General features: G+C 32.6%; 2 protein-coding genes across 2 annotated transcripts; both read left to right on the top strand.

Annotated features, from left to right (window-relative positions):
• The first annotated feature begins 22,556 nt into the window (after positions 1 to 22,556).
• LOC143053708 (uncharacterized) lies at positions 22,557 to 54,312 on the top strand. Its single transcript, XM_076226494.1, has 7 exons — positions 22,557 to 22,681; positions 35,608 to 35,793; positions 35,989 to 36,070; positions 36,352 to 36,485; positions 38,887 to 38,954; positions 50,860 to 50,931; positions 54,130 to 54,312. The coding sequence occupies exons 4-7, from the start codon at positions 36,404 to 36,406 to the stop codon at positions 54,310 to 54,312; spliced, it is 405 nt and encodes a 134-aa protein (XP_076082609.1). The 5' UTR covers positions 22,557 to 22,681; positions 35,608 to 35,793; positions 35,989 to 36,070; positions 36,352 to 36,403.
• Positions 45,263 to 49,727, top strand: LOC143054255 (uncharacterized). Its single transcript, XM_076227182.1, has 4 exons — positions 45,263 to 46,112; positions 46,635 to 46,770; positions 47,666 to 47,767; positions 48,861 to 49,727. The coding sequence occupies exons 1-4, from the start codon at positions 45,419 to 45,421 to the stop codon at positions 49,078 to 49,080; spliced, it is 1,152 nt and encodes a 383-aa protein (XP_076083297.1). The 5' UTR covers positions 45,263 to 45,418; the 3' UTR covers positions 49,081 to 49,727.
• Positions 54,313 to 72,089: the final 17,777 nt, after the last annotated feature.

Raw genomic sequence — 72,089 nt, 5'->3', positions numbered from 1 at the left:
AATTAAACATCGAAATACGCTTGAACATTAAGAAATAGCTTATTTTGAATAACGGAATGCACTGCTGCAAGCCGTTAGCCCCTAATCAAGGCAAAATAAATACAACACATTTAAGCTTATTGATAAAGGAATAAATTGAGTATTAATGATATGTCCCGTAATGACAATTAGATAGGTTACGAAGGACCTAATGTCCAAAACACGCGTGAAAATTTAAAAATAGCCAATCTTGAATTATGAAAAAGATATTTTGAATAAGGGAATTGACTGGTGCGACCCTTTAGTCCCTAATCATAGCTATACATTATACTCCTTTCGAAAGCTTATTAAAAGATGAACAAAAGGTATATAGTCGATATGTTCAGCAACGCATATTACAGAAGTAACGAAGGAATTAAACATCGAAATACGCATGAACATTAAGAAATTGCTTATTTTGAATAACGGAATGGACTGCTGGAAGCCGTTAGCCCTTATCAAGGCAAAATTAATACAACAAATTATAGCTTATTGATAGTGAAATAAATTTAGTTTAAACAATATGTGCCGTAACAACCATTAGAGGGGTTACGGAGGACCTGATTTCCAAAATAACGTGAAAATTAAGAAATAGCCAATTTTGAATAACGAAATTGATTATTGAATAGTTGAATGGACTGGTGCGACCCTTTAGTCCCTAATTATAGATATACATTATACCTCATTCAAAAGCTTATGAAGAGATGAACAAAAGGTATATAGTCGATATGTTCAGCAACGCATATTAGTGGAGTAAGAAGAAATTTAAAAACATCGAAATACGACTTGAACATTAAGAAATAGCTTATTTTGAATAGCATTATGGACTGATGCAAGCCGTTAACCCCTAATCAAGGCAAAATTAATACAACAAATTCAAGCTTATTGAAAGAGGAATAAATTGAGTATTAATGATATGTGCCGTAATGACCATTAGAGTGGTTAGGAAGGATCTAATGTCCAAAATACGCGTGAAAATTTAGAAATAGCCAATCTTGAATTATGAAATGGATATTTTGAATAATGGAATTGACTGGTACGATCCTTTAGTCCCTAATCATAGATATACATTATACTTCATTCGAAAGCTTATTAAGAGATGAACAAAAGGTATATAGTCGATATGTTCAGCAACGCATATTAGAGGAGTAACGAAGGAATTAAATATCGAAATACGCTTGAACATTGAGAAATAGCTTATTTTGAACAACGGAATGGACTGTTACAAACCGTTAGCCCTTATCAAAGCAAAATTAATAAACCAAATTAAAGATTATTGATAGAGGAATAAATTTGATTTAAACAATATGTGCCGTAATAACCATTAGAGGAGTTACGGAGGACCTTATTTCCAAAATACGCGTGAAAATTAAGAAATAGCCAATTTTGAATATCGAAATTGATATTTTGAATAGTGCAATGGACTAGTGCAACCCTTAAGTCCCTAACTATAGATATACATTATACTTCATTCAAAAGCTTACAAAGAGATGAACAAAAGGTATATAGTCAATATGTTCAGCAACGCATATTAGAGTAGTAACGAAGGAATTAAACATCGAAATACGTTTGAACATTAAGAAATAGCTTATTTTGAATAACGGAATGCACTGCTGCAAGCCGTTAGCCCCTAATCAAGGCAAAATAAATACAACACATTTAAGCTTATTGATAAAGGAATAAATTGAGTATTAATGATATGTCCCGTAATGACAATTAGATAGGTTACGAAGGACCTAATGTCCAAAACACGCGTGAAAATTTAGAATTAGCCAATCTTGAATTATGAAATAGATATTTTGAATAAGGGAATTGACTGGTGCGACCCTTTAGTCCCTAATCATAGCTATACATTATACTCCTTTCGAAAGCTTATTAAAAGATGAACAAAAGGTATATAGTCGATATGTTCAGCAACGCATATTACAGAAGTAACGAAGGAATTAAACATCGAAATACGCATGAACATTAAGAAATTGCTTATTTTGAATAACGGAATGGACTGCTGGAAGCCGTTAGCCCTTATCAAGGCAAAATTAATACAACAAATTATAGCTGATTGATAGTGAAATAAATTTAGTTTAAACAATATGTGCCGTAACAACCATTAGAGGGGTTACAGAGGACCTTATTTCCAAAATACGCGTGAAAATTAAGAAATAGCCAATTTTGAATAACGAAATTGATTATTGAATAGTGGAATGGACTGGTGCGACCCTTTAGTCCCTAATTATAGATATACATTATACCTCATTCAAAGCTTATGAAGAGATGAACAAAAGGTATATAGTCGATATGTTCAGCAACGCATATTAGTAGAGTAAGAAGAAATTTAAAAACATCGAAATACGACTTGAACATTCAGAAATAGCTTATTTTGAATAGCATTATGGACTGATGCAAGCCGTTAACCCCTAATCAAGGCAAAATTAATACAACAAATTCAAGCTTATTGAAAGAGGAATAAATTGAGTATTAATGATATGTGCCGTAATGACCATTAGAGTGGTTAGGAAGGATCTAATGTCCAAAATACGCGTGAAAATTTAGAAATAGCCAATCTTGAATTATGAAATGGATATTTTGAATAATGGAATTGACTGGTACGATCCTTTAGTCCCTAATCATAGATATACATTATACTTCATTCGAAAGCTTATTAAGAGATGAACAAAAGGTATATAGTCGATATGTTCAGCAACGCATATTAGAGGAGTAACGAAGGAATTAAATATCGAAATACGCTTGAACATTGAGAAATAGCTTATTTTGAACAACGGAATGGACTGTTACAAGCCGTTAGCCCTTATCAAGGCAAAATTAATAAACCAAATTAAAGATTATTGATAGAGGAATAAATTTAATTTAAACAATATGTGCCGTAATAACCATTAGAGGGGTTATGGAGGACCTTATTTCCAAAATACGCGTGAAAATTAAGAAATAGCCAATTTTGAATAACGAAATTGATATTTTGAATAGTGCAATGGACTAGTGCGACCCTTAAGTCCCTAACTATAGATATACATTATACTTCATTCAAAAGCTTACAAAGAGATGAACAAAGGGTATATAGTCAATATGTTCAGCAACGCATATTAGAGTAGTAACGAAGGAATTAAACATCGAAATACGTTTGAACATTAAGAAATAGCTTATTTTGAATAACGGAATGCACTGCTGCAAGCCGTTAGCCCTAATCAAGGCAAAATAAATACAACACATTTAAGCTTATTGATAAAGGAATAAATTGAGTATTAATGATATGTCCCGTAATGACAATTAGATAGGTTACGAAGGACCTAATGTCCAAAACACGCATGAAAATTTAGAATTAGCCAATCTTGAATTATGAAATAGATATTTTGAATAAGGGAATTGACTGGTGCGACCCTTTAGTCCCTAATCATACCTATACATTATACTCATTTCGAAAGCTTATTAAAAGATGAACAAAATGTATATAGTCGATATGTTCAGCAACGCATATTACAGAAGTAACGAAGGAATTAAACATCGAAATATGCATGAACATTAAGAAATTGCTTATTTTGAATAACGGAATGGACTGCTGGAAGCCGTTAGCCCTTATCAAGGCAAAATTAATACAACAAATTAAAGCTTATTGATAGAGGAATAAATTTAGTTGAAACAATATGTGCCGTAATAACCATTAGAGGGGTTACGGAGGACCTTATTTCCAAAATACGCGTGAAAATTAAGAAATAGCCAATTTTGAATAACGAAATTGATTATTGAATAGTTGAATGGACTGGTGCGACCTTTTAGTCCCTAATTATAGATATACATTATACCTCATTCAAAACCTTATGAAGAAATGAACAAAAGATATATAGACGATATGTTCAGCAACGCATATTAGTGGAGTAAGAAGGAATTTAAAAACATCGAAATATGGCTTGAACATTAATAATAATAATAATAATAATAATAATAATATCTTTATTTAGAGAGAGTAACTCATTTGGATTACACCAATTTTCAATAAGGCTTTCTTAATACAATAATAATTACATAACAAATAAACAATGCATCAATAAAAATGGTAAATAAAGATTATGTACAATTTAAAATACAATAAACAATTATGATATGGCATTACAGTAAAAATATGATGGTAATGTTAAAAGTACATAGATTTGTATATATGTTTAAATTCTGATACTGTATTTGATTTTTTTATTGAATTAGGAAGAGCATTCCACACTTTTGGTCCATTGTACGAGAAACTAGACTTATACAACTCTGTATTTAGTTTTGGAATAATAAAATTATCTGTGGATGAAAATCTCGTATTATATTTTTGGTTTGCAGAAGCTGATACAATAAGACTGGACATATATTCTGGAGCTAAGCCATGTTTTGCCTTATACATTAGTAATGATTTGTGATAAAGTATTCTTTGTGTGATTGGCACAATGTTACATTCGTGAAATAATTCTCTTGAAGGTTTGGTGTAATCATGTTCGTCTAAAATTATTCTTGCTGCCCTTTTTTGCAGTTTTAGTAAACTATCTAATAGAAAGTTATTACAGTTTCCCCATATTGAACAACAATAATCTAAGTGAGGTAAAACGTAAGCGTTATAGTACATTTGTCTAGCTTTATGATTTAAATATTTCTTTATCCTTTTTAGTAAAGCTAAAGAAGAGTTAACTTTTTTGATTATATAATCGATATGAGATGACCAAGATAGAGATGCATCAAAAAAAACACCTAGAACTTTTTCACATGTACTTTCTATAATTTGTTGTCCATTTAAAGCAATATTGATGTTTTCATTTGATGTAACGGAAAGCTTTTGTTTAGATCCAATGCATAAAGCTTTCGTTTTAGATACATTTACAGCCATTTTATTGTCATCACACCAGCGAAAAATATCTTGTAAAACCGTATTAAGTTTTTGACTGATGCAACTTTTGTTTTGTCCAATGACATTAAGAAATAGCTTATTTTGAATAGCATTATGAACTGATGCAAGCCGTTAATCCCTAATCAAGGCAAAATTAATACAACAAATTCAAGCTTATTGAAAGAGGAATAAATTGAGTATTAATGATATATGCCGTAATGACCATTAGAGTGGTTAGGAAGGATCTAATGTCCAAAATACGCGTGAAAATTTAGAAATAGCCAATCTTGAATTATGAAATGGATATTTTGAATAATGGAATTGACTGGTGCGATCCTTTAGTCCCTAATCATAGATATACATTATACTTCATTCGAAAGCTTATTAAGAGATGAACAAAAGGTATATAGTCGATATGTTCAGCAACGCATATTAGAGGAGTAACGAAGGGATTGGATATCGAAATACGCTTGAACATTAATTGAGAAATAGCTTATTTTGAACAACGGAATGGACTGTTACAAGCCGTTAGCCCTTATCAAGGCAAAATTAATAAACCAAATTAAAGATTATTGATAGAGAAATAAATTTAATTTAAACAATATGTGCCATAATAACCATTAGAGGGGCTACGGAGGACCTTATTTCCAAAATACGCGTGAAAATTAAGAAATAGCCAATTTTGAATAACGAAATTGATATTTTGAATAGTGGAATGGACTGGTGCGACCCTTAAGTCCCTTACTATGGATATACATTATACTACATTCAAAAGTTTATGAAGAGATGAACAAAGAGTATTTAGTCAATATGTTCAGCAACGCATATTAGAGGAGTAACGAAGGAACTAAACATCGAAATACGCTTGAACATTAAGAAATAGCTTATTTTAAAAAACGGAATGGACTGCTGCAAGCCGTTAGCTCCTACTCAAGTCAAAATTAATACAAAAAATTAAAGCTTATTGATAAAAGAAATACATTGAGTATTAATGATATGTGCCATAATGACCATTAGAGTGCTTAGGAAGGACCTAATGTCCAAAATACACGTGAAAATTTAGAAATAGCCAATTTTGAATTATGAAATGGATAATTTCAATAATGGAATTGACTGGTGCGACCCTTTAGTCCCTAATCATAGATATACATTATACTCCATTCAAAAGCTGATGAAGAGATAAACAAAAGGTGTATAGTCGATATGTTCAGCAACGCATATTAGAGGAGTAACGAAGGAATTAAACATCGAAATACGTTTGAACATTAAGTAATAGCTTATTTTGAATAACGGAATGGACTGCTGCAAGCCATTAGCCCTTATCAAGCAAAATTAATACACCAAATTAAAGGTTATTGTTAGAGGAATAAATTTAGTATAAACGATATATGCCATAATAACCATTAGAGGGATTACGGAGGACCTTATTTCGAAAATACGCGAGAAAATTAAGAAATGGCCAATTTTGAATAACGAAATGGATATTTTGAATAGTGGAATGGACTGGTGCGACCCTTTAGTCCCTAATTATAGATATACATTATACTTCATTCAAAAGCTTACGATGAGATAAACAAAAGGTGTATAGTCGATATGTTCAGCAACGCATATTAGAGAAGTATCGAAGGAATTAAACATCGAAATATGCTTGTACATTAAGTAATAGCTTATTTTGAATAACGGAATGGGATGCTGCAAGCCGTTAGCCCCTAATCAAGGCAAAATTAATACAACAAATTAAAGGTTATTAATAAATGAATCAATTGAGTATTAATGATATGTGCCGTAATGCAATTAGAGTGGTTAGGAAGCCAATGTCCAAAATACGCGTGAAAATTTAGAAATAGCCAATCTTGAATTATGAAATAGATATTTTGAATAAGAGAATGGACTGGTGCGACCCTTTAGTCCCTAACTGTAGATATACATTGTACTCAATTCGAAAGCTTATTAAGAGATGAACAAAAGGTGTATAGTTGATATGTTCAGCAACGCATATTACAGGAGAAACGAAGGAATTAAACATCGAAATACGCTTGAACATTAAGAAATATCTTATTTTGAATAACGGAATGGACTGCTGCAAGCCGTTAGCCCTTATCAAGGCAAAATTAATACACCAAATAAAAGCTTATTGATAGAGGAATAAATTAAGTTTAAACAATATGTGCCGTAATAACCATTAGAGGGGTTACGGAGGACCTTATTTCCAAAATAGTGTGAAAATTTAGAAAAAGCCAATCTTGAATTATGAAATAGATAATTTGAATAATGGAATTGACTGGTACGACCCTTTAGTCCCTAACTGTAGATATACATTATACTCAATTCGAAAGCTCATTAAGAGATGAACAAAAGGTGTATAGTCGATATGTTCAGCAACGCATATTAGAGGAGTAACGAAGGAATTAAACATCGAAATACGCTTGAACATTAAGAAATATCTTATTTTAAATAACGGAATGGACTGCTGCAAGCCGTTAGCCCTTATCAAGGCAAAATTAATACACGAAATAAAAGCATATTGATAGAGGAATAAATTTTGTTTAAACAATATGTGCCGTAATTACCATTAGAGGGATTACCTTATTTCCAAAATACGTGTGAAAATTAAGAAATAACCAATTTTGAATAACGAAATTGATATTTTGAATAGTGGAATGGACTGGTGCGACCCTTTAGTACATGTACCTAATTATAGATATACATTATACTTCATTCAAAAGCTTATGAAGAGATAAACAAAAGGTATATAATCGATATGTTCAGCAACGCATATTAGATGAGTAACAAAGGAACTAAACATCGAAATTCGCTTGAACATTAAGAAATAGCTTATTTTGAATAACGGAATGGACTGCTGCAAGCCGTTAGCCCCTTATTTATACAAAATTAATAACCAAATTAAAGCTTATTGATAAAGGAAAAAATTGAGTATTATTGATATGTGCCGTAATGACCATTAAAGTGGTGAGGAAGGACCTAATGTCCAAAATACGCATGATAGAGGAATAAACGGAGTATAAACGATATGTGCGACAATGACCATAAAGAAAATCAAGAAATAGCCAATTATGTATATGAAATGGATATTGATTTATAGCATGGACTGCTGCCACTATTTAGCCTCTAATTATAGATATGCCTTATAGCTCATTCGCAAGCTTATTAAGAGAGGGAAAAAAATATAAAGTCGATATGTTCTGCAACACATATTAGAGGAATAACGAAGGATCTTAACATCGAAATTCGCTTGAACATTAAGAAATAGCTTATTTTGAATAATGAAATGGACTGCTGCAAGCCCTCAGTCTTTATTAAGGCAACATGTATAGAGGAATAGAGTGACTTTAAACGATATGTTCAGCAATGCATATTAGAGGAGTAACGAAGGAATTAATCATCGAAATACCCTTGAACATTAAGAAATAGCTTATTTTGAATAACGGAATGGACAGAAAACCTGTCAGATAGAAAGATAGCTGTTTCGTCGATGTATTTCCACACCACCTATTATTAAGATTTTTAAAAGATATAAATATGCTAAAAGGGCATGTGTGTCAGAAGTCACCTTAAAACAAATGTCTTAATATTAAAAGAAATAAGAAATGCATCTATTTGCTTTAATTATATTATAATTGTGCAGATCAGAAGATCTTTCTATCATGTCTATATAGCAAGTTTTTGAATGATATTTCCCAGTTCAAAGTGTTTTATTAAAACCATATATTTAACACCAAAACAAAATTTTAATTCCAAATTAATACTCGGATACAAACACTTTGGTTTGTTTTGAGACTAAGAAATAAGCGGGAAATGTAACTGTAAGCTATACATTATAAATCATCATGTGTTAACCCAACTAACATGTTTATTTAGATAGTGTCGAAAAATGTTGCGACAGAAGCGGGAAATATAACTGTAAGCAATTATACATAACATGCTGATTACGCATTTCTCACGGATATTTGATACAGGGAAGGTCGTTGTTTTATCATCTCAACCACAAGTACACATTCCATCGTCTAGTTTCCGCTGCAATTTATAATTAATCGACAGTGCTCGACATCATTCTTAAGTATTTTACGTCACCGATAAAGGATTAGATATAAAAAAATCAAAAAAATTATTAAATAAATATGATACTTTAAATCTTTTTCATTAATAATATGATACTTTAAGTCTTTTTTCTAACTATTTTAACACATCGACCATCTTTTCATTTTTAAAAGAAACCATGTATATTGAAAAAAAGAATATGTTAGTTTGTTCCAGGGTGTTTATATCCTTCGATTTGGAAAACAAATGTTTGTTCCAAGCAAATATAACTGTGCCCCCTTGAAAAGATGAATATTGGGGCTAAAAAATATTTGGTTTTTATTTAGAATTTTTTTTTATTATTTCATGATTCAAAATAAGCTATTTTATAATTTTCACCCGTATTTTGATTTTTAGGTACTTCATAACTCCTCTAATATGCGTGGCGGAACATATTTACTATATACCTTTTGTTCATCTTTTAATAGGCTTTCGAATGAGGTAAAAGGTATATTTGTATTTAGGGGCTGAAGTGTTGCAGCAATCCAATCCATTATTCAAATTATCCATTCAATTGTTCAAAATTGGCTATTTCTTAATTTTCACGCGTATTTTGGCATTTTGGTCCTATGTAACCGTGTGGGTTTTCTATCAATAGCTTTCACATGGAGTTTTTAAAGTTTTCCTAATTTAGGAACTGAGTCATTGCCTCTAAATAAAGTTGTTATTACTGACCAGTCACAGCAGTTCATTCTTTTATTAAAAAGAACTATGTCTTAATGTTTATATAAAAAAGATGTGGTATGATTTCCAATGAGATAACGGTCCATAAGAGATTTAAATGACACATAATACGCATTATGTATATTTCGACATGTTAGATCCTTCGTTTCTCCTCTTATATGCGTTGCGGAACATACTAACTACATATATTTTGTTCTTCTATTGATAGGCTTTCGAATGAGGTATCATGTAAATATGTAATTATGGGTTGAAGGGTCACAGCAATCCATTGCATCATTCAAAATTGGCTATTTCTTAATCTTCACGGTTATTTTAATTTGTGCTCCGTAATCTCGAGCTCCCTAATGGTCATTGCGGCACATATTATTTATAACCTAAACCATTTTGTTTCTCGGTCAATGGACTTTCAAATGGTTATAACGTTTTCCTTAATTAGGGGCTGACGTTCTCAGCAGTCCATTTCATTATTTAAAATAAGCTACATTTGTATTTCTTAATGTTTACATGTACATTGTATTTCGATTTTTAGATCCTTCGTTACTCTCCGCGTTGCGTAGTATATACGATTTGTTCCTCTATGATTAAGCTTTCGAATGAGCTTGAAGGTATTTCTGTAATTATAAGGCTGAAGGGTCACAGCAGTTCATGTCATTATTTCAAAATATTCATTCCGTTATTCAAAATTGGCAATTTCTTTCTTTTCACGCATTTAAGTCATCCATTACCTCTCTAATGGTCATTGAGGGACATATTATTTATACATTTTATTTCTCTATCAATTAGCTTTCACATGGTGTATAAAGTTTTCCTTCATAAGGGGCTTACGGGTCGCATCAGTCCATTCCATTATTCAGAGTAAGCTATTAATAAAACCATATAATGTTCACCCGTATTTCGATTTTTTAGGTCCTTCATTACTCCTCTGATATACGCTACATTGAAAACCTGTTGGTGACCTTCGGCTGTTGTGTTTTCTATGGTCGGGTTGTTTGACACATTCCCCATTTCCATTCTCAATTTTATTACAGATCATATTGACTAAACATATGTTGTTCCTCTTGTAGTAGGCTTTAATGAGATTTAAAGTCATATGGAGTTAGGTCTGACGGTTCACATTAGTCCATTACATTATTAAAAATATCCATTTCAATTTTTCAAAATTGTCTATTACTTAATATTTAGGTCCTCCATAACCCTCTAATTGTCATTAGGGCAGTCCCCGCACATATATATTATCTATAAACATTTTGTTCCTCTATTTATAACCTTGCAAATGGTGTATAAAGTTTTCCTTAATTATAGGGGCTTATGGGTTGCAGAAGTTCATTTCATGATTTAAAATAAGCTATTTTATAATGTTCACCCGTATTTCGATTTTTTAAAGGTAGTTCTTTACTCCTCCAATATGTGTTGCGGAACATATTAACTATATACGTTCTGTTACTCTTTTAATAGGCTTTCGAATGAGGTAAAATGTTTATTTGTAATTAGGATCTGAACTATCGAAGCAATCCATTCCATTATTAAAAATTGGCTTTTTTATTTTCACGCGTATTTTGGCATTTTGGTCCCCTGTAACCCTATTAAAACGTCATTGTGGTTTCTCTATCAATAAACTGTCTCATTGTCTATAAAGTTTTCCCTAATTAGGGCATGAGTTACTGCCTCTGAATAACGACACTATTACTGACGAGTCGTAGCAGTTCATTATATTATTAAAAAAGCTATTTCATAATGTTTATGTATATTTTGACATTAAGATCCTTTGTTACTCCTGTAATATGCGTTGCGGAACATATTAACTACATACATTTTGTTCCGCTATTAATAGGCTTTCTAATGAGGTATTATGTATATCTGTAATTAGGGGTTGAAGGGTCACAGTAATCCATTCCATGCGTACATGTTATATCTAAAATAAGCTACAGTTGTATTTTTTAATGCTCGCATGTATTTCGATTTTTTGTCTTTCGTTACTCCCCCGCATTACATTTTAACTATACAGTTTTTGTTCCTCTATAATTAAGCTTTCGAATGAGGTTAAAGGTATTTCTTAAATTAGGGGCTGAAGGGTGGCAACAGATCATGACATTATTCATCCATGCTTTCATTCAAAATTCTTTCTTTTCACGCGTATTTTTGTCAATTAGATCCTCCGTAATCCTTCTAATGGTCATTGCGACAGCAATGAACTTTCAAATGGTCTCAACGTTTTCCTGAATTAATGGATGAAATGTCGCAGCAGTTCATTCCATCATTTAAGAGAATTTAATCTATTACTTAATGTTAATGCGTATTTCGATATGAAGGTATCGTTACTCCTCTAATATCCGTTGTGGAACACAGTAACTATGTACCTTTTTTCCTCAATTAATAAACTTTTGAATAAGGTATATATAAAGTATATCTGTAATTAGGGACTGAAGTGTCGTTGCAGTCCATTCCATTACTTAAAATATCCATTCCATTATAATCTAAATTGGCCATTTCTTCCTTGTCTTGCGTGTTTTTTCCGTAACCCATGTAGCAATCATTGTGACACAATCGACATGGTTTATAATCAGTGGATAAATAACAGCAAATGTCAAGTGAAAATACATATTTAAAAATAACCTTAATCTTATATATGTCTTGGTTTTCAGGTCGTCCATACATTTAACCTTCACTTTTTATCTTGAAAACAGAAATACAAACTATATCATTATTCATTATACATCCCTTAACATTGAATTTTGACTACTGAAAAATTAATAATGGACATACATCAGTGCAATGCTTTCTGGTCTTAAATTGTCTGATCTAGCCAAAAAATCCTTGCTAAAAATTCTGCATGACCTCCTACGGCACCTATAAGTAGTTAAAGATTTGATTTTACTAAACAAATTAATTTAATTTATGACCTGCATGCACGTATCGCTTAGAAAACGGCCATATACCATAAAGTCAATATTAATCATCGATGTAATTTGCTCTATGGGATGTTTGAAATTTCAACGGAGGCAATTTTTTGGCATGACAAGCCAGCCTCTTAGCGATAAAAGAATATTTTGAAAGAACTTAGCATTTTGCTACCTTTTATTCTTCAGTTCGTTTTTAAAACCTCTTTGTTTCTCCAATTTGAAAAATAGAAAATAAAACTATATATCAAACGAAAACTGAATAAAGTGAGAAACAAGTTTCTTTCATAAGTGAAAAATACTGCTTCCTTACTTATTTCAGAGTTTGAACACTTGGTGCTTAGTTTCACTTCATTCGTAGTTGACAAAGATGGACAGATTCCATGTCGAAGGTCAGTGTCTCTCTCCGGGCGTCCAAGTTTTTCTCTACATGCCATGAAATAGCGAATAATGATAAAAGTGGCGTTAAAGACCAACAATGAACACACCAATCATTAGATATCCTTCGCGTTTCACAAACAGATCATAGTTTTGTTAAACATAAATATTATTATTTGAAATTGAATTTGACAATAGAAATTTCCTCTAATCGTTTAATGGTGAATCCGGATAACACTGTAATATGTGCCGCTGGATATAAACGGGCTCAAACTTTAATAATTTTCAACAACTAGTGGAATAGATATTTTTAAAGCAAAACTATCTTAATGTTTTGTCAGCTACCTTTAGGAAAGCAATAAGTAATGAGAAGATATATAAGATTTCCAAGGATAAGGTTACATTTCTTACTCAAAGTCGACACCTAATAATGTAGAATATCTATTTCCAATAGAAAATAGTAATTCTGAGAATAAATAAAGCAATCGCTATTCAAAAGGAGCATTCGCTAACTGAGAAGACATGTTTGGAGGGTTGAGATCTCGAAAAACATGTTAAACCCCGCCGCAATTTGCCTCTGTCCCAAGTCAGGGGTCTCTGGCCTCTATGAGTCTTTTATTCTTAGTTTCTTGTGTATAATTCGGAGTTTAGTATGACGTCCATTATCACTGAACTATATATAATATACATTTTGTTAAGGGACCGGCTAAAGGACACCTCCGTGTGTGGAAGTTTCTCGATACATTGAAGACCCATTGGTGGCCTTCGGCTGTTGTCTGCTCTATGGTCGGGTTGTTGTCGCTTTGACACATTCTCCATTTCCATTCTCAATTTTATGTCTTTGACTAGCAATACTTTGAACCACTGACAACGGTCTCTTTAACGATCCCATGCTCAAAAATGACAAAACTAAAGAACAAAGTATATTGTCCCTGCTAGCCTGAATAGTGTAGGTTTCAGCTCGAGAGTTCCCACTAAAGGCATTTGTTTTTTTAGATAAAAAGATTTGTGATACCCAGTCTACAAAATCAAACAAAAGTTCAAAATCTGACTCTCGTCTGTACTAATTGTTTCATTGGCAATTATACTACATTTTCTCATTATTATGTTGCTGCATAAATGTCTTTAAGGATGAAACTTCTGTTGGTGGTTACGGTTCGGAGATGGGCTATTCTGCCCTTGTCAGATTTCGCATACAAGTGTTTCTATATTAGTATTCTAGTTAGAAGAAAATAGCTTGCAGTTATCCGCTATCTCAAGAAGTTACACATTTGCATTAAATAACATGCGATGAAATAAACACTTGAAATGAGTGAAATTCTAAAGATGTCGTAGACATGTTGATTTATTAATTGATTAGGATAAGATATCTTGGTTTTCAGTTGATTGCATCCGTGTCGTTCTCTCTCAAGTACAAATGAAGATCTCGATCATTGTTCTGTTTATTTCTGTGTCATTTTGTCTCTTGTGGAGGGTAATCACATCACCTCGTCGTTTTATGAAGATCTCGATCATTGTTCTGTTTATTTCTGTGTCATTTTGTCTCTTGTGGAGGGTAATCACACCACCTCGTCGTTTTATAAGTACAGAAAATCTTGGAAAGCTCATTTTTAATCGTTTTATTTTTTCTTTAATCGAATATTACAATCGTTACACCATTTTCCAAAGTCATGAATGCTTGGCGCCTTAAACATGATTTTACCCTGTCACATTATGTATATATATCTATATATATATATATGTGTCTGTTCTTATTTAGGAGCCTGTAAACCAGTGGTTGTCATTTATTGCTGTATATCATATTTGTTTTCCGTTCATTGTTTTAGTACATATGTCATTTTTTTATTTGTCATTTTGGAGCCTTTTATAGTTGACTGTACGGCATGGGTTTTACTCATTGTTGAAGCCCGTGCGCACGTGGCGACCTAATGTAAATCTGTAAATTTCAGCGTCATTTGGTCTCTTGTAGAGTGTTGTCTCATTGGCAACCATACCATGTATCCATTTTTTTTAAATACCAGTTTATAGGTAGTCAATTGCACCAGAAAAAAAAACTTAATATGGGGAATTCTATATGTGCATGTACCAAGTTAGTAGCCTGTAAAAATCTGTATTCTTGCATTTATTGCTATGTATCATAATATTTTTCCGCTGTTGTTGTACATAAGTTGTTTTATATTTGTCATTTTGCCATTTTGAGGCCTTTCATAGCTTACTATATGTGGTGTGGGTTTTGTTCATTTTTGAAGACCGTACGTTAACTAATAGTTGTATAATTTTTGTGCATTTGCTCTCTGACCATGTGGAGATTTGTCTCATTGGCAATCATACCAAATCTTCCTATATAAATATACTAGTTAAGCATGTTTTGTAAGGGAAACCCAGAACGATTACACGGTTAAATAACTGGTGAAAAACTTCATGGATTGTAGAGTTAAATTATCTCAGTGAAGTTAGATATGTCGATGTTAATCCAATTGCGAACCATATATCATTAATATAAGGGACCTATAAGCATGATAATCAAACTTTAAATCGTGCCAGTAACATAGACGAAAAGTTCCAGTCGATGAACAGTCCACTATGCGGACTGTGGCGACTGGGCCATGTACTCTGCGGCATAGAAATGAGATGTTCTAATATTATTTCAACTGCATACCAAATATTATGACTGAGCAGCTTTATATGGGCCCATCTTTGATTGACAGACATCCCATCACAACTTCAACATTGAAAGTATATATAATATATAAGCAAAAGTTTCAAAATCGACCATGCATTCATATAATATTCACGGATATGAGTTTTGCTAATGCTAATACATCTGCAAGTTTTTGTTGATTAGTATCGTCCTGAATTTCATGAAATATTGTCCAGTGGACGTGAAGCAAACAACTTATATCCATACATTGTTTTTGATATTTAGTCTATTATATCATAACGCAAGAAACAAAACCATCCAATAGTCATTTTTTTCGGTGTAAATCTAAACGTCATTCTTGTGTTGGTAACAGTTTGACATTATTACATTGAAAAAAAAACCAACAGTTAATATTGTTTTATAAGTCTCACTATAGGTTATTAGAACAAAATGAGTATGGTTAGATTATTAAATGCATGTGTAAACCTAATATTATATGTAAAACTGAAGTTTCTTTTCAATTTCCTTCATTCTTTTTTAATGCATTAAATGTATGTGTATAGATAATTTGTCAAAGTTGTCCCATTCCTAGAACATGTACTATATTTTTCTATCTTTGAGTGGTTATCAGAAAATCCTAAAACCTTAGAACTTGTTGTTTTAGCATATGTTATTATCTGCATGCCATAACAGATTAATAGCTTTACTTTGCCTTTTTATAACTGAGAAAAAATCTCAACGGCTTAGATCATGCAGGACTGTATCTTACTGATGTAAAGCTTAAAAAAATACAAATCATAATACTAAATTACATCTCTTCGCACCTTTTGATAAAACTGTTGCATATAAATGTTTAACTCAATTGATATGTATTTACTTAGTCGTTGCTAATGATATAAGTGCGAGAACTTTAGACGGTGCATCATTGAACTGAATTGACCTGCGTAGGCGTAGGTACAATAAAGCTGTCATTTCACTTATCAAGCTTTTAACCACATAACGGTAACCAATTCATCATGCATGCTGATTTTGAGCACGCGTCTAATCGTTACAGTCCCTTTAACAAATACCGCTGTTATAAAAGACCTTTAATAGATAATCAGGAGCGTAGCTTACGTTGAGGCAACCGATGCAACTGCCTCAGTAAAAAACAAATCCTTCACTGTATTTTCTTTTAAATGATATTGCAGCAAACTGGCTACTAAACAATAATGTAGCAACTTGTTATGTCTTGTTGGCGTGGTTATTGATTCATACCCTTTACGAATTATTCAAAACTTATGGGAACATTTGAATTAACTTTCCCTCCTCTACTTGGAAATACCCTTTACGGTAGTTTTCTGTAATTCAAGTTTGTCAGAGTAAAAGGAAATCGACAACAGATTTATTTTGTCCTACCCCATTGCAAGCGAAAACAGTGAGTAGAATAGATGAGGATGCAACTCACGAGTCACCCGATCAAATCACTTTACCATTGAATTAGGTCAATTAGTTTATTTTGTGTCAGAATAATTTCTAGTATATGAGGGCCTGGGTGAGGTTTTAAGAAAACAGAAAAATCGGTCGTGAAATTAATTTAAATTTGAAAGAATATGGATTTAAAATGGTGCTAACTTATAAAATAAAGGAAAATCAAATTATTGGTGACAATGATTAAAAAATAAATATTTGATAATCCCATTCTAAGCATTCAAACCCTCATTTATAACCGTTGACATGTTCCCCTACGACTATGTTCATTGACTTTGGTACTAAACAAAACAAAATATGCATTTACATTTATATATATATTATAGTGCACAGAAAATAATTTATATGTTGTGGTTCTGAAGTTTTATTCTCGCTATTTTAAATTCATAGTACGTTTTCACAAGCAGGGAATTTAAAATATTTAAAGGAATTTAGAGAAATATGCCTGTTAGTTAATACATAATGTCAGTTTGTATATATATAAAAAAAAATCAACCGAATGCTGTTCATTTATAATGAAGACTTCAGAATAAAGTAAATCTTAGTTATTCCCCGGTTGGCATGTTCATCGTGAATGAAAAAAAAAGTTAAAAATCATTCAATATGTAATTTCAAGACCTTCGAAGGAATACACCACCAAAACAAGTGCCGTGCTACACTTTACATATAGCATATGTTTTTCTCCTTGTTTATCCTGAAATTCGTTTGTTCAATCCAGCAGTCATTTTGTGGTGATTATCTATAATTCGTTGATTCGTGACCTACGACCAAACATATTATCATCACTAAACTTATTACAAATAAACCTTAATGTTTGCGTTTTTTTTCTGTATTGAACATTTTGTACAGGTTTCTTCTATCCACCGAGCAAGGTCGTGATATCTTGTGATATGACGTGTGATGTACAGCCAACTATATTAGAGTGTACTACGGCTTGGAAATATATTGGGAGACATTAGGCATTTGAGCTGGCTTTCTGCTGTGAACAGTATGTCAATATACATATATATGTACATATGTTCCTGCTTTTTGTAACTGCTAGCAAGTCAGGAAACTGACTTTTCATTGGTTGTCTAATGTGATACCTTCACCGTCGTATTTTGTTATTTTTATAGCTTTGAGTACATATAATAAACATTATTATGATGAAATAACATTGAACAGCAACTGTGCCCCCCCCCCCCCCTGACCCCCTGCCTCGGTATGAACAGAAGGCAAGCTACGCCACTGGATATTTTCAGCTTCCTTTTTTTAATCATTAATTAGAATATTCATTCTTCCGACTTAGGTATCTTGTTATTTAAAAAGATGTCTTTGTTTTAGGTTGAATTTCTGTAATAAATAGGATTTTACCGAAAAGCACTAAACTTAAATATTTTGATATACGTAATTCCAGAAACATCTCTTATTATTTATTATATGGGATGTGATATGACTGTTGTTTCTCTACTATCTATTACTATCTAATATTTGAGACCATTCAGGTAAATGGTATTTTTTTTCAATCAGATTTTCAATCGGTTTTGTCTAAAACTACTACATATAAATTCAACATATTTTTACTTAATATATAACATAAAAATATAAAATCAATTTACACTAGTACAAAAACTGTCTGTAATAAAAAAAAAAACCCTCTAGATCTAAATAATCGAGGTCCCGAATTTACAGAAATTTAAATCCCGACATCCCGAAATTAGAAAAAATAAATCTTGGATCCCGAAAGGGTCAATCCCGAAATCCCGAGCTTATAAACACCTGATCCCGACGTCCCTAAAAAGTCAAGCCCTCTCCCTCTGACATGTAATTATCAAAATTTTCCGAGCTTAAAAACACCCGATCCCGACGTCCCTAAAAGTCCTGCCCTCTCCCTCTGCCATGTAATTATCAAAATTTTCGTGTTTATGCTGCACACAGCAGATTTTTTTTTCTTTCTTGATACTCAACCCAAACAACTCAGACTAAATGATCTCATTAAACATATTGCGGATAGCCATTTAATAAAAAATTAGTATAGAAACTAACTAACTAAAGTTTATTCAGTACAAAATCCAGCACAAAAGGATCATCGCTGAAACACTTGAGCACATATAAAAAAAAAAAAAAAAAAAACAAACAAACAAAAATCATGAAACTGTTATTTGAATTATAGAAAAAAGATATCAGTTTCCCTTTGTGATCCTTTATGTATCCAAACCAAAATTGTAAAAAAAACAACAGTTCTTTGATTTGCAAAGAACAACAATAAATTCTATGTTATCATTATTTGAACTGATGAAGGTTATACAAAAAAAAAAAAGAAACATTTTCTCATTCGGCAATCCATGGTGAATCCATGATATCTCGGCCTATAACAAAATCGGACTATAACAAAATCGGACTATAACAAACTCGGCCTCCCAAAATCGGACTATAACAAACTCGGACTATACCAAACTCGGACTACTAGAAGAATATAAGTATAATGTTGGTTGTTGTTGTTATTGGAAATTTATTTTCAATTCTTAATTTAAAATGAATTTTTATATTCAATTTTATATTACACTACACGAAAAGGCAGATTTACAACAATTTGGACAGTTATGTAAATGTTTGACAAATGTAACTACTTTTCTGCAAGATATATTTGCGGACCTTCTAATGTATATGTAAATGAATTATTCCTTTGACATTATTTAGGAGGTCGTCAAAGATATGCTAAAGATAATTATTTCCATAGCTTTAGTCATTCTCCAAAGATATATAAAGAAATGCCATAGATTTGCATGCACTTTCCAAGATAGGAGATATATGCAAAGTTTAAAATTTGCATAACTGATTTACAGAGGTGTGGGCAGTTTTGAGAGACCGCGGTTTATAAAACATTTACGACCAACGTAAATGCTGACAAATGTTTGTGTTATATTTGCAAACGTTTGTCGATATCGTTCATGTATGTAAAGAAATGTATTGTATTTACTAATACTTTACAGTATTATAGTTATTTTGATAAATATTGATATTAGCAACATATCTTTACAGACGTACGCAAAGTTTTGAGAGACCGCGGTTTATAAAACATTTACAACCAATGTAAATGCTGTCAAATGTTTGTGTAATATTTGCAAACGTTTGTCGATATCGTTCATGTATTAAAGAAATGTATTTTATTTACTAATACTTTCCAGTATTATAGTTATTTTGATAAATATTGATATTTGCAACATATCTTTACATCAATTGGTCACTGAACTGCCTTCATCAATGAGCAAAGCCCGTATCGCATAAAGTCAGCTATAAAAGGCCCCGAAATGACATAATATTTATGTAAAACAATTCAAACGAGAAAACTTACGAACTAATTTATGTCCAAAATAATGAACGAAAAACAAATATGTTACATAACAACAAACTGAATTACAGGCTACTTGACTCGGGACAGGAACATACACAATGTGGCGAGGTTAAAACTCGTTTAAAGGAGCCAATCCTCCCCTAACCTTGGGCATAAACTGGATCCCTGTTGTCATTGATATTATCATTTGACCACATTTCTCAGTTAAACAAATTGTCTGCAAATCTATGTATTTACCATACATTTCGGAATATGTTCAAAGGCTTTTGATATGTTCTGATTTGACATACATTTCAGCCGACAATAAAGACTAACAAAAAAAAGATGAAATTAACGGTCTCTTCACTTTGCATCATAGAGCGATACTCTTTCATTGTAATACCTGAAATGTTACAACATAATTTTAATACCAGAAGTCACTTATACAACTAAAAATTATTTATAATGTAAACCAAAGCTTCTTTTTTTAAAAGTTTTGAAAACATTTATACTTTAATGTTTAATGTTTTTGTCATGTTGGTCTTTTGTGGATAGTTGTCTCATTGGCAATCATACCACATCTTCTTTTTTATATTTAAAAAAATACAACAAAAATTCCAAATATTATTAAACCCTTATAAGCATCTTTTATTTTTATAATACTTCAAGTATAGTAGTTGAAATATATAATACACACACATGTATAAATACGATAAGTTTTGTAGTATAAAAAAAATATAAAAAGCCTGTTTATATAGGAAGCTAATACAAAGAAGAAGTATCTTACTGAATACAATTTTGATTTCCTTATTTTAAAAGAACTATCAAGCAAGATTTTTAATCCATAGTGATACAACTAAAAATTGTTTTTAATGGAAACCAAAGCTCCTATTTTAAAAGTTTTTAAAACATATATACTTTAAAAATACTTCAAGTATAGTCGTTGAAATATGTTATACACACACATGTACAAATACGATAAGTTTTGTAGTATAAAAAAAAATGGGTTCATATAGGAAGCTAATACAAAGAAGAAGTATCTTACTGAATACAATTTTAATTTCCTTATTTAAAAAGAACTTTCAAGCAAGATTTTTTTTATCTATAGCAAATAAAACGTTTATGAGTAACAATTATGAACAAGAATAATATATAGAAACATTTACCAGTATTGCAAACTCTGTGTTGCCACAAACTACAGGAATCACACTGTAAGACATGTTGCTTTGTTGTAACTTTTCTAGAACACTCGACGCAGTGGTCGGTACCCATGTTGAAAATGATAATGGATTTTTTTTTCATGTTATTTTATAGAAGTATTTGGTAAGATCAAAGAAATCTCTGTTGTTTTTTCAATTTTACTCCAAATCTATTTTTGGATACATGTATAATAAATGTTTGCCTCGGCTTGCCTTTCTAAAAACATTGTATCTGTTTGATGTGACCATTTGAATATAATTGCTTTTCAATTGCTGAATCCATTACAGATTAGTGAAATTGTTTAGAAGCCATTCACTGTCAATCAAATTTGTCTTTGTTTATTTACTAATCATAAACACCAAGGATTAAACACAATAAAAACACGAACACACGCCAATCATTAAAATTTCTTTTGTCAATAAACATCATAAATCACAATAATATTTCAAGTAAAAGTTGATTACCCTCATTTAAACATATCTAATTCAACTGATGTAACAAATATTAATCATTTCTATATACGATCTTTTTTTTTATAAATATTCATTATAATCTCATAAATTTGTATATAATTTTAATATATTATAAGATTTTTTTTTATTACAGTAAAAAAAAACAATCTTCTAATCGTAGTCCGAGTTGGTTCAATATATTTCTGCATATGAATAATGGTAGGCCGAGTTTGTTATAGTCCGAGTTAGTTATAGTCCGATTTTGTTATAGTCCGACTTTGTTTTAGTCCGAGTTATCCAGCAGCGTTAAACGCAACTAAGAATACATACTACAAGCTATACGTGCAACTAGAAATTGATCCTGTATATATTAGTGGAGGATATAGTGTACATATTATATTCCCACATTCGTGGTGGTGGGTTTTGTTCTACACGCCGTAACGGTTTGGTTGTCCTACAAAGGATGTGAAGATTTAAAAGAAGAAGTTTACCTTATCTCCCTTCCAGAACTATTTATAGGTGGCGCTGTATACAGCATGGATGCTGATTTGTTTTGTGCATACAGAGTATAGTTTCAGTAAATTACATCCACATGGCGCAAAATTATTTAGTAAAGTTGTTTGATTGCCACAGGGATGTTACATCATATCTCAAAAGGTTAGGACTGAAATGTGGGCAGAGACAGAACAGAACAGAACAGAACATATTTTGGGCTAGCGGGTCTAAAATTATTTGAATTTTTTTTTATTTATGAAATATAGGATTTCTCTATATTTTTCTATAAATGAACTTTATCTTATACTTAATAGAAAAATGAAATAAAAAAATGGGGTCACCGTTCATTTACGCTCACAATCTGCCTTCGAAAGGAGCATACATTTTTGTTAATGTCCTTTTTTTCTGTTGAACTAAATTATACACCTTATCGCTATTTGTCCGCCATTGCTGGAAATCACACAGGTTCCCGTAAAATTTTGACGTCATAAAACAAAATGTCTGACGCCACAATGGAAAAGTGATTGTTGTTGACGTCAAAAGTTCAAGCGGACGGGTCAGCCGGGAATAGCGATAAGGTGTATAGGAGAAATAGCGGCAATATCGAAATAAAAAAATAACTAAATTACAGAAATCGCTAAAATTTTACAATTATTTAGTCTATGTACAGCTTATTCGAAAACAATAAAAAATATAGGTCACCGATGAGTTAAAAAAGATATTTCAATTTTTATGCCAAAAAATGGCATTTTTGCACCAAAGGGAGATAATTTGAAGCTTTTTCAATGGCATCTACATTTTAAAAGTCAGCTGGGGCCAACACGAATTGATTTTTTGGAATGATTTTTGTACCATATGATAAAGTAACAGCTACTTAAGGTAATCAATAAAATTTGTAATGAAAAATTAATGTTTAATTTTTTTCTGAAAATCTTATACCCGCGAGCCTCCTTAAGGGCCCACAAGGGGCATACAGAGCATACATGAATAAGGAAAAAGAACATTGATTTGCATAGATACATGGATACAAACAATTTTTTTACATACAGTTACAATACAATTACTAACTCATATTCACAAGATTTTACAGCTGAAATTCTGTCGGAAGGCAATATAAACGCTATGCGGATAATTTGGGCAGTTTTTGTTTAAAATTAATTATGTGGGTTCGTGGTCTAGTATTTAAGACCGATGGCTACAGTGCTAAAGGTCCCAGGTTCGATCTTGACTCGGGGCGCTGGAAATTCAGTACCATAAGTAGGGTGATTTTCATCCTCCCACACACATCTCGGGGACCTAGACCGGAATGGGTATCCAACCGTAGTCTAAAATCAGTCATCTTGTCAGTTCGTTAGGTATTTGTGTTTGAACTTACATAATGTAAGACATGGGGAAACTACGCATTGACGTCACTACAGCGTAGAAAAACAGTGTTGAATACGTTTTTTTCTGCACTTTTGAATAAAAAAACATTTCTTAAGGTATGTTTTCATACACCTTATCGCTAATCCTGGCTGACCCGGCCGCTTGAACTTTTGACGTCAACAACAATCACTTTTTCATTGTGGTGTCAGATATTTTGCTTTATGAAGTCAAAATTTTATGGGAACCTGTGTGATATCCAGTAATAGCAGACAAATAGCGATAAGGTGTATTGTTGTTCCCAATTATTGCTAAAAAATGCCAATTTTCTAATGCTCATTTCGATCCTGATTTCCTATTGTCTAAAAACATTCTAGAACTTCACAAAATACCACTTCCGGCATCCATTGCTTTGTGTACATTGTTAATGTTAATTATCACTGAACTAGTATATATGTAAGCTTCAAAGCTATGTCCGGCCTCAAATCTATGTCCTTTCAGCAAATCTATGTCCTTTTTAATATTGCGTCATAGACGTTCCAAATATTCATCCTTTACTGTCTTTTTAGTAAATAAATATGTGCAGTTTCATTTTTGAAGGCGGCATACAATATTAACACATAAGTCATGTAAAGATTTTAACCACATACATGGAGAAATGACTTAATAAAAAAAGTCATAAGACCGTACTTTAAACAATATTATAAATACCCGCGAAATAATTTAGCCAGATTTACTTAACCATAAACTATATTTGAGCCCTTGCACACACATGGAGAACACATACCAACTTAATATTAAATTAAGGGAAATGACTTATATTATTGGAGGTTTCTCAACATCTTAGGAACGAACGAAAATTGCCCTAACTTAACGTTACTTGTCATAACGAGAAAAGAGGCAGAAATAATTTATTTAATAATATTGGACTATCGGCTGTGTTCTTCTTCCTTTTGAAATGTCTTTTATTTAAAAAAGAATATATACATGCTGTATTTTTTAAGACCATTTAGCATGTTTAGAGTCGTAGACATATCATACTGACTTGATATATATCATATAATATACAATTTATGGTTCAATCAATGACAGTTGGAAATCTTATTTATTGAAAAATTTTGTGAAAGAATATAAAATATTTAGACCAAGGACATTTATAAAAATATGCACCTTTCAACAAGAATACACAAAACTATTACTTTACGATTGGTCGAGTGCTCCTGTATATTTCTGTAACCTTTTCCTAAAAGATAATTTTCTTTTAAATAAATAGTAGTGTTCACGACATATTTATCCAAGATACTCTTGAGCATGTAAATGACGCTCATGCATACGCTCATGCGTATAAGCAAGTCGGACTACTTGGACCTAGTGCACCTTAAGACTATCCTGTTCGGTGCTTTATTTTAGGAGACAGTCTATACCCAAACAATCCTCCTTTATTCGTTCCATATTTATAAAGGATGTGTCGATATAATAAAAGAAAAATACTAAACTTGTGTCACTTTTCAATCCGTTATCAAACGCTAATTAATCTTGTCGTGAAATTCATGGAATACTTGCCACTGAACGTTTAACATCAAACAATCAATCAAATACAAACCAGACGCGCCAATTGTTTTTAACATTAACATTACATAACAATGATCTTTTAAAATGGATTAGGCAGATAAATGAAAAGCATATACAGTCAGAGCTCAGACATAAACAAGTCTATTTCTGTTTTTGACTTAAAGAAGTCAAAACATGTAATGATGTATTCTTTATAAAAATGCGTTTTCAATTTTAGACTTATCTAAGTCACAAAATGACAGACTTGTTTAGGTCTATTTATGTTGATGAAAAAACTTAACTTGACTTGGTGGCCAAACTACACCACCTTTGACAGTAAAAACCTGTCTGAGAGTTCACAAGGACTTGATCTATCTATATTTAATTTATCTAATTGAACATCCTTACTAAACACAGATGTTTTACCTCATTAAGTGTGGATCCAGGTGGTTGCATTGTAAGGTTAATTAACATGATACCCGATTTTTCAGACTCTCATTCATATTTTTCTTTAGAAGACAAGGCAGTGGCTTTCAATGTTGTCATTATTTGATTTAGATGCATGACCTTTTTATAAGTATGCGTGGGTCTTGAAGTTGACCAATTTTGGTAACTTATCGACTTGTAGAAGTTGATATTTGCAACTTTTTGATTCTGGTCAATCATTTCTTGCTTAACAATATTTGACTTATTTAAGTCGTATTTTGTCTTGCATTAAAGGGAGACAAATCCTAAAACTTACAAATTTAGACATCTATAAGTCAAAAGCAGATTCAGACTTATTTATGTCTGAGCTCTGACTGATATACGACATGTAAACAAATGAAACTCAACGTAAGAATATGTAACATTCAACAATAGAAAACAAATTGGAACACTAATGTTTACCCACAAAAATAAAATACAAGGTTGCAAAAAGACTAAGAAATTAATAACTGTTGTCTTTAAACACACGGGTATATCGGAAGAAATTTATCGTGGATTTTATTTTTACAAAATTACTACTCCATAACAATACGTTGGAGAGTTTCGTTCGTTCGTAAACTATGATGTTGAGAAACGTTTTATAAAACAAAAAACCTACAATGCCGAACTTATTAGATGGGCATAAATGTGCACATGGCGAAACAAACTGGAAAAAGGATTTAAAACATTACACAGATTTGAGGCCTTATCTTTTTTAACGGACATAGATTTGCAAATGACGTCACGATTGAAAATCGGACACAGATTTGAGGCCGAATCTTTTTTACGGACATAGATTAGCGATGGACGTCACAATGGGGCATAAATTTGAGAAACAGACACAGATTTGAGGTCGTACACAGACCTGAGGTTTACATATATATTTATTTAGCAGTCAGGGGACTTACTGAAATAAGTGATTTTTAAATCACTTATTTGAGTAGCAAATTCGAGGTTTTGTCACAAATTGGGATTTTGTAGTTTTTTCAAAATTTTAAACACATAGGTTTAAATAACATCTTTTAATTAGTAAAATTAAAAAATATGAACTTTTTGCTTCTTTTAAGTAGCAAGTTTTATGCCTTTGATGCTATCATTTACCTGAAAATTCTATTTTAGTTGAAAAAATGCTATAATAATGGCTTTACATAATGAACTGATACTTTCTTAAAAGATTTTTCACAGCAGTGGGAGTATTTTTCCTGTGAAGTTCAAGGTTTCATTTTTCAGATTATGTAATAAAATTCTACTGTTCGCGATAAAAATTTCACTGTTCGGGGGTGTTGAAATTAGTGGGGGTTATTAAAAGAATGATACTTAAAGAAGTGATTTTTGGGAAGGAAATTAAGGTCTGATACTTAAACAAGTGATTTTTATGTCATTATCCTAGATTCAGTACAAGGTCATCACCTGAAATGACCTGGTCATCCTAGACAACACAGATGTTGGTTCTGATAAGTTTAGAAACATAATTAGTCCCTGGATCATTAGTATTCTACTTCTTCTAGTGATTTATTTGTACTACATGTACTTAAATAGGTGATTATTAAAGAAAGACAACTCTAACTTCCAACCTTTATGGAAATAATGTTACTTGAAATCAGTGATTTAGAAAATCACTTGTTTAAGTAAGTCCCCTGACTGTTTAGGGGACATCTGAAGGATGAGGGAATTTCTGGCTGCATTGAAGACCTCAATATGTGATACTAGGGGAAAATATTAATGAATTTAAAAAAATATTATAATCAAACGATTGTGTAATTACAATGAGTAGTTTTTATACGACCACAAAAATTTTAATTTTTCGTCGTATATTGCTATCACGTTGGCGTCGTCGTCGTCGTCGTCCGAATACTTTTAGTTTTCGCACTCTAACTTGAGTAAAAGTGAATAGAAATCGATGAAATTTTGACACAAGGTTTATGACCACAAAAGGAAGGTTGGGATTGATTTTGGGAGTTTTGGTCCCAACATTTTAGGAATAAGGGGCCAAAAAGGGCCCAAATAAGCATTTTCTTGGTTTTTCGTACAATAACTTTAGTATAAGTAAATAGAAATCAGTGAAATTTAAACACAAGGTTTATGACCACAAAAGGAAGGTTGGTATTGATTTTGGGAGTTGAGGTCCCAACAGTTTAGGAATTAGGGGCCAAAAAGGGGCCCAAATAAGCATTATTCTTGGTTTTCACACCATAATTTACGTAAATAGAAATCTATGAAATTTAAACACAAGATTTATGACCATAAAAGGAAGGTTGGGTTTGATTTTGGGAGTTTTGGTCCCAACAGTTTAGGAATAAGGGCCCAAAGGGTCCAAAATTGAACTTTGTTTGATTTCATCAAAAATTGAATAATTGGGGTTCTTTGATATGCTAAATTTAACTGTGTATGTAGATTCTTAATTTTTGGTCCCGTTTTCAAATTGGTCTACATTAAGGTCCAAAGGGTCAAAAATTAAACTTAGTTTGATTTTGACAAAAATTGAATCCTTGGGGTTCTTTAATATGTTGAATCTAAAAATGTACATGTACTTAGATTTTTTATTATTGGCCCAGTTTTCAAGTTGGTCCAAATCAGGGTCCAAAATTAAACTTTTTTTGATTTCATCAAAAATTGAATAATTAGGGTTCTTTGATATGCCAAATCTAACTGTGTATGTAGATTCTTAATTTTTGGTCCCGTTTTCAAATTGGTCTACATTAAAGTTCACAGGGTCCAAAATTAAACTAAATTTGATTTAACAAAAATTGAATTCTTATGCTTTTTTGATATGCTGAATCTAAACATGTACTTAGATTTTTGTTTATGGGCCCAGTTTTCAAGTTTGTTCAAATCAGGATCCAAAATTATTATATTAAGAATTGTGCAATAGCAAGAAATTTTCAATTGCACAGTATTTAGCAATAGCAAGAAATCTTCAATTGCACAGTATTGTGCAATAGCAAGAAATTTTCAATTGCTCAGTATTGCGCAATAGCAAGAAATCTTCAATTGCACAGTATTGTGCAATAGTAAATATTTTCAATTGCACAGTATTGCGCAATAGCCAGAAATATCTAATTGCACAATATTGTGCAATAGCAAGAAATTTTCAATTGATTGGAGTTATCTTTCTTTGTCCAGAATAGTAATTGAGTCAAGACCGATGGCTACAGTGCTAAAGGTCCCAGGTTCGATCTTGACTCGGGGCGCTGGAAATTCAGTACCATAAGTAGGGTGATTTTCATCCTCCCACACACATCTCGGGGACCTAGACCGGAATGGGTATCCAACCGTAGTCTAAAATCAGTCATCTTGTCAGTTCGTTAGGTATTTGTGTTTGAACTTACATAATGTAAGACATGGGGAAACTACGCATTGACGTCACTACAGCGTAGAAAAACAGTGTTGAATACGTTTTTTTCTGCACTTTTGAATAAAAAAACATTTCTTAAGGTATGTTTTCATACACCTTATCGCTAATCCTGGCTGACCCGGCCGCTTGAACTTTTGACGTCAACAACAATCACTTTTTCATTGTGGTGTCAGATATTTTGCTTTATGAAGTCAAAATTTTATGGGAACCTGTGTGATATCCAGTAATAGCAGACAAATAGCGATAAGGTGTATTGTTGTTCCCAATTATTGCTAAAAAATGCCAATTTTCTAATGCTCATTTCGATCCTGATTTCCTATTGTCTAAAAACATTCTAGAACTTCACAAAATACCACTTCCGGCATCCATTGCTTTGTGTACATTGTTAATGTTAATTATCACTGAACTAGTATATATGTAAGCTTCAAAGCTATGTCCGGCCTCAAATCTATGTCCTTTCAGCAAATCTATGTCCTTTTTAATATTGCGTCATAGACGTTCCAAATATTCATCCTTTACTGTCTTTTTAGTAAATAAATATGTGCAGTTTCATTTTTGAAGGCGGCATACAATATTAACACATAAGTCATGTAAAGATTTTAACCACATACATGGAGAAATGACTTAATAAAAAAAGTCATAAGACCGTACTTTAAACAATATTATAAATACCCGCGAAATAATTTAGCCAGATTTACTTAACCATAAACTATATTTGAGCCCTTGCACACACATGGAGAACACATACCAACTTAATATTAAATTAAGGGAAATGACTTATATTATTGGAGGTTTCTCAACATCTTAGGAACGAACGAAAATTGCCCTAACTTAACGTTACTTGTCATAACGAGAAAAGAGGCAGAAATAATTTATTTAATAATATTGGACTATCGGCTGTGTTCTTCTTCCTTTTGAAATGTCTTTTATTTAAAAAAGAATATATACATGCTGTATTTTTTAAGACCATTTAGCATGTTTAGAGTCGTAGACATATCATACTGACTTGATATATATCATATAATATACAATTTATGGTTCAATCAATGACAGTTGGAAATCTTATTTATTGAAAAATTTTGTGAAAGAATATAAAATATTTAGACCAAGGACATTTATAAAAATATGCACCTTTCAACAAGAATACACAAAACTATTACTTTACGATTGGTCGAGTGCTCCTGTATATTTCTGTAACCTTTTCCTAAAAGATAATTTTCTTTTAAATAAATAGTAGTGTTCACGACATATTTATCCAAGATACTCTTGAGCATGTAAATGACGCTCATGCATACGCTCATGCGTATAAGCAAGTCGGACTACTTGGACCTAGTGCACCTTAAGACTATCCTGTTCGGTGCTTTATTTTAGGAGACAGTCTATACCCAAACAATCCTCCTTTATTCGTTCCATATTTATAAAGGATGTGTCGATATAATAAAAGAAAAATACTAAACTTGTGTCACTTTTCAATCCGTTATCAAACGCTAATTAATCTTGTCGTGAAATTCATGGAATACTTGCCACTGAACGTTTAACATCAAACAATCAATCAAATACAAACCAGACGCGCCAATTGTTTTTAACATTAACATTACATAACAATGATCTTTTAAAATGGATTAGGCAGATAAATGAAAAGCATATACAGTCAGAGCTCAGACATAAACAAGTCTATTTCTGTTTTTGACTTAAAGAAGTCAAAACATGTAATGATGTATTCTTTATAAAAATGCGTTTTCAATTTTAGACTTATCTAAGTCACAAAATGACAGACTTGTTTAGGTCTATTTATGTTGATGAAAAAACTTAACTTGACTTGGTGGCCAAACTACACCACCTTTGACAGTAAAAACCTGTCTGAGAGTTCACAAGGACTTGATCTATCTATATTTAATTTATCTAATTGAACATCCTTACTAAACACAGATGTTTTACCTCATTAAGTGTGGATCCAGGTGGTTGCATTGTAAGGTTAATTAACATGATACCCGATTTTTCAGACTCTCATTCATATTTTTCTTTAGAAGACAAGGCAGTGGCTTTCAATGTTGTCATTATTTGATTTAGATGCATGACCTTTTTATAAGTATGCGTGGGTCTTGAAGTTGACCAATTTTGGTAACTTATCGACTTGTAGAAGTTGATATTTGCAACTTTTTGATTCTGGTCAATCATTTCTTGCTTAACAATATTTGACTTATTTAAGTCGTATTTTGTCTTGCATTAAAGGGAGACAAATCCTAAAACTTACAAATTTAGACATCTATAAGTCAAAAGCAGATTCAGACTTATTTATGTCTGAGCTCTGACTGATATACGACATGTAAACAAATGAAACTCAACGTAAGAATATGTAACATTCAACAATAGAAAACAAATTGGAACACTAATGTTTACCCACAAAAATAAAATACAAGGTTGCAAAAAGACTAAGAAATTAATAACTGTTGTCTTTAAACACACGGGTATATCGGAAGAAATTTATCGTGGATTTTATTTTTACAAAATTACTACTCCATAACAATACGTTGGAGAGTTTCGTTCGTTCGTAAACTATGATGTTGAGAAACGTTTTATAAAACAAAAAACCTACAATGCCGAACTTATTAGATGGGCATAAATGTGCACATGGCGAAACAAACTGGAAAAAGGATTTAAAACATTACACAGATTTGAGGCCTTATCTTTTTTAACGGACATAGATTTGCAAATGACGTCACGATTGAAAATCGGACACAGATTTGAGGCCGAATCTTTTTTACGGACATAGATTAGCGATGGACGTCACAATGGGGCATAAATTTGAGAAACAGACACAGATTTGAGGTCGTACACAGACCTGAGGTTTACATATATATTTATTTAGCAGTCAGGGGACTTACTGAAATAAGTGATTTTTAAATCACTTATTTGAGTAGCAAATTCGAGGTTTTGTCACAAATTGGGATTTTGTAGTTTTTTCAAAATTTTAAACACATAGGTTTAAATAACATCTTTTAATTAGTAAAATTAAAAAATATGAACTTTTTGCTTCTTTTAAGTAGCAAGTTTTATGCCTTTGATGCTATCATTTACCTGAAAATTCTATTTTAGTTGAAAAAATGCTATAATAATGGCTTTACATAATGAACTGATACTTTCTTAAAAGATTTTTCACAGCAGTGGGAGTATTTTTCCTGTGAAGTTCAAGGTTTCATTTTTCAGATTATGTAATAAAATTCTACTGTTCGCGATAAAAATTTCACTGTTCGGGGGTGTTGAAATTAGTGGGGGTTATTAAAAGAATGATACTTAAAGAAGTGATTTTTGGGAAGGAAATTAAGGTCTGATACTTAAACAAGTGATTTTTATGTCATTATCCTAGATTCAGTACAAGGTCATCACCTGAAATGACCTGGTCATCCTAGACAACACAGATGTTGGTTCTGATAAGTTTAGAAACATAATTAGTCCCTGGATCATTAGTATTCTACTTCTTCTAGTGATTTATTTGTACTACATGTACTTAAATAGGTGATTATTAAAGAAAGACAACTCTAACTTCCAACCTTTATGGAAATAATGTTACTTGAAATCAGTGATTTAGAAAATCACTTGTTTAAGTAAGTCCCCTGACTGTTTAGGGGACATCTGAAGGATGAGGGAATTTCTGGCTGCATTGAAGACCTCAATATGTGATACTAGGGGAAAATATTAATGAATTTAAAAAAATATTATAATCAAACGATTGTGTAATTACAATGAGTAGTTTTTATACGACCACAAAAATTTTAATTTTTCGTCGTATATTGCTATCACGTTGGCGTCGTCGTCGTCGTCGTCCGAATACTTTTAGTTTTCGCACTCTAACTTGAGTAAAAGTGAATAGAAATCGATGAAATTTTGACACAAGGTTTATGACCACAAAAGGAAGGTTGGGATTGATTTTGGGAGTTTTGGTCCCAACATTTTAGGAATAAGGGGCCAAAAAGGGCCCAAATAAGCATTTTCTTGGTTTTTCGTACAATAACTTTAGTATAAGTAAATAGAAATCAGTGAAATTTAAACACAAGGTTTATGACCACAAAAGGAAGGTTGGTATTGATTTTGGGAGTTGAGGTCCCAACAGTTTAGGAATTAGGGGCCAAAAAGGGGCCCAAATAAGCATTATTCTTGGTTTTCACACCATAATTTACGTAAATAGAAATCTATGAAATTTAAACACAAGATTTATGACCATAAAAGGAAGGTTGGGTTTGATTTTGGGAGTTTTGGTCCCAACAGTTTAGGAATAAGGGCCCAAAGGGTCCAAAATTGAACTTTGTTTGATTTCATCAAAAATTGAATAATTGGGGTTCTTTGATATGCTAAATTTAACTGTGTATGTAGATTCTTAATTTTTGGTCCCGTTTTCAAATTGGTCTACATTAAGGTCCAAAGGGTCAAAAATTAAACTTAGTTTGATTTTGACAAAAATTGAATCCTTGGGGTTCTTTAATATGTTGAATCTAAAAATGTACATGTACTTAGATTTTTTATTATTGGCCCAGTTTTCAAGTTGGTCCAAATCAGGGTCCAAAATTAAACTTTTTTTGATTTCATCAAAAATTGAATAATTAGGGTTCTTTGATATGCCAAATCTAACTGTGTATGTAGATTCTTAATTTTTGGTCCCGTTTTCAAATTGGTCTACATTAAAGTTCACAGGGTCCAAAATTAAACTAAATTTGATTTAACAAAAATTGAATTCTTATGCTTTTTTGATATGCTGAATCTAAACATGTACTTAGATTTTTGTTTATGGGCCCAGTTTTCAAGTTTGTTCAAATCAGGATCCAAAATTATTATATTAAGAATTGTGCAATAGCAAGAAATTTTCAATTGCACAGTATTTAGCAATAGCAAGAAATCTTCAATTGCACAGTATTGTGCAATAGCAAGAAATTTTCAATTGCTCAGTATTGCGCAATAGCAAGAAATCTTCAATTGCACAGTATTGTGCAATAGTAAATATTTTCAATTGCACAGTATTGCGCAATAGCCAGAAATATCTAATTGCACAATATTGTGCAATAGCAAGAAATTTTCAATTGATTGGAGTTATCTTTCTTTGTCCAGAATAGTAATTGAGTCAACTTAAATCATTGTTTTATACAATATACAATGTATATTCACTTTTACTACCAACTGATAAATTAAAACAATCTTTACCATTCAGTGATAACAAGCACCTTTTGTTACATTTTAATATTTTATGATGTATTTAAATGAGTAGTTATTGTTGCAAACTCCATTAGAAATTTGAATTGAGATCAGTTTTGGAAAAAGGGAAAGGGGTGTGTGAAAAAAAGGGGGGCGGGTTAAATTTTTCTCATTTGCTCAAAGGCAAAAACAAATTTTTAAGTTCATTAGACCACATTCATTCTGTGTCAGAAACCTATGCTGTGTCAACTATTTAATCACAATCCAAATTTAGAGCTGTATCCAGCTTGAATGTTGTGTCCATACTTGCCCCAACCGTCCAGGGTTCAACCTGTGCGGTCGTATAAAGCTGCGCCCTGCGGAGCATCTGGTTGAGTTATCAATTTTTAAAATTTTATTACCAATCAACATTATCCAGTCAGTCTTTTTAGGCAAAATTTTTAGAAAATGGGTGAGGGGTACAAAAAATGATTTTACCAGAAGCATGTACATCCCATATCTCTTTTTTCTTTTCAAATTTCTTAGATATGTATTTTCTCAATCATTTATAACAAAGAAGTTAAAAAAATATGCATTTTGTTCTTCAAACACACAAATTTACAAAATCGACAGCATGGTGAATTTGACTCAAAAAGCATCAAAATATGATAAAACTTTCTTATATTAATACCTACCTATGTATAGTAATTTTAATTTAAACTTATTCAGATTCAGTGGTGGATCCAGCCATTTTAAAGGGGGGGGGGGTTCCCCAACACAGAGTAAAGGGTGGATTCTAACTATATGCTCCCATTCAAATGCATTGATCGGCCAAAAAAAAGGGGGATTCCAACTTTCGGAACCCCCCCCCCCCCCCCCCCCCTGGATCCGCCACTGCAGATTGGTCCTCTTCATCTTAATTGAAAGTATGAACAATGATGAAAAAAAGTTTAATTGTGGATTTGGGTGTTTTTTTCATGATAATAGCCCAAAAATAGGTAAAAATTGATGAAAAATGGGAAAATCATGAAAATTTGGTACTTTAAAAGGGCTGTAGCTAAACATTGCTAAAAAAGAAGTGCACCAGCATATGATTTATAATGTCTTTACAAGACTTATAAACCCAAAAATCACTCAGAGGTGTGCATCCTTAATTCAATTTAAATATTTTCATAATTTCATTTTATTTCAGCACAATTACACTGTAAGTGGTCAAGTAACATCAAGCCAAGTAAACGTGTGCAATAATCCAAATTTAATTGTACGACAGTCTCCTGATTCATACAGCACACCTGCAGGATCAAATGTATCTACTTTGAAGCAACTCACAGAGTCCCATTGCATAACAACTGAAGAATAAGAAGTCAATTATCCTATGGTAAGTTATCAGAGAGTGTTGGCAGTTTCTTAAAACGTTGGAGATTTGTTTGCCTCACCTACTATAGTAGAGGGAATTATGTTTTCTGGATATTTGTTAATTTGTAATCTTTTTATCTATCTATAGTAGAACTTGTAAACATGAGAATTGTATTGAAAGCAAATGTCAAAATTAATGTTCGTCTTATATTTGTAGGTCAGACCCAGACGTGAATTTCTTGACCGTCATTGTACTTAAACAAGTAGGTGCATCATGGGAAGTGTTAACCAGAAAAGAGGTAAAAATTTCTCTGAATTCAGAAATTATTTCCATGATTTTATTAATGCCAAAACTGCACAGCACCAGGTTTCACAATAATTAAAACTTTTATTCATATTTTCAGTAGTGATTTTATCTTTATTGCAATCAACATATTTAAATACTGTAAACATAATAATAAATGAAGAAATTTATGTCAAGTTTTTATTATTCATGTTATTGTAAAAATGCTACCATATCAATTTTGACACTATAAAAACTTGCATTCTTAATTTCAACTGGTTTATGTGTAAATTGAAGGTCTGTAGTTATCTGAAGGATTACATTGGTAGCAGACAGTTGTATAATCAGAATGACCCTAGTATCGTGTTCTGTAAAAAAGATCCTCTGGGAAAAGTATTTGGAGTTGATAAGTTTACCTTCACAGAAGCAACGTAAGTATTTATCTATAATTGTATACATTATCACTGAACTAGTATACATATTTGTTTAGGGGACAGCTGAAGGACTCCTCAGGATGCTGGAGTTTCTCTTTGCATTGAAGACCCATTGGTGGCGTTCCACTGTTGTTGGCTCTATGGGCAAGTTGATGTCTCTTTGACACATTCCCCCTTTCCATTCTCAATTTTATGTATATGTATATAATATGCATGTTCTGTACCATTGAGGCCACATTTAAAAGAATGTCTGTTTCCCCTCCCCCGGGTCTACTCTTTGTAAACAAACCAGGCAGGCAGGTAATTTTTTTTCCATGGTTTGACTTGTCCACTGGAGGCCACTTATCAGTTGTTAGTGCTCAATTTGAGTGTATTTATTTAGATTATCAATCCTTTTGCTTTCAAGCACTATTCAAAATATGCACATTTAGTGCATAAAACTAATGTAGCATTAAAGTGTATATTTACTTCTTTCTGATTTGACAGTTATTAAAGCTTTTATTAATAACATATTTTAAAGTACAGCTATTTTTAGAACCAGGCAGATCTTAAAAAAAGTGATTCATCCAATATTCCAATTCTCAGTTTTTTGTGTATAAATATCTTCACTACAGTATTAAAGATAAGAATATACAAAAAAAATCACCAACAAATAGTAATACAAATAAAAATAATGATATTAAATCACTAGTTGTTCCTATCATTCCTTTGTAAATTGCACACTATTGAATGATGCTTATTTGGATGAACAACTAAGAACCCAGTATAATTATACACCAAATTGAAGTTTTATAACTTTTCTATGTTTATCATGTAAACATGGTAAAAGTGTGTTTTTTTTTAATAAAAGTGTAGAAAAAGAAATTTGAAAATTTGTTAGTTTGCCTGAAATTATCTCCCTTTTCCCGTAAAATTATGGAGCTCTCTTACTTGAAAACCATAAAATGTCTATTGTTTATATTCCATATCAACAACTATGGAAGCAGACGTTGAGATGAGATGCAGTTTCTCATGCTTTAGTAATGTAAAATGTGATACATCAATCTTCTATCCCGCTGAAAACGCTGTGATTTTGTAAAAGGAATGCATTAAGGATATAAGAAATCACCTAATTTCTAACAAACTGGGAAAATTTACAAATTTAAATGAGGGACATTTAATTTGCTTTCAGGCTGGAATATTTTCTGTCATGGGAGAATATTTTGGGTGTCCGAACCACAGGTATTCTCTCGGTATGAAGTGGAGGAGGAGCAGCATATTATGTGGTCATCCTGACCACAAGGGTAAATCCAAGCCTGAATTCGACCGGGCAGTCACGCCTCAGATAAGCCACCACCTTTTGAGAACCAGAGGAGTTGTGCTTCCAATAGGATCAGGTAATCATCTCAAGTTTAAAGATAATTAGGAGGCTGTTTGATAACTTAATAAAACTTCAGAACCCAAGCCCTTAATTTGCAGTGTAGTACTGACAATTTTTTTAAAGAGTAATGTGGGACAAATGTGGGGGTAGTGTGAATTAATCTTAATTTTCAGTCTGAACTGTATCATGTCTGTTCGCCCTAATAACACATTTGCCCTGAGTCCGTTTTCTAGAAAATATTAATATTCAGGGCATCGAAGTTGAATAAACTTATTCAGATATTCAGGGGGGAGCTATGCTAAACATGTATTTTAAAAAAAAAATCTAAGTAAGTTTACATTTTGTCTTGCTAGTACTAGTGGCTACATGTATGCAATTTTTTAAAGTCTGAACATGAAAGTAATATATTGTCAATATAGAACTTCCAAGGTCTGAAGAACCATATTTTTTGTCTGTATTGTATCATTTAAACCAACCATTTTTGGAGTAATTTAGGTGCCTTTCAAACCATATGTGTACACCATGTACACATTTACTCCAAAAATGGTTGTTTTTTATGATATAATACAATGTAATACAGACAAAAATATGGTACAGGGTCTACTGAAATGTCTGCTTTTCTTGAATAGAACTATATATACAGTTGGGACAAAATTTAAGATGTGGTCTTCTGCGACATGTCATACATTTATGAATGTGCCAAAATTTAAACTTCAATCCCTGCATACAAGTGTTACTGTAAAAAATTTAGAAAACAATCAAAACTTATGAATGCAACAATGATTTCCCCATATACATGTTCATTATTTATATATTTCTTGACAATCTGTTCATTGCATGATTTGGTTTTTCATAGAATAAAACAATTGTAGTAATAAAATTATATTATCCCTAGGCCCATAGACATGATACACTTATTAAATTTAAAATAAAATGTACAAAATTTTAAAATTTATCACACACATTTGTACTTTTTTTATAAATTCAAAAATTAGCTTGAAAGTGCAAGTATCAAAATTATTTCTTTTTTTTATATAGGTTTGTGCAGAAATTGCAGACAGATTGTTACCAGAGAAATGGAAGAATCTATCTGGCCAAATTTTGAGGTACAACTTAAATGTGTACATGTATTATATAATCAAAGCAATACACCTTATCACTATTTATCTGCCATTACTGCAAAAATTCCAGTAAAATTTAAACGTCTGACATGATAGATAATATATCTGACACCACAATGGAAAAGTTATTGTTGTATTATCTCATAAGTTTAAGCAAAAGAGGTTTTTTGGTCAAGGGGAACAGATTTCCAAATACTGATATGGTGTATATATATACATGTAAATGCATACCAAAAAAAACCAAAACAATCAAAACATTTTATTTGTATTGACACAAAACATTTTTTTTTAATTTAAAACAACAGGCCTGAAGGTTATAAATTGTAGACATTCTGCAGAGAACTAAACGCAACCTTCAAAAATGAGCAAATCCCATACCACGGGGGGGTCTCTTCCTATATAAAGGTATATACATATGTGCTGCTGGAATGGGTCCCTTTTTTGATCCGACAAATATATCAATGGGGTGCAATTTTACCGAGGAAATATATCAATAGGTAGTAATTGACCGATTGTGATATATCAATGGGTCATAAATTTCAGTTTGTTGTGCAACGATCTTCACTGAATTTCCCAAACTCTTTGTCATTAAAATTTCCACATCTGCTGAAACTTATTTACACAAGTTTTGATATTGATTAAATTTAATTACACTGTCACAATTAACAATCTTCAGTAAATTACCCAGTAGATATTGAACCTTTTGCACTAGTTGCGTCACGTGAGTTGCGTAACACATCGATTTATTTGCACTTAATTTGTTGCGTCTATTCTCATTGACATTGTGTGTCTTGCTTAATCACTTTTAATTTGTTGAAAGAATTTGTCATTATTTGATTGCCAAAATGAAAGACATACGAAGCATTGACAGAGGGAAATGTTTAAATTGTCATGAATGTGAGGAATTTACTGGAACTTTAAGATGTGATTATTGTGACTATGTAGCTGCAAAACACATTCGAAAACAAGAGGAGGAAGCTATAACGGGAGATGAATCAAACAAACATTTCAAATTGGACACTTTGGAACACAGTGGTCATAGTGATGTAGGATTAACATCACTGACGAGTGGGTTCGAGAATTTAGAAGAAAACTGCGTAGAAGAAGTTTCAAATGGTATGTGCAAACTTAATTTCAACCAAGTGTTGTATTTTTATTTGTTCGTCCATAATAAACAACGTTTCACGTTTAGGGGACGACCTTTTGATATTCTGGAGGGGGGGGCAGGAGTTTTTGTTTCGGATGAGTTATTTGTTTTCACTTTATGCCAATCCAACGTTATTTATTTTTCACCGCGTAACTGTTTATTTTCAGCTTTTGCCAGGACAAGTTATTTATTTTCAAAACCTGTTATTAATTTTCAAAATCCTGCCTGATGAGTTATTTATTTTCACTTTATGCTTAACCAGTTTATTTATTTTTCACGGCTTCGCTGCTCAACCATTTATTTTCAAAATCCTCCTCCCCCTCCTTGGCAATATATCAATTACAATTTAAATATTTCCATTAAATATGATGTTTTGTAAAGAAAAGACTTTTGAACTAATTTATTTATGTGATATTTGGTTAAATTTTGCAAGATTGATGAAATGTGAAACCATTTTTAAAAAAACTATGTTTACATAATATAAACATTAACTGACCCTTTTAAAGTCTGACAATTGTAACATAATCTGATGAAGACTGTGTAAAAGACTGTCAATATAAAGATTAAAATAAGACTGTACATGTCTGGTGTTCAGAAGTCAGTTTCACAAAAAAACTTAAGACTAAGATTGATCATAAGTATACTGACTTGTTCATGACTTACGATCAACTGTAGTCGTAAGATTTTTTGTGAAAATGACTGCAGAATCTTATTATATATCAAAAATATACAATTCCTTGATTTCATTTTAATAAAAAGAATGAAGTCATTTAAAATGATATAACCAATTGTTTTCAACCAATAGTTCAGAGAACAATTGATGGTGGTGGTCTTTCCCCATTGGTTAGTTGGTTGGTTATTTTGCAAAAATCATTATTTTTATTGATTGATCGGCAATCTGTCACACAGATAAATGGGGGCCAGTATTACACATTGTACTTGGTAAATTGATTGATAGGCAATCTGTAACACAGATAAATGGAGCCCGTATTACAGTGTACTTGATAAATAAATTTCTAATCATGATTAAATGATTACTCTGAATCATGATTTGATTGATTAGATCTTCATGAAGATCTATTGAATGGTAATTAATAGTAAAACTCGATTGATTGATCGGCAATCTGTAAAACGTCAATGGGGCCCGTATTACACAGTGTACTTGATTGATTGATTACATGGTCATTTTGAATCAAGATTTGACTGATTAGATCTTTATGAAGATCGATTGATTGGTAATACATGGTAAAACTCGATCGATTGACTGGCAATCTGTAAAACGGCAATGTGGCCCGTATTACACAATGTACTCGGTTGATTGATGCCTGATCATGCATGGTTGATTACATTGTTATTTTGAATCATGATTTGATTGATAAGATCTTCGTGAAGATCGATTGATTGGTAATATATGGTAAAACTCGAGCGAGCGACTCCGTCCGTCAGTCCGTCCCATGAACTTTGTATATATGAAGTGTGATTATAATAAAGACACCGACCTACTGTCTGCTGATACTTCCATTTAAATCAAGAGAGGAAGTATTCTTAGCACGACACAGCGTGCATTATTGTTACTATTTAAGTGTTTATAAATAATGCATTTTATTTCTTTTGCAGTTAATGATAGCATTTTCCATGATGGGATTTCAAGATTGGAGAGTCTTATTAGTGAACTAGAGAAAGAAGAAAATGAAAAATTCAATGTAAGCTGTAAATTTAAAGTTGTTGAGGAAGATGGAAAATCTATGTTTTCTTGCTCTCTTTGCAACAAAAATTACAAGTTGGGAGATTTTGGAAAGAAAATCCAAAATGTTAAATTTCATGCCAGTTCAAGGGGACATTTGGCAAATGTTTATGCAGTTGGGATGAACAAGGAATTTTTCTGCTTAATCGAAAGAATGCACATTGTCGCTGCTGCAAAATTGACATAAACTTGGGATGCAGAGGAAATCCTGTCCAGAGAGCCAGGGAACATGCAAACAGCAGAGACCATAAGGAACGACAGGCTAAGTTTCAGACTAACAAAACTAGAGACATTGCAAGCTTTTTCATTAAAGGTAACTTGAATGAAGAGAAAACCAGTTGACTAGATGTGACAAAGTGTCAAGAATATTATTTAAATAATACAACATATCTCATGGCATCAGGAGAGGAACAGTCTTTCAATGTTAAATTATTAATCAATGACGTTAAAGTAGGAGAAGACGACAGCAAAAGAAGCTGGTATCCTTTGCCGTTTGTAACTGTTAATTTAAAGAAACATACAACAGAATTTAAAGGAACATTTAAGCATGTTAAATGTACTGGTTATGTGATGAAAGAAGGAAACATATGTGCGCTGTGCAAAGGTATACCTACTTTGCCATCCTTCAAAAAGAGGTTACTCTTACGTACTCTCAACGTAAATGATGGGAACAGGGACTTAACAAAGGTTCGTTTTGATTACATGACTAAAACAGAACAACTTAATTTGCTTCAAAAGAAATCTGAAGAACTTAAAAAGTGTCGTTCAGATGCATTTTTTCTTAAAAGCAAACACATTCGATTAAAATTACGTACAAGAACACTTAGAGAGAAATTGACAGAATTTAGTTCAAGAGGTGACATTAAGGCAATTTACCATAAGCTAGTAAAAGCTGAGGAAAAGGGAATTTTGGACAACAAAAATGTTTTCCTTGAAACAATTGAATCGATTGCCAACAATTTCCATGTGCAAGGACCGCACGGGAAACGATATAAGTCTAGTACACGAAAAATTTTCGAAGCGCTGTTAATCATGGGAGGTCCGAAACTGGCAAACTTTGTTGCAATTAACTTGGAAGGGCCAAATCTGAATACCATGTATCGATGGCGGAAATTGCCCACTTTGAAATGGCTCCTGGAATACAAGAAAAAAACTTTGTTTACTATTCAAAACTAGTAAAGGGTATTATGGAAATTTACAAAATACCACGAACTCCTGTTTTAGCGGCAGAAGATGAGACAGCTATTGTTGGTACTGTTATGTATCACCAAGATAGAGATGAACTTTTGGGGTTTTGTGGACCTAAAGACAACCACAAATGCATGGAGAATAATCACATAAAAGTTGGCAACGACCGTGATGCTTATGACCGTCTGGTAAATGCATTTGACAAGAACATTATTGGTAAATATGCAAGAGTTATATTACTTAAGGCAGATTTTACAGTATTGTGTTCTGTCTCCTACTTTCATGTTGCTAATGTGACGGAGACAAAAATTAGTAACGTTAGCGACATTTGGACATGTCACATGAGCAACAACATCTTTAAAAGTTAAAATGTATGCACACACTGATGTTTAATATATGCCTGGAGTAATAAAATTGTACAGTCTGGTTTAGAATTTCTAAATATACAGAATGTCATTTGCAGGTGTACTTTATATCAAATGAATACACAAGAAACCAAAAAATTAGTAACGTTAGCGACATTTGGACATGTCACATGAGCAACAACATCTTTAAAAGTTAAAATGTATGCACACAGTGATGTTTAAAATATGCCTGGAGTAATAAAATTGTACAGTCTGGTTTAGAATTTCTAAATATACAGAATGTCATTTGCAGGTGTACTTTATATCAAATGAATACACAAGAAACCAATTCGTAATAGTAACATTAGCAACATCTACTATCATGACATTATGTTTTGTTGCGAACGTCTTTTTGATGGACGGAATACATTTAAGGTCCTCTTGTAACGATATTACATACAACTTACCTTCTTTGCTTCCCCATCATGTGAAGGAACTGACTCCAAATCTATTTCTGCAAAGGGCGATATCGTAACTCCTATACAGGAGAGTTACAGATATAAATATATGTTGCTCACGTGACACTGATTTGGACGGAAACCTCGAACAGTAACGTTCGCAAAAAATAAAACAGCCAATGATATTGATTCCTCAAGTCCTTTGACCCCCTTACGTCATCCAAATTTAATATGATTGCTATTTTCAATTATTTATAAAACCCGGGATAAAAATAACTACAATGGGCTGTCTGAGAACTAACAAGAAAATTGCGATCGTGACATACCACAATGGACGGAAAAGACGTGACGTTAGCAACAATATTATTAAATTACCTTTTTTAGCCTTTACCAATAAAAATCTGCCTTAAAGTTATGATTAAAACACAAAAGAAGACTTTTTATTAAAATATAAGTCCATGTTATTAGGCTCCACTTATAAATAATACTTCAAAATTCCACTCCAAATAAGCTGGATGTCAGTAAAGTAGGTCATGATGTCTATTCCATGTCCAATATTTTGAAATTGAAAACCCTCTAATTCTAACATAAAACACAAACACAGAGTAATTTTTATTTTTATTTACTCAGAAAGACACATTTTATTCAATAACATAATGCATTACTCCATTACACAGTCTGTTTCACAGTTTCAGCAATTGCTTTTTTGATGGATACAAAAAACAATAATTCCTTCTTATTGTAAAATCTGCCTTAATCCTTTGCATGAAAAGATTCCACATTTAGTAGCATTACTTATGCCAACATGCAACCGATTCACTCATCATACTGTATACCATCAGTGGCAAAAGGTACAAAATTTGTATGAACTACATCTGGAACATGAATTAGGACCGCTTATAGGTAATAGTTCTGATGGTGACAGCAGGCGAAGAAAACTGCATTTACAACTCATGACATGTAACGCAGGAGACAGATTCAGACCTATTGGATGACATCTTGGTTTCATATTTTCAGCTAAGAGAGAAGTGGTTGAAAATGGTTATGTAATAAGAGAAATTGGAGATCAAGACGTAATACATAACCATAAGAAAATCATAAATCACCTTGATCATACATCAAGAATGCTACATATTGGACCAGATTTGCTTGTACATATGAACCAAATTGAGCTGGTTATGAGATCATTCCCTGTTTTAGTGCACGGGTTGACACGAGATCATGTACGGAGAGATCGTGATCGTCAAAACTGGAAAGTAGCACAGGAGTTATCATTTCCGAGGGTGCAAGATTGTCTCAATGATCTAATTAATGGAAGTGACGACCCTGCTCCTATTCCTTCAATCAAAGGAACTAAGGCCTTTCTTTATGTGGTACATCAGTATGTTGACATTTTCTTCAGTTCGAAAGCTTCGCTTGCTGAACGTATCTCTCTCGCAGGATTTGTCACACATTTTCTAGGAATTTGGCGGAATTATGTTTACCTTAATCAAGCACTTACTCTGACCTCCAATTTTTTGTCCCGAGAAACATATTGCGACATATTTATTTCAGTTCACTTTGCAGTAATGCTTATTTGCTTCTACAGAGATAATTTTCCAAACAGCCAATGCTTACTCCATCTAACAGGGTCAGATTGTTGCGAAGACTTCTTTTCAAAGAATGGCCAGTTTGTAGGCAACCATCATGTGTATCCATATGGTCAAATGTATCGCAATGTAAGCCATATGATCCGACTAAGTCAGATTGAAGCTAATGATAATGCCCCAAAGTTTGCCAAAGCCCACATTAAGCAGGAGAATGTATGGAAAAGTCAGTATCCTGGAGGAGTAACATGTTCCTTGAGAGACTACCCTGCTTTAGGCGAAGAAATTTCTGCATGGAAAATTGGAATACGTCGTGCCCGAGATCTTGCAAAGGAACTTGGAATAATTCCACGTGACCTCAACATAGATTTAGGGTTTGATGATGACGACGGGGATGATGACGACGGGGATGATGATGATGGGGATGATGATGATGGGGATGATGACGACGATACTGATGACAATTATGGATGGTTTTATAAACCCTTTGATAATTGTAACCATGATAAACTGTTTAAAAATCTATCAGGGGATACATGTAACAACAACAATCACGATTCTGATGAATATTGCGATGACGACGATTTGGATCCATGTATTGCTACGGATGAAACTCAGGAAATACATGATAGTAGTGATGATAGTCAAGATGAGAACTCTACATATACGCCAATGAGTAAGTACATTATGTTCAAAACAGTCTATTGACTTAAGGCACCTGAAAACACGTGTGCCTGAAAGTATATATGACAGACTATGGTCATAATTCTTTTAAAAGTATTCTTCAGGTTCTAAATTGTAAGATCGAACTATTTTTAGACAAATTTTGCGATCAATATGTCATCATACATGAAACAATTTTTAGTCACTTGTTTCCAATAACAATAATTTATAGTTCTACATGTTCTTTAAACAATAGTTTGTTCTGTGGAATTAATTATGCATAGGTGTTAAAATGATTTCTTGCCTTTTGACAAAAAGAACAAATACAAGTTAATAAACATACATGTATAAAAATATATTGTTTATATAAAACATTTTTTGAAATCCGTAGTCAAGAGATTTGTCAACACGACCTCAGTTCCATTGAATGTTTAAAAAAATGTATTGTTTTATCCAAAAATCAAAGCTTCTTAATATAAAACAGAGATGATTTTTTTTACTTGTATCTAATGTAACCTTTATCAATATATTTCAGACATTTTTGAACCAACAAGTTCAGAATTCATGGAAATGCATGAATGTATAGATGTAGCAATCGACAATTTTGAAGAACACTCTGACCAGAATAGCGTTAATATTGATGACAGTATACCGAGCTCTTTACAGAAACGGTAATTTGATATATTTAATATATATATATTCAGGAATTCTAAGGCGATAGTGATTTACCGTGTCATGGGAAATGCATTTTCTCTCTCTCATAAAACCTGTACACATGTAATGTACGCATTATTTATCTATGTCACAGTTGTTCTTTGTGGTGAATGTTACTGATATGTCTGTTTTTTAGTCTACAGTGGTGTGATGTATGTGTTATTTTTTACACTTGCCATACATGCGGGAGGTTTGACTGGCCATAAAACCAGGTTAAATCAACCATTATTTTCCGGAATAATGTCCTGTGCCAAGTCATGAATTGGCAACTGTAAATCAGACAGTCCGTTTCTGTGTTTTGGTGTTAGGCTTTGTGTAATTATGTGTTTGCTGTTTTCTTGTGGTTGGTTGTTTCCCTCGGTTTTGGTGTGTTTCACAGATTGTTCACTTTTTATCGTATTATGACTTTGTGAACAGCGGTATACTACTGTTGCTTATATTTATTTATGTTTGAGTACGCTGAATTAATAAAGAAGAAAGATAACCTTTACTGTAACAAACACTGAGGAAATAAGACATTAAAAGAAGTTACATGAGGCTCGCACAACGTTATCAAAGGACTCAGAATCAACCAATCAAATTATTGCCAGGTGTGATTCTGTCACCAGCTATGCTTGAATCACCCCCATCAGTACCTGAAAATGTGTGTTGCTAGCCAGTGCTATATGCACAAAAAACAAACCCAATAAGTAAAAACATCTTTATATTATATAAATGTTATAGTTAAGCATGGGAATTATGATAAGATTCTTCACATACTTTTACTGAATACAACCATGACAACGATTAATGAAAGATGTACAAAAGATCACTTAATTCAATGGAATTTCAGAGACAATTAATATTTTTTAGACAAAGAATAGACGCAACACTTCTGGTTCCAGAACATGGCATCCAACATAAGACAACTCTTGTAAAACTTCTAAATGAAGACCCAAATTTATCAAAAGACAGGTATGCAGTTAATTCTTACAGATACTTTAATTTTTGTCAGATATCTTTCATGCCCTTAAATAGCCATACAAAAAGGCAGTGGCTATTTATCAAAATATCTAATTATAGCAGGCAAAATAGCATATTTCTAAAGCAATCTTCCTTTTAAGAAAAATCAAAAACAAAACCAATGCAGATTGTCTTAGAATTTAAAAAATAATTTTACAAATTCACTCATATACAATGTATATGTCGTTATACACAAAGAACTGACAAAGCGGAAAAATAAGAAATTTTAATCATAGCCGGCAAAATAGCACGATGCCGGCAAAAATGTCAGCTGCCTACAAAAAGATTGATGAGGGGTCCTTGCAGTGGGTCATTGATGCATACACCTTTTAAAAAAAACCAATGGAATAATCGATTTGTTTTTAAAATACATACGGAAATGACTTACAAATTTATAATAACATTTTCCTGTGGTCGCAATGCAAAACATATGAATAAAGGCGGGTAGAGAGCAAGGAGGTGAACTGGAGTTTATTTTAATCAATAGTACAGAGTAAAGCGATGCTTGGGGCTGTCTTGATTTGATTTGTGAGAATCATGACAACCGAAACATTGAAGGTCATGCTCTGACCTATAATTGCATACATTAAATAACTTGGGTCTTGGACGGAGAGGTGTCTCATTTGGTCATTGGCAACATAGCATATCTAATGTTTTGGCCTTCTTTTACTTTAAGGGTCCCTATACTTTAGAGTTAAGGAGCATTCGTGGTTATGGTTAGGTTAGGGGTTGTTTTAGGTTAGGGTTAGGGCTAGTGTTAGGTTTAAGTATGGGTTACGGCAAGGTTTGAGGTTTGAGGTTAAGAATAGTTTTGTAGAGTTCTTTATGGGTTGGGATCCCTAAAGTAAAAGAAGGCCAATATTTTTTATGTATAAACCCTCTTTCATGGCATCATGCGTATGAATTCCTACATGCATAGGAAAACTAGTTTTTTAAATATTTATGAAATATTTAATTTAGGCAAATTTTAAGTGCATTTGAAACTTAAAAAAAGCCTCCAAAAATGGATTTAATTTCGAAAATTGACGATTTATATTTGTTACAGGTTAGTGCGTGTACGACAGGCTGCCTTACCAAATATGGCCAAATCGGCACAATTAGGAACAGACAACGGCATTTATCTTTTTGAGGACTTCGCCTATGTTGATAGGACAGCAAAGACTTTTCAAATTGGACGCATCCAAAGGATGCAAAGAACAATTGTAGCTAAAAACAAAAGGCAGTTGGACATAAAGATACGGTTTCTTTTTCGGCAGACTTTTTAAACGACTTACAAATTACATTTTCAAAGTACGAGAGGATAAGTGAAGACACGTACAAGATTAACATATTTGAAATAGTCTCAATAACAGCCTCTGATATCATATGCCATGTCAATTTAACATTTCAATCTGGTGTATTAATTCTTTCTGCAGAAGAATTATCTGTTATTGAGCAATCAGTCGAAAAGTTAATGAACACAAACCATGGTAAAACAAAAGAAGGTAGAGCTACAGGACAGAAGAGATCAGTTTCACATCAACATGCATTTCAGGACTTTGACGGGAGATTTGCTGAAGTTGTTATCCCGTCACATTCTGAATCGGACAATCGCCGAAGTTCAAGGATGCAGAAGCAAATCCACTACATTACATAGGTGCAAAACCACCAAAGAGTTTTCTATTACTTATAAATAAGAAGATGTGGTATGAGTGTCAATGAGACAACTCTCCATGCAAGTCACAATGTATAAAAAGTTAACAGTTATAGGTCAAAGTACGGCCTTCAACAGGGAACTTCTATTACTGTTTGTTAAATTAAATTTTTCAAAAAATTGTGCAGAATTTGCTTAACTTTTCAACTGATTGCTCATAGAGCAAAAAAAATGCATTAAATACAGGTTTATTTCCTCAAAACTGCATGTTTTTGGCTCATAATTATAACCAGCTGTGAAGTCATATTGTTTGCGCTATTGCACCTTCAAAACAGTGTTTTTACTTGTTATTGTTTGAAAAGTTCAATGTTTCATATAAATTAAAGTGTATTGTATAATTGAAAAGTGTTTTTGATGTATAATAAGATTGTATATGCATATAGGTACTATTTGAGCTGATAAATATATGAATGGGTTATGATTTCGCTGTGAAATATATGTATAGGTAGGGATTTCACAATTATTCAATATATGAATGGGGGGTGTTTTTAAAATCCCAGCTGCACACCTGTACCCAAAATCCCATGTTGAGACCCCCCGTGTCCCATACAGCAAAGTCAGATATAAAAAGCCGTGAAATCACAAATGTAAAACCATTCATACTAGAAAAATAAGAGCCTATAATTAGGGTAAAATTTCTTTTTTTAAGGAAAACCAATATATGTTACACAGCAACATATATCAACCACTTAATTACAGGCTCCTGACTTGGGACAGGCACATAACTTCAGAATGAGTCAAAATTAAAAATGTTAGCAGGATCCCAACCTTACTTCTAACCCGGGACCAGTTTTACATTACATGTTTATAAAATCATGCTTTTTTCATGACAATAAAATATAATGTCAGGACTAGTATACATGTAAGTAACATGCACATGTATTACATTTTAACAATGAACAAAAGTTATTCTGAGACCTGTCAAACATTGTCAAAAGGAGTTGCACATTAGACGGATATATTGATTTTAGTGATCAGCTTGTTATGATATTGATTTAATGTAAACATTTCTTCAAATATTTTATGATTGTAGGTTTTTATGCCCTGACAAAGGGCATTATATTTTTTTTGTCTGTCCGTTCATCTGTCTGTCCATTGGTCTGTTTGTCTGTCTTCAGGTTACAGTTTCAGGTCAAAGAAGTTTTTGATAAAGTACATTTAATCAACTTAAAATTTAGTACCAATCTTGCCTAAGATATGATATTTTAATCTCAATGCCAAATTGTCCACTGAACATAGTAATTGATAGTGCAATTGGGGCTCATGTGATCTATGGACATATTCTTGTTTTTCTAGTTATTTTCAATGTTTGTAAGGCCTTGAAGAATATTTTTTCTATTTTATTTTTCAGATATTTGTAGCACCAAGTAGAGCAGATCCTGTAGAAGAAAATAAAGACTTCAAGCCAGATAGCTTATTAAAGGTATAAACCTTCATTATTGTACACACTATACTATGTTGCCAAAATATGTAAAACTTCTCTGGTCTACAAACAAATTTATTTCAAACTTTTTGTAGATGATGCACTTAAAACTTTTTTATTATCATGATTACATGTATATTCATGTAGATATGAGAAGATGACTGATATGGTATAAGTCCCAATGAGACAACTTTTCCTCCTAGTCATAATTTATTATACCGTTGCGGAGGGTATAATGTTTTTGACCCGTCAGTCCGTCCGTCAGTCCTGTTTCTTGTCATCGCAACTCCTCTCAAACCACACAACAGAATTTCACGAAACCTTTTCAGATGAAAAGGACATACTATGTAGTTGTGCATATTGACAGGAAATTGCGATTCAATTTTTTTTATAAGAGTTACGCCCCTTTGAACTTATTTGCTTAATGTACTACTGCAACAGTTTGTCTCGCAACTCCTCTGAAACTACACAACAGAATTTCACGAAACCTTTTTAGATAATAAGGACATACTATGTAGATGTGCATATCGACAGGAAATTACGATTCAATTTTTTTTCTAGGAGTTACCCCCCTTTGAACTTATTTACTTTATTGTACTACTGCAACAGTTTGTCATCGCAACTCCTCTGAAACTACACAACAGAATTTCATGAAACCTTTTAAGATAATAAGGACATACTATGTAGATGTGCATATCGACAGGAAATTACGATTCAATTTTTTTTCTAGGAGTTACATCTCTTTGAACTTATTTGCTTTAAGGTACTTCTTCAACAGTTTGTCATCTCAACTCCTCTGAAACCACACAACAGAATTTCATGAACATTTGTAGATAATAAGGACATACTATGTAGATGTGCATATCAACAGGAAATTACGATTCAATTTTTTTTTCTAGGAGTTACGCCCCTTTGAACTTATTTGCTTCAATATACTTCTGCAACAGTTTGTCATCTCAACTCCTCTGAAACCACACAACAGAATTTCATGAAATTTTGTAGATAATAAGGACATACTATGTTGATGTGCATATATATTGACAGGTAATTATTATTCAATATTTTTTCTTATACAATTTTTTTTTTCTTACACTTATTTAATTTCTCCAATGACAATGTGGGGACGTGGGGTATGTGAGCGTGCTCACTAAGGTTCTTTAATTATGTCAAAAGTAAACATTTACAGGTCAATAATCTTCGAAAATATTAGGCAATGATGTCATTTATCCTCCTTCCTATAGTCGTCTGCTCAGTTGCTCCGAAATTCTATTAATATCACAGCTTTAACATCATCAAGTGCAAACAAACATTCATTACCGCTTGCTATAAAGTAAAAAAACATTAATATCTATGTACATGCATGCAGAAGAGTATCTTAAGAATGTAAGTATCTTTGCAATCTCAAGGAACTATAACTCTGCATGGATGATTACAGATTTTTTGCAGGAAGATACAAATGCCTACCCAAATCCATTCTATTAGAAAAATTGAAATTATATATATATATATATTTGTACACACACATGGCTGCTCCTCAATACGCCAGCGTAAAGTGGCTTTTATCATCCACGCACGAGAGACTCACTCTCAGGAATAGAATGTGATTTTTTTTCTAAGACAAGTACTTTTTGGACAATCCACAAGAACTTGGGTCATCCAATGTTCAGTACTTCAGTACTTTGATTATTAATTTGTTGCTGCACTCAATCACTAAAAAGGTTCACATTCAATGTGGCTAACAGCTGATATTTTACGATATCAATGTGTAAACCCAATACTATGTACGTAATAGTACAGCAGCATACATACATACCGTATATATATATATATATATATATATATATATATATATACAGCTTAGTAACTATCACAATATTTTGCATGATTAAAAGTAGTTTTGCAAACTGTTTTTTTATACCCCCGCTTTAAAAAAGGGGGGGTATACTGTTTTACCTCTGTCTGTCCGTCCGTCAGTCCGTCCCATGAAACTTTCGTCACATTTTTCTCAGGAACTACACATCCACCCTTTCTGTAATTTGGTATCAACAATTATATATGTCAGCCATACCGTGTGATGCGTTTTCAGATTCATCACTTGACAACTTCCTGTTTACCAAACACTTGTATGATTTTACACATGATAGCCAAGTTGAAAATTTTCGTCACATTTTTCTCAGGAACTACAATACAATACAAGGATTTCTGAAATTTGGTTTCAGGGTTTATCTAAGTCAGCTATACCGTGTGATGCGTTTTCAGATTGATCACTTGATAACTTCCTGTTTACCGAACACTTGTATGATTTTACACATGATAGCCAAGTTGAAAATTTTCGTCACATTTTTCTCAGGAACTACACATCCACCCTTTCTGTAATTTGGTATCAACATTTATATATGTCAGCCATACCGTGTGATGTGTTTTCAGATTCATCACTTGACAACTTCCTGTTTACCGAACACTTGTATGATTTTACACATGATAGCCAAGTTGAAAATTTTCGTCACATTTTTCTCAGGAACTACAATACAATACAAGGATTATCTAAGTCAGCTATACCGTGTGATGCGTTTTCAGATTGATCACTTGACAACTTCCTGTTTACCGAACACTTGTATGATTTTACACATGATAGCCAAGTTGAAAATTTTCGTCACATTTTTCTCAGGAACTACACATCCACCCTTTCTGTCATTTATATATGTCAGCCATATCGTGTGATGCGTTTTCAGATTCATCACTAGACAACTTCCTGTTTACCGAACACTTGTATGATTTTACACATGACAGCCAAGTTGAAAATTTTCGTCACATTTTTCTCAGGAACTACAATACAAGGATTTCTGAAATTTGGTTTCAGGATTTATATAAGTCAGCTATACCGTGTGATGCGTTTTCAGATTCATCACTCGACAACTTCCTGTTTACCGAACACTTGCATATTTTTACACTATTAATATTATCCACTTGCGGCGGGGGTATCATCAGTGAGCAGTAGCTCGCAGTTTCACTTGTTTTTTCAACAAAAAAATAGACGTATTGCCACCAAAATTATAATGACATTTTATTATTTATACACTTCATCAGCTTGCCCCAGCAAGCTTGCTTAATATTCTAGCTGATTCAATCAATAATGATGTATGTCTAATGTTTAGGGATTTTCTTAATTTCATGAATGCAAACATTGAATTTTATCAGAATGAAGAGCCTGTATTGAAAAGACCACGCAGAGAAATTGTCAGTTGTTTTGATACACCAGGACTGTATGAAGTATCATCACAGGTAAATATAATGTTCCCATACCCAAGTTTGGTGAAAATGTTATTTACATTTCAATATTGTAATGGGGAAAAAATGTCCATGAGACAAAAAACAAATTAAAACATTGAATATATAAGAATATAAAAAAAAAAAAGAATACTACACAGTCTACACAGTCAACATCAAGTAAAATAAGACAGGATCTGGGATTCTTAATGAGCCTTTGACTTCAGTCAAAAAAGCAAGACTGAGCGATCCTACATTACAGCGGCGGCGGTGACATCTACAAATATTCACTCTGTGGTTACACCAAAAGTAGGCGAGACACTGGTTTCCAGGGACCCTTAAATTTTTTTTTTATTAATAATTGGACCACACGACCAATGAAGCCGCATTGAAGGTTTTATACAAATTATTATTTAATAAACTACTGCAAGGCTGGTTTAAATGTGAGTGGACTTAATGACCACTGAGGTTCAAAGAAAATGTGATCAATCATTGCCAGCTAGGCCCTATTGCCACAAAATTAAAAAATAATTCTTAAGTCTGATAATGCTCTTAAAAAATTTGATGAAATCTGATAAGAGATTCGATTAAAAAATTGTTCATCATAAAAGCTTTAAAAAAAGTTTTGGTTTCATAATTAAACAATGAGGAACACTAAAAAAAATATAAATGTTCCTGGCCTACAGCAGGCACATAAATATTTCATGGAGTTCAACTTGATTTGAATATTTTAAAACCTGTCCCTTCATATGTACCAACAACTATTATGTCCATTAAAATGTTTTATTTCTTAGTATTTGAAATGGTTAACAGTTGTCAAAATTTGATAGAAAGCAAAATTGTAAACATTTGTTTTTCAGTCCGAACCATCATTGTCACAAGAATCCAGTTGGAGCCTAACTTCAGATGGTCAAAAGCATCTCAACAGCGGAATACATGTTTTGAATGAGCCACTTCAAAATCTAAGTAGTGTACACATGAGTCCTATCAAATACATACTTCAACAGCCATTGGAATGTGTACAAGATAGTACTAAGAGGTATTTTTTAAGAGTTCTTAAACAACAGAGAGGTCATTATAGAAACAATTCATGGCATATAAATCATATAATCATTGACTGCATATATTATATTTAAATTTCATACAGAGCAATAGCCAAGGATTAAATAAACAAATATAACAACAGTTTTTTTAATGGAAAATAACTATACACACAGTCCTGAATTATTTTTACTTGAACAGGGCAAAGAAGATCTATAATTTTCTCATCTGTCCAAGGACAGTTCTTTTTATTTGTATATGCCTGTTTACGTGAAGTATTATAGGGTTATTGCATGAATATTGGGGAATATTGCCCCGAGTAGAATTTTATATTACACGAGCTTGCGAGGGACAATATTCACCAATATTCATGCAATAACCCTTTTATTGTATAGCAATATGATATTTGGAAGTAAAAATTGGTTTAAACTAAGATTTTGTCGTTGATGATGTCATGAATTTTGACGTTTATTGCACTAGTGCAATATTAGAATTTATTGCACGCTAACTTTTGGTTACTTTTTGTGAGAAATATTATATTGCTATGCAATAATATGGTATACTGTTGTCCATCTGTCATCAACATGTCAAAATTACTTAAACCAATTTGCATAACACTTTGGTAAATCGTTTATATCTATTGACGTCAGCTCCCTTTTCCATTTTTATTAACTTTCTATTTTACATTGCCTTGTTATTATTCATTACAAAAGGTGGGATTTTCCACTTTTAGTACAATAACTCAAAAATGTTTGAGCAGTTTTCATGAAACTTTGGTTAATTGTTTAAATTTATTAATGTTGTCTCCCTTTTCATTTTTATTAATTTTAAATTTAAGGTTGCTGAGTTCATGGAGTTGTGGGATTTTATTCATGAAATTGTGGGTAGTTTTCCAATTTTCGACAATAACTCAAAAAGAAGGGCATTAGGTTACACCCTTGTCTAAGTTGATTTCCGTTCTAAAACTTTTGAATGCCTCAACTAAATGGTATGACACTTATACACGATGCTTATCAATGCAAGATCAAGTTTGAATTTTGGTGGTGTCACTTTAACTGTTCTAGAGTTATGCCCCTTTACAAATTCAAAAATTGCTAAATTCTCGTATCCATTCTTGAACTTTATTTTGTCTCAACCAAATCGCACATGCTATGAAACTTATACAAAATGCTTATTACCACAAAATACAGATCAAGATTGAATTTTGGTCATGTCACTTATATTAATCTAGAGTTATGCCCCTTTACAAATGGAAAAACAGGTTTTTTTTACCTGTTCTCTGAGTTAACTAAAATTTGCCTCAACCAAATGTTATGAATACACAATGCTTAGTACCACAAAATATAGATTACAATTTTTTTTTAGCTGTTCCTGAGTTATGCATACAATATGCAAGCAGGGGCATCATCTGTGTCTCATAGACCCATTCCCATTTATTTTGTAATACTAACTCCTTTTTAATTTCAATCGCAGGTATGTAAGAAGAAAAGCCTCAGAAGCAGTTTGTACAGTGCTTGACCATATTGCACCTGGACAGTCATCAAAACTTCTTGATCTACTCGTGGAAGACATCTGTAATAATAATGCTGTTGACAAGCAAAATGAGAGCAAAGATGAATTATTGAATTTGATACTGAGATTATATGATGAAGCTGACAGTAATGCATTAAAAATGCAATTACTTTCAATAATATCAACCACATCATTAAACAGTAAATCACAGCTGCTAGAATTAAAACCTGGAATGTCAAAATGGAAAGTTGACCAGAGTAGAAGCCATGCAACACGCTTTGGTGTTGGGACAATACAAACTGAAAAGACCCCAAACTACAGAGATAAGATGGATAAGGAAAAACTGAAGCATGCAATGGCATTTTTTCTGGATCCTAATTTTATACAAATTTGTTCCTTTGGAAATAAGGACTTGCATTTTGATAATGGAGATGTCATAAATATACCCCAAGTTGTACGAAGAACTTGTCATTCTGCACTGACACATATGTACAAGACAGTATGCACAGAAGCTGATTTTACTCCTCTGTCAGACAGTACTCTTTTCAAAATTTTGACTACTTGTTCAGCAGCAAAACGGTCTAATTTATGTGGACTTGATAATATTACTACTGATGGCACTTTTGCAATTGAAAATCTTATCAGAATGACAGAAACTCTAAAGGTTGGGATCAAATAACACAGTACTTTCATCCCTCAAAACAGCCTTGGAAAATTTCAAGTTATATTTAAAAACAGAGTACAAGTTCCATGTAACTATGTCTAATTCATGCCAAACCCATTGTATCAAGTATGCATTGAGCAATCCAGGAAATGTTCTGCTTCAAGAAAAATGTGACCATCAACATCAGAATTACTGCTCCAAATGTTTACTGTTGACCAATGCAAGATCTCAACTTGAAGATGAAATTCAGAAAATACAATGTAAGTATTTTTTAAAATGTAGAAGATTATATATCTTTTGAGTGGCCATTGCAAAAGCATGGGTGTAAAACGCACACTCTTAAAGTACAGCCATTTAATATCAATCAATATCTAAAAATACCACATTTCCAATACTAATTTAACAACCACATGCACACATATAACCTTAAATTAGTGTAGAGCGAAGCAGTCTATAGTTTTTTAGAAAGCTAAAACTTGTCGCAATTTAAGATCGGTTCCGCTAGCTATCTTTTAGAACATTGTAATACCATTTCCAGTTATTTCCCTTTGGATGCAATCAAATAAGTGTCATGATTGGATCGGCGATTGACAACATGGAAGTAATTTATCTGCGAATTTTAACTGAAGACAATTTAAAAGAAGACTAGACGATCGTCTGAGCTATATTTTTTAGATGCAGGGAATAAACTATAACATTTCAAAGATCAGTCGGCTGTTCATATATTTTCATATGACAATGATTTATACATGCATGTGTATCCGATATGATAATTTTTTAATGACTAATGTCCACGTGGAGCTTTTTACACCTCTAAATACACACCCCCAGCATCACTACATGTAATATATAAACTCACATTTTATACAACACACAGAAGGCATTCATCATTTTCCTTAAATCAGTAAGGTTTATGACCCCTTCTGTAGCCATTTTTAGCTTAAATGGCCCAAATGGCCAAGTGAGCTTTTCTCATCACTTGGCGTCCGTCGTGGTTTATAATCCGTCGTAGTCTGTAAAATTTTACAAAAATCTTCTCTGAAACCACTAGCCCAAATTTATCCACACTTGGCCGCAATCATGACATCAATTTGGGGTATGAACTGACGCGGCCAATGCCATGCAGAAATGACCATTTTTTTCTGTGTCCAGTAGCATCGTATTTCTTCAAATATTTTCTAGCACAATGTCTGGACATCGGTGGACATGCAACATTGCAAAACCACACGTTTAAAAATAAAAATTTGTAAGGGTTACGCGGAACCCAGTGTCTCGCCTACTTTTGCTGTTAATCGCAGACTCAACAAAATGAGGAAAACATCAATAAAAAATTTCCCTCTCGATACTGTCTTTTGATGGAAAGAAGCTTCCAAGTTTGGTAAAAAATCCAGGATAGTTTATGAATCTAATAAATGTTGTGCTTCTGTCTAAGTTTGGTAGAAATCCAGGATAGTTTAAGAACATTATAAAAATTTTAAAAACTTAAACCACAGAGTGAATGTTTTGTTTCTGGCTAAAAAATTAAGTCCATTTATAAGTAAAATACGGAAAAGTGGAAATTTATTTTACAAAATATTCTTCTTGATACTATATATCTTATGATCATAAACCAGCTTCTGTCCAAGTTTGGTACAAATCAAGGATAGTTTATGAAAGTTATTAAAATTTTAAAAACTTTAACCACAGAGTGAATGTAATGTTTCCTCACAGAAAAACTGTCCATTTATAAGTAAAATACAGAAAAGTGGAAATTTATTTTTACAAAATATTCTTCTTGATACTATCTTATGATCATAAACAAGCTTCTGTCCAAGTTTGGTACAAATCAAGGATAGTTTATGAAAGTTATTAAAATTTTTAAAACTTTAACCACAGAGTGAATGTAATGTTTCCTCGCAGAAAAACAAAGTCCATTTATAAGTAAAATACGGAAAAAATGGAATTTTATTTTTACAAAATATTCTTCTGGATACTTTCTTATGATCATAAACAAGCTTCTGTCCAAGTTTGGTAGAAATTCAGTATAGTTTAAGAAAGTTATTAAAATTTCAAAAACTTTAACCACAGAGTGAATATTTGTGGATGCTGATGACGACGACGGAATGTAGGATCGCTTAGTCTCGCTTTTTCAACTAAAGTCGAAGGCTCGACAAAAATCAACACCCAGACTATAGCTATAGTCATAAAGAAGGACAATAAATGAACAAAAGACAAACCCCGGGACACAGAAGTACAAACAATAGACCATCCACTCTGAAAACTAAAAGTAAGATAGAAACATGGATCACGAAAAACATGCAGGGACGACATCAGAGAGTGAAGAGAACTTGCTTCTTGCAAGACACTTTCCGTGAAAACAATTTGATATGAAGACAATTTTTGTTTTTATTTATGTTTTTTTTAGCTCACCTGGCCCCCAAGTGATTTAAACTTTGTAAATGAGTTGACTGTATCAAATGAAACTCAGATGTTTGTTTATTTTGCTATCTTCTACAGACTGGAAAAAAACTGCACATAAAAATCCAAGTAAGTTTTTAATTTTCTGAAACGTATACTACATGTATATTTAACTTATATACTAGTATATATCTAGTTCCTGCCATGCCTTAAATTTTTCCTAGACGTTGCAGTTTGTCTGTACTCATAGTAACTTTTGAGGTGTAAACACAGCCATATTTTTCAATTCCTTATAATGAACCTTAATTGGTTCCTGATTGAACACACAAAGTTTACACAGACATGACAGAAAACAACTGATAATAATTTATTTTATATGTTTAGTAGTAAATACGCTTTATCATATATTTCAACAGACGAGTATTATATTATATGAACTGTTTTCTGATCCATAGCACTGGGTTACCTTCAGTTCTACTTTTGTCTTGTTTCAAAGGCCTTAAAAGAACTGCTCAATTACTTATCCGAAGCACCATGGGTACCTTACATTTTGCGTGCTGTTGTTTTAATAATATTTTGTTTATTATTGTATTTATTTGTGTGTTTTGTATTTTTATAGTTGCATTTAGCATGTTTAGTGTGCCAAAAAATATGAAAACTTGACGTTCGTGGTGTCGCATACAATATGAAAACTTGACATTCGTGACGTCACATACCAAACAATGTCGTCATTCAAAAAATTGACCTTTTTGAGGAAAATTTTTCTTAAGCAAAAAAAAAAAGTAGGGGTGAGATAAAGGGTATGCGATATAGGGTGCGCATCAAAGTTGCGCGATATTGATTTATCAGCAGGCTATTTATCAAATATGCAAAACTACTGTATTTACTACTAAACATATGATAAATATATTTATTTATTTTTTTATAGTTTACTTCCATATATCAGTATATATTAACTTACATTCATTTTCTCTTTTGATTGCTATTTATAGAAAGATTGTGAGGTTTTAATTTTTCTCAACCAGATTTTGTACATCATCAGGATTTTATTATTTGTTTCATCCTAATCATGCTAATGAGTGTTGTCTAGCCATTAAAAACATGTTGATCCCAATAAATAACTGGAGCATTCTTAAAGTGTTGTTGTTGTACATATATGTATAAATAGAATCTTCTACAGTATTTTTTGTAAATTTTATTTAAGTTGTTTATAATGATGATTTTAATTTTTCAACAGATTGAGACTTCAAGTTTTGTGTATCAATGAAATGCAAATTCACTGGTTTGAGCATGGTGACAGTCAGCATTGTTGTAAAATCTGCTGCACTTTTCTCAATCCACTGGTATGCATAATACAGCAAAGTTCCATAGACGATTGGTGGATTAGCAGAACAGAAAATCATGCTGGAAATGAACATCATTAGCAAAAGGCTACAGCTTCATGTACATGTACAGTAGATGCATTTTACTTGTTAATAAAAGTAAATGTCTCAATTGGATTTTTTGGAAAATGACGCTTTCAGCGGCATGTTTCCGATACTATTGACCTGAACTTCCATTACATTTCTTTGCCTACCGCGCTTGGTTCGTATTTACTTTCCATTACATTTCTCTGTCTACCGCACTTGGTTTCGTATTTACTATTTTACATACAAACTGGAATCTGCTTGTATTATCATTATTGTGTAGTAATCAACCGGGAACCAGTTTACATACTTTATTTACAGAATAAAACATTTTGACCTGTTCATATGTTTATTGTTACCACAGTTGTATTTTGAGCTTTCCCTTAGTTATATTTTTCATATTTATTCAAGCTTTCGCTTTTAACGTAATAAACAAATAGATCCGTATTGACATATATGCATGGTTCTGGACTTTTCTAGACAAAATAGTTCTCCTAAATAATGTCAGCCTTTCTTACCCTTTCCACTTAACAACCATTAAGAAAGTATTAATCAGAATCATCTTGACATCCATTGGATAGATACTGGTCTTTATCCAGATTTACGAAGTTTTGAATAATCGGAAATTAATACCAACGCAGTGCGTATGAATCATCTGATGATTGTTTTACAAACAATTGCCTTTATTATAAGAAAATATAATGTGTCCGTGTTGGTCCACTTTCTACTGGTTATAAGACAGAAGTAAGTACCGACTCAATCTTTGTTTACAAAGTTACAACAGTCTGTAACAGACTGAATCTGTATGACATGTGAATAAGTTATCGATATCGATGCTGGGTTTAATACAACGGTTTGAGAGAGTGCCGCCGATTTATTGGGGTATCAGGTCTGTTCGCGCCCAATATACTTTGGCACCCTAAACGTTCGCACCCAAGGTCCGTTCGCACTCTACAGGTTCGCGCCGTATTTTAATTCAAATTCGAGTTGAATAATTGGAAAATCATGATTGTTGTTTTTAATTGCTTTCGTGTAAATACTGAATGTATTTATAGCTTGGTATGAGTAAAAGATTGAAGATTTTAAATGAAAAACACAAAAGATAATTGTTTTTAACAGCTTGGTCCCTTTGATCTGAAATAATGAAACAATACACTATTATATATTACTATACATTATAAAATTTAATCAACACACAAAAAAAAAAAAAAAAAAACGTAGTCAGAATCTCACTTCATTTTGAAACAAGTCAATGAAACAAAAGTTATAGCAATACACTAACCAAAACATGATAAACAGTTATTCAACACAAAATAAAACGTTGACAGAATCCCACTTTATTTAGAAAGGAATATAATTTTTTTTAACAATACACTATCCAAAACATGATTAAGATTTATTCAACACAAAAAAAAATGCTGTCTTACTTTATTTTGAGACCATGAAAACAATTATACTTATAAGAATACTACTTGCCAAAACTTGATTACAAAGTTATTAAACACAAAACCAATTAAAATTGGGCGCGAACATGTAGGGGGCGAACGGACCTGGATTCATTTATTGGCGGGGCGGGAGAACAGATTTGAAGCTCTCTACGTTTGATGCGTGCAAAACAGTGTCGTCTAGCTGATTCGGTGCGATCACGGTCTTACAAAGGATGAGTTTGAATTTTGTACGGTGTTTTACTTGATGGAATGTCAATACACTCACAGTTAGAGTTATTCTTCACTTGCTTTTCCACAATAATTGTTGCGTGGTATTCTTTGAATTTCTCGGCAGTTATGGTTCTCTTCGGTCATGCTTTTTAGAGGAATTCATCTGGTTCAATAGCGTGAATCAGCCCCTGAACTACTTTTCACATAAAAACTAACTTTGGCTTCAATGCCTTGTTCGTCCTTGTCTGGAGATCTTGTTGTAGTTCCAGTTTGGCAAGCATTTTGGAGACTTATCCATCCTATCTTGACTTGTAATTTCTGGTGATAAATTTTGCCGCTTGACATGTTTATTTTTGTTACCGGGTAGGGGTTGCATACTATGGCTCCATATTAAATTATGAGATCAATTCCTAAAGGTCTAGTTCATTATCCAATCTGACACAAATTTCAATAACTGGAATGCCACCCAAGTTGAATATATGGTGACCCACTATAACAGCATATTAATTACTTGGAATTGTGTTTAATACCATGATGGTTCAATGGCATAAACTTAAATGGAGACAAAAATTTGACATGAAAGATTGTGGATTAGTGTAAAATAAAAAAACTAGCTTTACTATGATATATGATTAAAGAATGAATATCAATTATATGGGTCATGGGCAGAGTTGTTATAAAATATCAATATGGCAGAGAATGGTTTCAAGTTTCATATAAAGTGACCTGACTGACATGAAATAAAAAATCAAAGGAGTATCCCTATTTGTCTAATCTTCAAGGTGAAATAAAACAAGTATAACAATAGTATGCTATTGTGTAAATCTACAGAAATAGAATTTGCTTCAAGTAACAGAAATAACTGTCACTAGTAACTTATTTAATGAGTATGAAGGTAATCAGTCCTATAACATATGACCTCGGGAGCATTATTTATTATATCTATTTACTGTTCTGATAAAAAAAAAATACTATCAATGTGCCACACTTTGCATTCAAAAAAAAATTTAAAAAATGAAAATATCAGTATAAAAACGTTAAAAATTGAATGAGAATGCGAAGTCATATGTTATAGGACTAGTGGGGTATAAGAGCTTGTTACAACAGGCTCTTCATATTTATTTGGTTTGAAAAGGATACTAGTAGTCTGTATTCTTGATTTAGAAAATTGTAATTGCAAGAACAAAATTACACATTACTTAGAATACTTTAGATCATTCAGGTAGTCTTTATTTAGTATGTACAAAAGAACAGCCAGTAGTCATTGGATATTGTAGATCATTTAAATAGTCTTGACCTATTTATTAGTACAAAAGAACAGCTAATAATCATTGGATATTGTAGATCATTCCAGTATTCTTGACTTATTTATTTGTACAAAAAAATCAGCAAGTAGTCATTGGATACTGTAGATCATTCAGGTAGTCTTGACCTATTTATTTGTACCAAAAAAAAACCAGTCAGTTGTCATCTTCACTTCACACACACATATACGAATATCAATTATATGATAACGAGACATGTTGCAATGTTAAACTTATTAGGGTATGTGAAAATCAAGACTTGCATAAAAAATATCCCAATATTAGAGGCAGTGGCGTCATTTTTCCTCAGAACTTTCAGCTCTTTGATTATATCACAGCCATGTAACTCATATCAATAACTGGTGTATAAGTGAATGTTCCTCTGAAATTGTTCCAAACTTCAAAAGGAAGGTTATGATTGAATTTTGGGGCTATCATGGCTATGGCCCAAACCATTTAGGAATATGATTTTCATGTTTGGGGACAATAACTTGAGCAAAAGTCTATGGATCGTTATGAAATTGTACCACAGGTTCCCAACAAAAAAGGAATGTTAGGATTGATTTAATTTTGAGGGTTAAATAGGTGCCGAAAAAAAAAACTTAAACTATTATGCTGATTCTTACAATGTTGTTAGATTTTTGATTTTTATGCCCTACCTACGATAGTAGAAGGGTATTCTGTTTGCTGGGGTTTTTTTTCCTGACCGTCTGTCCTGCTTCTGGTCAAAGTTTTTGGTCAAGGTAGTTTTTGATGAAGATGAATTTTAATCAACTTAAAACTTAGTACACATGTTCCCCATGATATGATTTTTCTAAATCAATGCTGAATCAAAATTTTGACCCCAATTTCACTTTCCACTGAACATAGAAAATCATAGTGTGAAGTTCAGGTTGAAGTTTTAGTTTTTTGTTGAAGGTACTTTTTGATGTAGTTGAAGTCCAACCAACTTGAAACATGTTCCCTGTGATATGATCTTTCTTATTTTAATGCCAAAGCAAAGGTTTGACCCTAATTTCACGGTCCACTGAACATGAAAAATTATAGTGCAAGTGGGGTATCACTGTACTATAGACACATTCTTGTTTACCTATAAATTGGTCCACAGGGTCCATATTAAACTTTGTTCTATTTTTTTAGCAAAAATTTATTTTATGGAGTTCCTTGGTATATAATACTGAATCTTACCATGCTTATTGCGTAGTTATATATTGAATTTTTATCAAATAGACTGTCCAAATTTATTTATATATGTATTTGCATTTTTTGTCAAGCCTGTGACTTTTGTTGTAAAAGCGAGACATAGCGATCCTACCATGCCTACATTCTGTGTCGGCGGGGTCCATGATTATTCACGCTATTGTTAAAGTTTTTGAAATTTTAACAACTTTCTTAAACTATCCTGGACTTCTACCAAACTTGGTCGGAAGCTTGTTTAAGATCATAAGATAGTATCCAGAGGTAAATTTTGTTAAAAAAATCCTGTGTATCAGCATTTTATTTATAAATGGTCTTTGTTTTTCTGCCAACAAACATCACATTCACTCTGTGGTTAAAGTTTCGAAATGTTTATATTCTTTTTTAAATATCTTGGATTTCTACCAAACTTGGATACAATCATAAGAATGTATCAGGAAGTAAATTTTGTACAAAAAAAAATCCTGATTATCAGTATTAGAATTACTTATTTTTCTGCCAGTTAACAAATACATTCACTATGGTTAAAGTTTTAATTTTTTTTTATAAATTTCTTAAACTATTCTGGATTTGTACCAAACTTGGACAGAAGCTTATAAATTTTGTCATAAATTCTACTTTTTGTCTACAATATTTGTCAACTGTTTAACTATAATAGAATACGGTGTACAACACAGGCTCTTTAGACTTTTTATACGACCGCATATATTGGTATCACGTCGTCATCGTTAGCGTCATCCGAAGACGGATGGTTTCCTGATAATAACTTTAATATAAGTAATTAGAAATCAATAAAATTTTAACACAATGTTTATAACAACAAAAGGAAGGTTTTAATTGATTTATGGGGTTATGGTCCCATCGGTTTAGAAATTAGGGGCCCAAAGGGGCCCAAAATATACATTTATCTAGTTTCAGGACAATAAGTTGTGTATAAGTATTTCAATTATTCTGAAATTGTACCACAATGTCCATACCATTAAGTAGAAGGTTGGGATCTAATTTAAGGGTTATGGGGCAAACAGTCTAGGAATTAAGGGCCAAAAACAAGCATTTTTGAAGTTTTAGGACAGTAACTTATGTTTTACTGTATGGATCTCTCTTACATTGTATTTAATCTATTTAATCACAATCCAAATTCAGAGCTGTATCAAGCTTGAATGTTGTGTCCATACTTGCCACAACTGTTCCGGGTTCCACCTCTGGGGTCGTATAAAGCTGCACCCTGTGGAGCATCTGGTTTAAGTTTTTGAAAACACTTTAAACTATAATAGATACAAAGAGAGAAACAGTAAGTACCACAGCACTTATGTTGATAAAAGTTAGAATCAGTCCGCATGTTATTATGAAGGCCTGTTGGTGACCTTCTGCTGTTGTTTTTTTCAATGGTCGGGTTGTTGTCTCTTTGGCACATTCCCCATTTCCATTCTCAATTTTATTCAGTGATTCCCTATATAATCAACCAATTTTTCCCCAAAAAAGGGGGTCCGGGCCCCCTGAAAAACTCTCTAAATCCACCTCTGCTTGCCTTTATTAGTCTTGTACAAAGCTTTCTCGTGAAATTTAGCCCCTCCTATGGTTTATCTACACATACCCAACACTTTTGAATTTGGTGTTGACTCAAATGTAGATTCTATTGATTTTTTTTGGCTTTAAAAATATGCTTCCAGACAGACAGACAGACAGACAGACAAATTGTCAACTGACTCCATGTAGAAGTTATTTCCAATGAATGGTGATTTTTATCCATATTTTGCATTTTTGTTCTAGTTCAGTGATAATGAACGCCATACTAATTTCCAAATTGTACACAAGAAACTAAAATTAAAATAATACAAGACTAACAAAGGCCAGAGGCTCCTGACTTGGGAAAGGCGCAAAAATGCGGCGGGGTTAAACATGTTTGTGAGATCTCAACCATCCCCCTATACCTCTAGCCAATGTAGAAAAGTAAACGCATAACAATACGCACATTAAAATTCAGTTGAAGAGAAGTCCGAGTCTGATGTCAGAAGATGTAACCAAAAAAAAAAAAAAAAAAAAAAATGACAATAATACATAAATAACAACAGGCTACTAGCAGTTAACTGACATGCCAGCTCCAGACTTCAATTAAACTGACTGAAAGATTATGATTTCATCATATGAACATCAGGCACAATCCTTCCCGTTAGGGGTTTAATATCATACCATCATAACATATATGAGAAGAACATAACCCGTGTCATGCCAACAACTGGTTTTTGAGTCGAAGCATGACTGGAGCGGGCACCCTCTTAGGCAGTCAGTGGGCCCCCACTTATGAAAACTTCTGGATCCGCTACTGGCCAGAGGCTCTGGACTTGGGACAGACGCAAGAATATATGTTTACTGTTGAAAGACACTCGAGTATAATTAGATGGGTATTCGGGCCAGGGATTCGGTCTTCGCAGGGGATATGGAAGATAAAAAAATATTTTCCGGACCATAATACTGAGTACATGAATCATACGTATGTTCATAGCTATATGCGAATACTATTATAGTCCGACATACGCGTACCGGGTTGGACCATATGAGAATTATACTCGTTTGGTAATGTTCCGGATCATATTTAATTTAGTACAATGTATGTATATACAACCCACCACCAGGACAATCCCCAACCAAACACAGGGGGGGTGTTAGGAGACACAGGGCAGTCTGTTATTGTGGTAGAGGAAGCCGAAGAACTCAGAGAAAACCACCGGGCTTCTCGGCAGGAACAGACAAACCGATGAGATATCTATAGGTAGCAATACACAGTTAGAAGTTTAGTTTCGCATTATGGCTCCTGTGAATTTTTTAAATATGAAAGTTTTTGTACAATAAAATTGATTTTTAGATAATTTTAGGTCCATTCATTATTGTAGTGTTTATCAACAAAGATTTTGCGCTCGATCTTTTCAATTCAATTTTATGGAAAAACGAGCAGATAAGCATATGATTTTTTTGGGACCACTTGATAGATATAAACTTATGGATTCAGGAAAGGTATTACTGTAATTGATTGAAATTTTCCTTTAGACCAAATTTTGGAGACTTTTGTGACATGTTCACCCCCTTTTTTGCTATATTTTGTATCTAAGAAATGCAGATTGTTGCCATGGTTACACCCAAGAGGGATTATATTTCACCCTTATGACCATTAGAAATCAAATCTATGGAAGATTCTCTTTCTATAAGTATATACATGCATAACACACATATAAAGCCTTCTTTGTTAGACAGGAGGGGAAAGAGGGTGTTTAAAAATTTTGAGTGTCAATTTTAAGTTTTTTTCCTAACTGTGTATTGCTACCTTAGATTGATCTCCAGGTCAAAGTCGGGGACCACTTTGACCAGCCAAGGCCCCCAAAGTACCCATTCTAGTTTTATCTCCGGTCTAGGTCTCAGAGATGTGTGTGGGAGGGTAAAAATCACCCTACTAATGGTACTGAATTTCCAGCGCCCCGAGTCAGGATCGAACCCGGGACCTTCAGCACTGTAGCCATCGGTCTTAACTACTAGGCCACGAACCCAGATTTGATGTCTACGGTGTTTTTAAGGTGGTACCTAACACTACAGGGAGATAACTCTTTAAAATCAGCTAAACGTTTTAATTACGTTGAATTGTTAATGATTGCCTGTTAAACATCTTGAGATATTTCTCTTCACATTTCCAATCACTTTGGTTCCGTTGAAATATCCCCTTCGAAAAACTAATTAAAACTAATTTACAACATAAATATGTATATCTTGTGGATACTATTTGTTTTAATAATACCAGCAACGTCCTTTTCATGTGCACAACTTGTAACACAAAATAAAAAGTCATACAGTTTTTCGTCTGAAATTGTTGACTAGAACATATTCCAAACAAGAACAAAATCAAAGTGAACTGCGGGGAATCCTATGCAACTGATTAGAGACATTTTTAACGGTGTTTGTACACGGATCAACACTTTGGAGTAAAAATTAACTCACCACAAGCCGAACAAACTTACCTTTGTTTGTTAATCAAGACTTCTATGTAAACGTGATTGGTATGAGATGTACATTTAAATTAATCTAATTGCTCTGTATTTGAAGCTTATCTATAATTGTTTAATTTACAATTTCAAGATAGGCAAAAGCACGAGAGCGACATTCAATCCCAAAAGTCGAAAATAAATTGACAACGGCATGGCTAAAATAAAAAAAGAAAATCAGACAAACGATAGTTCAAAAAAACAAAACACAGCAAAAGTAAGACTGAGCAAAACGAAAAAGCACAAGTAATTTTAAGTCCAACATTGCTGTTGACAAATTAATGGACATATGTTGTATCATAAAAAATACCAACTCATCAGGAACAGATGACACATACATTGTGTACTTTGCCGGACTTTACATGCAAATATTTTTGATTTTGTTGGAATTTGGTTCATGAACAGGCAAACAAACAATGATTGCTGTTATGATAGGTTATTTGTAAAAAAAAAACGGCGGTCGGTAAATCATTGTTTAAATGACACAAAGAGGATCAAGCAATGTTTGTAGTACATTTGTCTTTCGTTAATATGTTATGAAAGGTAACAAAACACTGCATCCTTACTAAAATCTAAACTTTTCAATAGACGTTTCAGATTTATCCGAGTACTTGCGAGTACTCGAGTATCATGATCGAGTATCCGAGTATTAAATTTCAGATGTTTTGACATCCCTACTTCTCAATGATCAAAATTAGTCTTTGTCAAAATGCTATATAACCAGTGTAATTTTTCTGATAACATGGTTGGTTCAAAGTTTCTGAAATTTTTATACTTTTGTCAAATGGTCAAAGTAAATACTTTGTCAAAATTTTATGAAAATTAAATGAGCCAAACTAATTTTTAGTGAAGGTGTTGGGTACCACGTACTTTTAGAGCTGTTCTAGATCTCAAATATCGTAAATATGACTGCTATATATACACCATATGCATAAGACATTTTAAACGACAAAAATAACGGCTTCATTTATGAACAATAAATCACAGGGACTCGGTTAACAGTTTTTTATCTATGTTTTTTTTTTTCATTTTTTTTTTTCGTATTTGCCTGTCTATTTGTATAACAATATTAACGTTTTTAACTTTGGCATCAATAGTATTGGCAGTAATGGCTATGTTGTGTGTGTGTTCGGAAAGCGGGATTGGGAATTATTATCATCGTTTCTATAATTCTTTATCTTTTATTTTTTACCAATTCACTTTATTCTTTATCCTTTGATCTCTATTATATTTGTCCTAAACATGCGTGAAATATTTGCCACTGGTCATAGGCAACCAAAAAAAAACCCAATCAACGTATTCTTTATATTTCATCCTTTTTTTATTATGTTATCTATAGGTTTGGTCCCGCTCCTTACCTATTTTTGCACATTATTATCTCTATGCATGGAAGTATTATATGACGGTCAATATAATACTTCCATGCTCTATGTAAACCCCATTCATGTCCTGATAAATGTTGACTCATGCATAGCATGATATGTGGGACTTAAAATAATAAACATATTCATACAATAATTTACTAAATGTTTGGACTTAAAGATAGGTGTCAAAGGCCCAGATCATGTAATACAGTATGTCTTATAAAAATACAATAGCATTTTAATAATGATTATATATGTCGTGTACATGTTATTATTTTGTACAGGTTATGACTTGTACAAACATTTTATGCAAGTAATTACTTTCATTATTTGTTTTGCTGTTCGCATTTGAAGAACGAAAGACAATTATTTCTACAAATTAAGTTTTCAAATAATCCAAATATAATTTCATTTTGCTCATTATTTAATAGTAAAAAACAATCTGTCTTAAGGAAACTGTGTTTATTTATTAAGTGTATTAATAAAAAAGTTTGTCCCTCCATGTAAATGTAATCTCATAAGCATATTTGTATTTGTTTACCTTAACTATTGTGTCTTTATTTATATTGTATGTTTCTCTGTAAACTTGTATCTAGTTTTTAGAGAATAAAGTATCTATCTATCTATCTATGATGCCATCATGTAATGTATTACTTGTAAAAATACAATTGTACAAGTCCATAAAAAAAAAAAAAAAAAGATAAACACACAACAAATTGTCAAAAAAAATAATCCAGAATAACAAACCCAAAGAGAGAAACTTTTGAATGAGAAGAAACACATATAACTAACAGATAGTGAGTTGTACAAGTTATTATCTTTTTCTCCACAAAAATTTTACAGGTAATTACTTGTACAATTATAGTTGTAAAGTAATGACTTGTATGATGGCATTACTTGTACAAATATTTTGGACAAGTAATAACCTGTACAAAATAATAAAATGTACACAACATATATATAGATATAGGAAGATGTAGTATGAGTGCCAATGAGACAACTATCCATCCAAATAACAATTTATAAAAGTAAACCATTGTAGGTCAATGTACGGCCTTCAACACGGATCCTTGTATATAAGTATATATATATATATTTAACAATTTCATGCAACAGTTTTGTAATTCTCGGCCACGACTTAGTAATTCGTAGCCACGAATAAGTAATTCGTAGCCACGAATAAGTAAATTGTGGCCAGGGACAAGTAAGTCGTGGCCATGGAGAAGTATAAATCGTGGTCACGGACAAGTTAGTCGTGGCCACGAATTAGTAAAACGTGGCAAAGAATAACTTATCGTGGCCACGGACAAATAAGGCTTG

This window comes from Mytilus galloprovincialis, chromosome 12, assembly GCF_965363235.1.
Source record: "Mytilus galloprovincialis chromosome 12, xbMytGall1.hap1.1, whole genome shotgun sequence".
In the NCBI taxonomy this organism is placed as follows: domain Eukaryota; kingdom Metazoa; phylum Mollusca; class Bivalvia; order Mytilida; family Mytilidae; genus Mytilus; species Mytilus galloprovincialis.
Note: the sequence above shows the minus strand (reverse complement) of the source record. Positions and strands in the feature narration are given on the sequence as shown.

Bases quoted from the DNA above. Each gene is read 5' to 3' on its own strand.
- LOC143053708 (XM_076226494.1), top strand. From the start codon at position 36,404: ATGACCCTAGTATCGTGTTCTGTAAAAAAGATCCTCTGGGAAAAGTAT. The intron at 38,955-50,859 runs GTACAACTTAAA...TTTATTTTTCAG, and splicing joins CTATCTGGCCAAATTTTGAG to ATATTTGTAGCACCAAGTAG. The intron at 50,932-54,129 runs GTATAAACCTTC...GAATTTTATCAG, and splicing joins AGCCAGATAGCTTATTAAAG to AATGAAGAGCCTGTATTGAA.
- LOC143054255 (XM_076227182.1), top strand. From the start codon at position 45,419: ATGCTTATTTGCTTCTACAGAGATAATTTTCCAAACAGCCAATGCTTA. The intron at 46,771-47,665 runs GTAATTTGATAT...AATATTTTTTAG, and splicing joins CCGAGCTCTTTACAGAAACG to ACAAAGAATAGACGCAACAC. The intron at 47,768-48,860 runs GTATGCAGTTAA...TATTTGTTACAG, and splicing joins CCAAATTTATCAAAAGACAG to GTTAGTGCGTGTACGACAGG.